The sequence below is a fragment of the Telmatherina bonti genome (assembly GCF_933228915.1).
Source record: "Telmatherina bonti genome assembly, chromosome: 2".
In the NCBI taxonomy this organism is placed as follows: domain Eukaryota; kingdom Metazoa; phylum Chordata; class Actinopteri; order Atheriniformes; family Telmatherinidae; genus Telmatherina; species Telmatherina bonti.
The window spans coordinates 23,625,372-23,697,460 of NC_136620.1; the positions used below are offsets into that span (position 1 = coordinate 23,625,372).

General features: G+C 38.7%; 1 protein-coding gene across 1 annotated transcript; it reads right to left on the bottom strand.

Annotated features, from left to right (window-relative positions):
• Positions 1–12,046: 12,046 nt before the first annotated feature.
• On the bottom strand, positions 12,047–41,192 carry wnt7bb (wingless-type MMTV integration site family, member 7Bb; the record flags this gene model as incomplete). Its single annotated transcript, XM_079259639.1, has 4 exons — positions 12,047–12,526; positions 17,173–17,440; positions 37,000–37,230; positions 41,110–41,192. 4 exons carry the CDS (start codon positions 41,190–41,192, stop codon positions 12,047–12,049), a joined length of 1,062 nt encoding a protein of 353 aa, XP_079115765.1.
• Between the last annotated feature and the right edge of the window lie 30,897 nt (positions 41,193–72,089).

Genomic DNA, 72,089 nt, shown 5'->3' on the forward strand with positions numbered 1-72,089 from the left:
TGCACCTGTTTCGTGAAAGCCCAGAAAACGTCAGGGCTACTGTGGTAAAGAATTTCTTGACTTTTTGAGTCAGAGTGGGTGTCAGTGAGTGTCTGAGACATGTCATTGCTTCGCCAAAATTGCAGAGCGGCGTTTTGCTCTCCACACGAAAACATGCCACGTTGGTTTCATTTGATATCTGATTACAGATTATGTTCCCCATCATAATTAGGAAATATATCTTTTCAACCTTTTTTGCCAGCAACATTATATCATGGTTGCAGGGAACCATCATGCAATGTTGGAATAGCAGAGACCAAGAAGAAATAAAAGAAAAAAAGCCAGTTTAGAAAAATGTAGTTGTGTTCAGTCTTATTGGAGGCCCTTTTTCTCTGTGACTGTTGACATTGGTTTAGCCAAAACTTGTCCACAACCAAACCATTAAATAACTGACATGCAACATATTTGAAACCAAATGTGAAATAGCTACCAAAACAAGTCTTAGAAAACCAAGTTCTTGACATGCAGGGGGCTGTAAATGAATCCAAATAATGACACAACACCACCCAGAAACAGCTGTTTGGAAATGATGGGAAAGAAAAGTGAACTGACATGGCAACGAGGACTCATATGGGGTCCTTTTCAGGACTGGGGAGGAGGAACCTGTGAAAGGGCCTGCCACAAAGCAGAAAGAAACTTCTCATGGCCCATTGTGCATGAATGCACCAGCCAGCAGACCTGTCTCCCTCCTGACCTGTTCTCATTACCAAGCCTGTCCTGCTTTCACCCAGTAGGAATGTTTGTTTGTTTCTGCACTTCTTCCATTTTACTTCTTTTCCATAGTGACACATTTTATATTCTCTCGTGATCCATATGATCTCAAAATATTTTAGAGGAAGTTTAAAGGTTACTTCAAATATTCACAGTGAATGATTTGATAAGTATTGGTCCTTAAAAATTTGGCCGTTTAGTTTCTGAGATTGTTGAATCAGCATCATCCTAGAAGAAGATAATAAAATCAAGTGGTAAATACCAATAAGTTAATACAATGGCTTATTTTTGCCTCTGATTGAAGCACATCAATTGAAGATTACAGTTATTTCCTTTTTGATACACTGATCCATGTTGTTCCCTATTTTGTATATATATATATATATATATATATATATATATATATATATATATATATATGAGTGTGTATGTTCAGGATATAAAAATGATTATATAACCTAATATATATTCTACAATTAAAGAATTTGTTATTTGCACTGTTTAAGAGTTCAAAAACAGAATAAGTACAAGAATTCAAAATGTTTCTCTGAGGTTTTTCTTTAGAAAAATACAATTTCCACTCTACTGAAGTTACCACTTCTGTATGCCCAAGCAAAATAGCCCTTGGATCTAAATGATGACATATGAAAAAAAAAAAAGGGAGAATTCTTGTATTCATCAAAAGACATGATTTGAATAACTTCACTCAAAAATTGAAACTACAGATTTCAGCTCTTTGATATACATTAAAACTTTGCCCATTAAAAAGTAGTAAAGGAAATTTAATTGGCCACATATGATACACAGCAAACCGAATAGTCAACTTTGAATTTATATCCCATATTCGTGTGGTTGAACTCACATTAGCAGTATTCCAATCCTACTAGAAAACATAAAACGGAGTGCATTGAGTGTGTTGCAACTAACTCCTATTCATTTTATGAATGTATCACTTTCATGTAGACTAAGCTCTAGTTGTCTATACCATGTTGTAACATTGTGCCAATCCAGCAGTGCAATCCTGAGGCCTTTATAAAGTCTTGACTTTGCAGATGTTTTTGCAAACTATATATCCAACCTCTACTATGTTAAATTTACTATATACTTTGACCCACCCCTGTAATTAGGAAACATCTTAATAACTTACCTCATACATTTGAAACATTTACCGTTCCCACATACCGGCACACAACAGGATCTATGAAAAACATGAGGATGTTACCATAGCGATGGTCATCCTTTAAACCAACTCTGTTTAATGCTGTGTTCACTATTCATCTGCCAGATCTGAGCATCTCACTGAAGGAACTTTGAGTTGCATTTTTTAGGAAAGAAGAAAAGATGGCATTGGCCTTTATGTCCTACTAACAGGATCACAGTCAACCACAAATCATAGTTTGTTTAGCTGTGAATTTACTTACCCAGCTTCTAAAGGATTAATCGAGTAAATGATAAAAAATATGTTAAAAGTTTCAATCAGAACTAACTCGTTAATGTGACCATGTATAAGAAGTCCAGATCATCGTTGCGACTGCATCAAAAACCACAGCATGACAACAAATAGTCTGAGGCTGACTTTGGGGTCAACTCTCTGCCCATGGCTCTGAGCAAGCAGTGCAAGTGTCTGGTCAGACCCAGTAGTCAGGCACCACACCCTGCCAACAACCATGTCTGACAGCTGCCGTTGCCCTGACAACCTGTGCATATGGGAAAAGTCCACAAAAAGCCAAGCAAACTGTTGGGATAGGACATGACAGGAGGGGTCTGAGTGTCTGCATGCCCCATCACTTCAGTTGCCCCAGCTCTGCATGGAGCAGGCAGTTTTCTTTAATAGCCCAAGTGATGAGAGGTGTAACTGCAGGTTGTAGGCTAGCACACTGGCAAGAGTTTAAATGGATTTAACTGCTGCTGCAAGACCTAATAGCACTACCCAATGAGGTTTAATGTGTTTATGTATTTGTGGATCACATTTTACTGCAATTCAGCTCAATAAAATGGAGAATATAAGGGTAGACGTTTTCTTTGGAATGATGATATAAAGGTCCATATGTATAAACCATGATGCTCAAAATTAGAAACACATTAATTTTTCCTCTGCTGTCTGCCCAAGCCTGCTAATTGATAGAACATATCCTGGTGAGGTGATCCTGAAATGAACTCAGCATTTGTCAAACTTCATAGTTTTTGTGAATGACTAATAAAAATATGAAAATTCAAAGTAATGAGATTATTTTTGCTAATCTTTCACAACATTAAACAAAATGTGAGAACAAAAATTATATGTTATGCTAATGTGAGAACATAAATTTGATTTGTTGTGTTTACAGAACTCAAAGCAAAGGATCTAATTGACATCAGACAGTGAACCGTTTCACTTCTTTATGCTATGATGCGATTTATGGCACATGTGGCACTTCACAGTCCCGTTACAATCTCACTGGAAGACAAATATGTTAGTCATAGAATGGCTGCAAGATGAACCTTCAAAATTATAAACAGCAAGTTCTAGCTTTAAGCGGCATACTTTTCCCTTATACAGACCTGAAAATAGACATTTGTGCATGTGGTTGAATTCGGGCCCTCATGTGTATATACTTGTTTATTTTGTACTGAGCTTGGAGGACTTGGAGGAGGAGATGTGATGTGTTAGCACACAAAAATCAAGACATCAAACATGTTTGAACAGTCATAACAACATGCCGGCCGGATGTACTGTTGTTCACCACACAGACGGACACATGTAAAGTATCACACTGTATAGTGGGGAGGAGAGAAGCTATGCATGACGAATGTTTGGATACCCTTCATTGTCTGGCCCGATCAGCATGGATTACAGGTAAATGTGTGTTTCTCATTTAAATAACAAAAAACAAACAAAAGAATAAACGAACTAAACTGCAAGAATTACATGACGGATTAACAGAAGATGATAATGCAATTGCCTTACTCATGTTTGATGATAATTCAAGAGTGCAGCTCATTATTGTACAGACAACCTGTTCTGGTTACTAACATTTTTTTAAAACTCATATAAACAAGCATTATTGTATGCAAATGAAGACTGGAGAAATAAAGTCACTGATTCTGTTATGGCCTATCACTATTTTTTGGGAAACAAGGGAAATAAATCTTTCAGCCCTTCTGAAACACTGAAAAGTCTGCTGAACATATGATTGACATATCTGATTTAGGGTCAATAGGCAGGTAAGAGACAGGGCGGATCCTGTCTCTTACCTGCAAGTAAACAAGTGCTGTTTACTTGCAGCTCAAGTAAACTAAAACTTTATTAAAAACTAGTGGAAAGAAATTGTAATCAGATTAAATGCAAGCGTGAATGATCTGGCTCACTTTGACTTGGTTAGTTGTGGTAAAAAGAAAAAAAAACTGAAATATTTTTACAAAATTAACCACACTTTAAAGATCCCCTTTTGCCAGGTCACCTGGTAATGAATCCCCTCCAACGTGTAATTGACATAAACATACCACAAACACATACTTACACACACATAACCAAGGTCTTGCTGAAAATACATTCCTCTGAAAACTGCTGCTGTGTGGACTGAAATGTTTCTCAGGTTCTCACTTTATTAAGAGACCATGCTGGTATACCAGCAAAGTACAGCTGAGTTTAATATTTAGATAAATGTAGTATCATTTTTCCATCACATTTACATTATCTGTTTCAAGTCCTCTCACTAAGCTATTATGGGCTGTGCTGGTATTTTTAACTGACAGATATGGAAATGGCATTAATTTTCAAATTCATGCTCGTGTCCCAAGGTACCCAAAGTTACCTCTGTTGGTTTAGAAGTCCAGCTGACAGAGGAATGCTTTTCTTCTGCACACTTTCTGTTCTGTAGATCTGCTCCATGCTAACTTTATTTGGGTATTAAAGAGGCAGAGAAGTTTGGAAGAGGCCTGTCAGTGCCAGAGCATGGCCTTAAACAGAGACATGTGTTACCAGAGGGATGTCAGCCTGCCTGCAGCACTGTGTAACTCAATCCATATTTTCATTGACTGAGGGGGGGCTCTTTGGAAGAAAGGGTTAACTATTTGATCAAAGGCAAAATGCTGGACCAAAGGACTTCTCTGGATCATCATTGTGACCTTGGTGCATCCATCAGCCATTTGAATGTCAGGGTTGTGGCAAGGCAAGGCTGTTGATTTGTATGGAGTGTGGGGTTTGGTGGGGGTTGTGACTGTCTTTGGAGCCTGGGTGCTGATGGGCCTAGATGAAGAACTGGCTGGGGGAAACGAGACCCACAGAAACAAGAAAAAGAGGGGAAAAACTGGGAGGAGGGTTGTTGGATTAAAGCCCCAACCAGCCTTTAACTTCTCCCAAACCACACAGAGCTGGTGTCCAATGCCCTACATATTCAAAGGCATGTACACTTGCCCACTTCAGCCCATGACACAGATGGAGATAGAAATATACAAGTGCAAGGCAATCACTTTCTCTGATGTCGCAGTCTCTGTGGTGTACTCTACTGACAGACTGAGTTAGCCTTCGATGCTCGGAACAGGAGATGGACAATTTCACGATGTTAAACAAACGTTGTCAACGTGCTTCTCATCGTTATCTGACAGAAATAATTAAAATCAGCAGCCCGATTGGGTGCGACACAGCTGAAAAAGCCATCAAAGCAATTAAACAGTGAGGCTTTCTGATTCTCGCAGAGGACCAAGTTGAATTGAACTCGAGCTGTTTGCACGTTGTTCCGGTGACCCTCCGTCCCCCATGGAAAAGCAACAGATTCAGCAGAACTTTCCATGTATGTGCACCACATCATGGAACCTCCTCACCTCTACCACTGCTCTTTCCACAGGCTAGACATGCAAAGATGATACACTGGCACTGAATCGCATTGGCACTTGCTGTGGTTAGGCTATTTCTGAATTATCCTGTGGAACTTCTGCTGAAATGTTGCTGCTAAATGGAGAAAAAGAGTAATGTAGGTGCTGCTGTGACAAGTTGTTGACTTATATTCGCAAACTGAGATTTGTAGAGAATTTTATGGTTAACTTGAACAGGCTGTATAGTTGTAGAAAACGTTGGTTGCTATGTAAGTTAGCAAAAAAGTGCGAAGACCCAAATTTTACAAACAACATCTGTGGAGTTTCAAGTTCTGTGGTTTCAGCTGTGCTGCATATTGATGTTGTTTTATCTGAACAGATCATTTTAAGTGCAGCATTTGAAGTCTTTCTGAGGTTCTATGGTCTGGACTGAGTTAATTTATTGTAATTTTAGTCAGTTCAGCTCATCATTTGCAGCATTTTAGCAATTTGCCAAATTCAATTTGCTTGAAAAAAATTAATCATGGTTTGGAAAAATGAATTAGGAAGGGGGGAAAAAAAATCACACTGAGCACTTGTGCCAAAGCACAGTTAGCAGCATGCCATGGAAAATATGTTACCATGATATGACTTTTCACTTGCTCATAATCTGAAATTTATAATTCACTTCCTCTAAAACATTTTCCTGCTTTCTGTCACAGAGGATGACGGGGGGACTTGCAAAGAAAAAGGCAATGTAAGGGTCTTTAAGGGTAGTTTTTCCTTAGGTGGAGTCTGCTTTTAGAACCCCGACCTCACTTCATGAAAACAAAACATGGGGAGAAAAATAACCTCAAGGATACGCCGTGGCCCAGACAACCACTGGACACTAAGCAGTGAAAAAGTGCGTGTGGGCTGTCCTCGAACTCCTTTAACTAAATGTGTCCACGGAGAAACCCACTTCCCGCGGATGGATGTGTCTGTCTTCCCTTTCACACGAGACGTGTGTACTTAACCAAGTAGCATTTGAATGGAAGAGTGAAGTGAGCGGACAAATATATGTCAAATTTGCAAACAGATGCACACATACAAACACAGCAGCGCCTGCGGTTAAACCCATCCTATCCCATCGCCTCAGACTGCTGATGCCATCCTCACTGTAGCTGTGAGGCCTGAAGGCTTCACCACGAAAGTATTAACCTCGCTCATATTTCACAAGCCTAGCTTATGGTCCTGGTCCAATAAAAACAGGTGTGCATGCCAAGTTGGGCATCATTACATCCCAGGCTAATGTCTTCACTGCATATTTACTGTATATAGTTAAATCTTTCCTCTGTGCTCTCGGCAAATCTCACATGCAGTTTATTAAAATGATTAAGTAGAACCATTTCTATTAGTTTTCCATGTGATGTAGGTGCTACGTCTGGGAGTTAACATCCAAACTATTCAGTTAAAGCTCTGTTGCATCGTGACTTTTGTTCGAACCTTTTTATCATTGAGTGTTGATTCCAGCTCAGTTGACTGAGCTTCACGTTGCATTTTGAAAAAAAAAATCTTTACTGTCAACACACAGCTCTGAAAAAAAAACCCTGAATAAAACCAAGCATACAACCAGAAACAGACACTGTTGCTTGTCCAGTGTTTGGACAATACAGCTGCAGACGAATGGAGACAGTCAGGTAGTGTTCAAAGTCCTCAGCCTGGGGTCTTGACGATCCCGACTTTGCCTTGTGGTCTATGATATCACACAGGGTTTTGCCTTTGAATGGCCATGTGTTCTTCACCACTAATATCAAACAGATGACGAGAAACCTCCAAATGATGGTCTTTCACAAAGACAAGCAGTCAAAACAAAGTTATAGGAACACAGAAAAACACCACTCCGAGTGATCACATGACAGAAAAGACTGTGTGTTCTTAATTGCAGCAGGCTGTGCTGCGGGCAGCATTAAACTGTATTGTGTGCTCTTCTGCTTTATTGAATTTCTTTTATTTAGACCTGCCTTAATGACACCGGCAGAGGCTAACTGAACATCCATCTAATGAGTCTGCTTCATTTTTTTTTTTTTCTCAACAGAGTACTACTCGTTTTACTTTTTATCTCATCAATCATAGCTTTAACATGCCAGGATAACAGACAAGACTTTAAAGGATTGAATAATCCACCATGCACAGGAATGTTAAACATCTAATTTCTTTTTGTCTGGATACTCTCAAAAATCGAGTTAGTAATTGAGTTTTTTTGGGGTTTTTTTCAACAAATGTATTTTTTTTATTATTTCTATTTATATAAGGATGTCTTATTTCTCAGAAACTAAGCATCTGATCTGTGACTGCCAAAGTTGCAGTTCACAAAAAATTGGAAAAGAGGGTAAAGCTGATATCTTGAATAAAACCAGAAACATTAGTTTGACCTAATGGTCCTGACATCCAAGCAATGCTGCTTTAGAAGAGGGTCCACACACAGCAGACTTTGTTTTTCCATCTCATATTTTTAATGACAAAATGTTTGTCAGAAGCAAATGGATTTATTTTCCTCCATCCAGAGCATAATATGAGGGATCTTACTGGGTTCCGGTCCCCTGGGCTTCAGACAACTAACAAAACACATCTTACTTCTGCTCTGCTGCCCGTCTACAATGCTTTTCACATACAGGAGGACAAGTGTGAATGTCCAGCAAATGGATGTAATAGCTAGGCTTGATTTCACAGAAACTATTCATAGAAAGAGTTGGTTGAAACCACCAACACTGATGGGGTTCAAAAGCATACAAATAGTGCCAATTTAAGAAAATGAGGAATAAAGATAAATATAATAAGACTAAAGAGAGTCTGGAGAACAAGTTAATTAAAACTCAATCTATTAAATTGGAGAGCAGCATCAATATAGAGCATCACTTCAAACACCAGAAGGAAAATTAGAAGTTAACTATTACTAAACTCTTTTTTAAGTCTGAAAATGCACATCAGTGTTTCTTTTCACTTTGCACAACAGCTGCTCCTACTTATATGTTGTACTCACTCTTTCTCCAAATCATTCTCAATTAGCTCCTCTCCTAAATAACCACTCTTTTCACTTGCAGTTTCCGGCTACACATGCACCTCCTCCTTTCATCAAGCCATCCCATCCATCTCCAAAAAACACCCCCACAAAACAGCTACACTCTTGTTTTGTGCGTTCAGAAGCAAGAGGCACACTGAGCCACTTCCTATTCACGTCAGCTCATTTGCATGAAGATCCTTTTCTCATTTAGTGCCTCCAAATAGCTCAAGCATGGGCGGTTATTAATCTGTCCTGATTTGGTTTGTGCTCATCATGAGCTGTAGCTTCTCAGGATTTGAGAAAAATACTGATATCGTCTGCTCTTCTGTTCAAGTTTTTTGTAACCACACAAGTCAGAAATCCAGTTATTCTTAAAAAACTACATTTGCGGCTGCGTTCTTCTTCCTTAAAGAATAAGCAGTTCCAGTTTGAAATTCTAACAATCACATTTTATTGGGTTCCCAAAGATTTTTCTGCATGCCTAAATTTTGTGTTTCACTTTTGATGGCTTTGTTTTATTCATACTTGGTTTTTTTTCCTCATCTTTTTGTGATTCTGATCACATCTCCAAGAACACAAGCATTGGAAAGAAGCCCCCTTTTTCGTGCAAGGGGCGATAACTGACCTCTGCTTTATGTGTGCCACAGTACGGACAGAAGACCACAGCATGTCATGTGCTCTTTACAAATAACATCAAAGTCAATTCACAGCTTGATTTATTTATTTTCCATGCTCACTGATTTACGCTTCCTAATGCATTTGCCAGATGAATATGTGTGCATGTGTGTGTGTGTTTCTTTAAGAAATTTATGGGAATAATAGCACGTAATACTTCTCGGAACAACTGATAAGAACAACTAAACACTAGAGCAAGAACCATCTTGTACCAACAGTCATTAAGCTATAAAATCAAGAATGCAGAACCCTTTTTCTGGAATAAACCTTTCTACTTCGTTTGTAATCAAACCATTTCATGTGTTCAAATATATTTGGATCCAGTCTAAAGGAAACACAAAGGGAGGAAGCCCGTAGATAAAGAAGGATCTTCTGAAAATATATGCTTGATTTCTTATATCAATAAGTTATTGAACTGAGTAAATATGGAAAATGCATCTGTGCTGCACCTGTACTGAAATAAAATAAGTTAAGGCTGATGTACACACTAAATATGGCATGATGCTGTCTTGCATAGTGCAAGCTCAGTCTCTAAATCTTTAAAATGCAGTTATTCTACAACGTTAAAACGAGCTCATTATAACACTGGCCTGTAGTCTGGAATTCTCACATGACTTCATATATATGGAATAGCAACTATCATTATATCATTAATAAACAAGAAGTGGTGATAGCATTAAGTCCCACAAAGCACTGCACATTATTCACACAGACATACGGTGCCAATCTGAGGCATAGCTGATGTTCTGAATAATAACATTTCTTGAAGACAGCTAGGTGGGATGACTAACATTATTCATTTCTTTGGATGAAGCTGGGAGGAAAAGCTTAGCTGAACATTAGGCCAACATGCACTTTCACATGTCTGGTAAATAAAGCTAAAACTGCAAACTAAGCAGTGTTTTGCTTCTGCCAAATCTGTGTGGAGGTTGTAAAAAGTTATGTTTGCTGTTAATAAGAGTTAAATGGACTAACAAAATCAGAGCAAACTAACTTTCTATTGTCATTAAATATCTGCGGTGCTATGTGCTTTCTACACATATTTTCCTCCCTATTAGCAGTGATAACAGTTTACTTACAAAGTTTAATCAATGAATGCTGAGAAAACCCAAAAAGAAGCTTAATGAAAAGAGAAAAACAAATCAGTAAATTATAAAATTCCAGGCAGATTGGTTTATGTTACCAAGCTGTGCACTACAGTATTTGTGTACCTTATTCTATTTTCTGTTTCCATGTTTTCCATGTTCTATTTTGTTATATTACTATTTTTTTATATTACCATAAACTCATTATCATATCTGCAATTACTGTTGTGGGCAAAAATGTATCCAAACGAGAAGCAGTTCTATCATAGTTCATAAAATCAGATCTTGAAAAATCAGAAGTTGTAAAAAAGTTATCCCTTTTTGTGTTAGGAGAAAATACTCATTTTGATTGACAAACCTGCAGTGAAAGCAAATTCAGACAAAGCAAGTTAGACTTATCAGACCTCAGTCAACATTGCTTTAAAAAAAACAAAAAGAAACTTTGAAGTCTGCAGGTTCAACTTCAGTTCACATTGCAGCAATGACCTCTCAAACATTGTCAAATGGGAGTTTATTTAGTCAGTAAGTTGTATCTGGATGAAAAACACGAACTTAGCACTCAACACATCAAGCACAGTTTTAATGTTCATGTTTAATGAAGCGAGGAAGATTTCTGCAGTTAAATGTGTTTTCTCTCCACTAATATTGAAAAAACCACCTGAATAGATGTAACTGCTCAGGGAGGAAAATGCCTGCAAACAAACTATGCTATGATAAACTAGAATCAAGGTGTTGGAATGTGAAACACTGTAATGATGTATTTTGCTGTCAACACACCAGCAGCAATTAAACCTTGTTTTCTTTCCTTTCCTTGTATTATTCTTATTTTAGGATAAAATAAAGTGTTTTAGGAATTGTGGGGTCATTTTCCAATAGACAGATATCTTTAGTCAAAGTTTGGAAAAAGTATTTTTCTTTACATTTAGTAAAAAAAAAAAAAAAAAAAAGACATCTCTACCCGTTAGTGCTTCGTTTTTAAGATACTATTACATAAATAGACAATTTATTTTTCAGTGTTCAGAACAGACAGTTCCAGTGTTACTGGAAAACTAACAAACTCCACCATATTCCAGTTGGCAGCAGAGAGTTTAAAACAGTTCTCCACTCAAATCTCGATGCAACATAATGCACCATGCGTATAAAATGTTCTTCATTTCTACAGACTTCCAACACAGGCCCCAGCCAACCCAGAGGCATCAGGTCAAGATTCACTTAAACTCCACTTTAGTGAAAATTTGACAAAATCTTTCAAAGTTTTTTTTCATCATACTTGACAGATCTGTCACAGTCACCTCACATCAGCTGCTGTCATTTTTCTCCTTTAATCAATTTCCCATCTTTCTCAGAGTTCCTCTCCTTGAAAGTCTCTCGTAAACTGTTACAATCCCAGAGTGCAAAGCACAATTCCTGCCAAGGGCCTCATTCCTCATGGATAGTCCCAACTTCACTGTGGATACATCAGTTCATGAGCACAATCTTTATGTGACAGTAAAGTTCTGGGCTATTACCTACTGATATTTAGCATTTACTTTCTGAAAAGCAATTAGATAGATTCTGCTGTGCAAAACGATGCCATGAAGAGCTGATAGTGTAAAATTCAATTGTTCAGTTCCCAAATCTCTCGCCGCTCGAAGACGCACTGATATCTCACTCTCTCAGGTCTTCTTCATTCAGCTAGTCCTCGGTGTTTCACCTCCTGACACTGGAACTCCTTGCGTCCTTATTTGCAGGTAAACACCTCCGTCCTCTCACTGCACGTGTTGCATTTGACGAAGCAGCACCACTGGAACTTACAGTTGCACTGCCACACTTTGGTGTACTGGTGTGTGTTGTAGCCGCGACCGCAGCACATGAGGTCGCACCCATCCGTATGCGGGGAGGTGCGGTTGCACAGGCGTCCCTGGGTTCCCACACTCCCTGTGGCTGTGTCCTCCTCGCAGTAGTTGGGTGACCTCTCTATGTAAACAAGGTCTGTCTCCATGGGCTTGCGATAGCCCTGAGTCTGCTTTACCTTGAGGTGGGTGGGCTGACGTAGCCGGTTAGCCCGGACTACCTCCACATGCACAGCTTCGTTGTACTTATCCTTGAGTACATAGCCAATCTCACGGAACTTTGGAAGTGTCGTCCAGCAGGTCTTGGTGGTGCAGGAGCCAGACACGCCGTGACACTTGCACTCTAGCTTCATCCTTTCTTCTAAAACCTACAGAGTGATAGAACAAACAACACGTATTATTTATAGTCGGATATATCCAAAAAAATATGCCTACTCTTAGTAACTGGCACGCAAACTACCAACAAACATGAATCTGATTTATTACAAATGGATTCTTTTTCTTGTATCTTATCACCCAACTTTACACTCTCACTTGTCTCATGTATCCATGAAAACAAGAAGTAATTTCATTTAGTCACTGATACTTCTGGTAAGTGATGATAGTCCTAATGACTTGTTGCCACAGGCACTGATCCTGACTTATCCAGCTGATCTCTGTGAAATAGACTAATCCATGTTATATAGTTTTATCATTTTCAGCCAAGGATTGCATGCAGTAGCATGTTCTGAAAAGAGAGGAAGTTGTGTTCATTGGTAATTTTCCATCCTGTAATTTTCTCTATCTTCTCTAAACCACATCAGTGGAAGAGAAAAATAAACACGCAGTCGTCAGCCAACTCGGATGACTCGAAGCTGTAAAGACATTACATGTGCATTTTTAAACCAGCAAGATTATTAAATTATTATTTCACAACTGGACAGGACATTTAATGATGATTTGACTCCTAAAACAACGTACAACTACAAAAACTAAATCATCTGACCAAATGAATGGCAGGGAAAAAAGGTTAAATAAGATAATGTAAGCTTTACTAATTTACATTAAGAGGATTTTCCTCCTCCAGACCCGGAACTAAGAAAGTCTCCCCTCCAATCCTGGAGCATATGGTGAGTATTGTATACTGTTTGACCACATTTAAGTGTGGGTCTTTTGCTCATTGAGACTAAAAACTTCATGAAACGAAAAGCCTAAAAACTCTGAAAAATGATTACTTAACACATATTAAATAGGCCTGACAACAGTCCTCTGTACCCGGTACCTCTGACTTGTCAAGCAAAGCATGTCTTTGTTGTACAAGATGTTGGTTGCTTGTGCAGTTTTTTCCTGGCTCCTGGACTTTCCAGAGGCACAAGTCATCCTGCTTCTATCCAGTACTTCTATGCGTACACAAGTGACGTACCATATCTCTTTCAGTCCTGTCTGTGCACACATGTGATCACAGTTTCCCATTTTAGGACACTTGATTGAAAAAACATGAGTCCCCCTGACTACATAAAAGCTGGGGTCAGCTGTCAGTTTTGCCGCAGATGTTGATTCAGAGTGAAGATTTCCAAAAATGCACAGCACAAAAACCACAAGGAATGCCTGGCATAAGGAGTCTGACAGATGCATGGAAACATTTACTTAAACTCTGTCCATCAAAGCCTCTGATCTGTTACTGATTAGTCCAATATGACCAGATTCCCATCTAAAGATTGCTTGTCAAACTACCCCCCCCCCCCCCCCCCCCCCCCCCCCCCCTGCAAGATTTAAGGGATGTGGTGTTTCAGTGGGTGTTCTCTTACATTCGGTTTGGTCACAGAATCTAATCTTGTAATTATAGTCTTCTGTTTAGATGATGGCTCATATCAGTGATTGCGAAAACAAAATCTCAGCTGCATCCCTTTTACAGCATGCTTCCTTCTCTCATTAGGATCAGGACAACTTTTTTTTTTTTCAGATCATTTGCTGCAGATTTATGAGTAATGGGACACTTTTATTCATAATTTTGAGGCCTACAACACCATATTAAACTTTAACTGGCTTTTTAGAAAAAAAAGTCTGTAATTTATATTGAAGTGTAGCAGGGAGCGCAGAGCTTCTTGTCACACCTTTGAAAGTAGGTGGATATTGTGATAAACCAGAGGAAACTTAATAGACATGGATCTATTTTGAATTGTCAGGAGAGCAGGAGATTCTTCCAGCTAAATTACAGCAATTAAAGCTGGGGTTGGTAATGTTGGGGAGCTAGCAAGATATGAAAGTGGCACCCTGTCTTGGCTCCTCCCCCTCTGATTTTGCTCCTTGCGTGATCCAGGCTTTTTTATTCGCGGCTTTTTCCACCAACGTTTCTCTCCTTCTCAGCTGTTTAGCGGGAGGAGGTAAATAACCGAACCAGGTCGGGAGAATTATGTCCTGCATTTTCTCAGCCATGTCTGCCTTCCGAGTTTCTTCTTCACTACTTTGTATTTGCATCCTAACGGTCTATATATATGCTGGGCGTAGCTATCAGGTATGCGCTGCAGGAGGAGAAAAAGCTTACAAAATATTAGAAATGAGCAATTTCAATTCAGCCCGAATGTTTCGATTGGTTAGAGTTTTTACAGATTTACAGTAAACTGAGGGGTCTAACTATAGTTTTTAATTGTTCATGATTATGAAATGTTTAGACTACTATCAGGACGAGGAACCACTTCACCCAGAGTAAAAGAAATTGAAGAAATTGTAGCAAGATTACCTACCCCAGCTTTAACAATTAGCAGCCAATACTGTCACATAGAGAGGAAAATACAACCGTCATCTTGTAGGCTTTACGTATTGCAGGAAAAAGCTTAATTAAAATTCAGTAGTTGTGTTTGAAAAAAATTAAGCCCAACCTTTGACACTTAGCAGAAAAAACAGAAGTAATGATTTTCTGAACGATGTCATGAGTGTCTCACATTGTTGTGAAAGAAAATTTAGCAAATTCCTCTTTTTTTTTTTACAAAGTTGCTTCTATCAAGTTGACCTCTTTTTAGGTTACATTTTTAGGTTTCATTCAGGTTGATAACTGGACTGACTGGACCCGTGCATTGTCAAGTTGCATGATTCAGTTGGGTCAAATTTCAACTTGACGCTTTGGTACTTTGGTACAACCTGAGACTTGCAGAATCCGTAGCTCTTAGGTGTGATATCTAATCTTGGGGAACTGTCTTAAAAGAATTCCATTTCTGAATAATGTAATAAAATAAGGAAAATGGCCTTGTAACTTTTCCAAAATAGAATGATGGCATTGTTTACTTCTTTGTAGTCCTATCAGATTTCTTTCTGCTTTTACAATCTATTAATACACACCTAGGGCATTCAGGCATGTATTAACTAAACACACCCTTAAGCTCATAGTAATTAAGAAGGTAAGTATTTAGTTTTGAACTAATCAGAATTTTGGGCTGGTTTTGGATAAATGATTAAGCACAATGCAGGTTATCTGATCTGCAAACGACTCCAACTGACTGTGCATGTGTGTGTGTGTGTGTATGTGTCATCAAACACACTCTGAGATGGTTAAAATGAATAATTAACACGTGTTAGTTTTCTAGGTCTGGAGTGAGAACAGGAACGGTGCCAACTCTGACATACCAACATGCCAGCACCCTGGCATGCAGCACAGACCCTATCAGTCTGCTGTGTTAACACCGGCATTGTTGGCCTGCTTTCACACCATGAATAGATGCAGTCAAATGGCAGTGACATGTTTTGGTATTGTGCAGACAACTGCAATAATATCCTGGTCCCTGACTTTACACTTCATAATTCCATGAAAGGAACTGGAAAGGAGGAATGGCAGTCCTCCATCTGGCAACCACTGGCCAGGCTCCATGTTCCCAGTGGACAATATAAAGCCCAAGTTATTAATGAGATCCATTCGTCAGCATACCATCATCTGTTTTATTTACTTCTCACACATTAACTTTCTTTCTGTTCTTCATGGTTGTTCTGAGAGAACTAATGGCAAACAAACATGTCCATTATGAAGTTTGCCAACACACTCTCACGTAAATAAAAGACACAGTCCCAAGATTAAAAAAATAATAATAATGACTGACTCGAGCAAAACAAGCTGCTGAAAGGTTAACGGGGTGATCAATGACTCAACATCTTGATCAGTCACAGTTGTCCATCACATGACAGTGCAACTTTTACTTTTTTTTTTTTTTTTTTTTTTTTTATCTAGGACTGTTCTTGGGTTTCTTTATTAAAAAAAAACCCCAAAAAAACAACCACACCCACCTCTGCAACTATTAACGGAAACACAATTGCTCTGCATATTGAAGATGGAAATTATTTGACGTTATCTAGAACTAATAACTGACTTAAAACATAATTCTGCTGTTTGATTTTTGCTTAACTACTATTTTCCGGCTTATTTTTAGTTCACTTCAACTTTCTTGTGTTCCACCTCTTCAGCACACTGATTAAACATTCACTTTTTGCATCTGTTGCTCTTTTGTGTACCTTTTTTATTTAGGAAATACATTTCTCCCAGTTCACCAGCTTCCTTTTTGCATTAGCAATTAGTGTTTCAGTTGTGTTGCACACGGGCCTCTGCTACCATTTATTGCCAAGTACAAATTACTGAGTAAATCTCAGGCTCTTCCGAAGAAGTTTGTGATCGCAGGACAGGCTGCTGTGGATTCTTCTCAAGCAGAGTCCCTGCCAAATAAAAATGAGCTTGAAATAATAGCAACAAGCTCACCAAAGCAACTCTGCAATATGAAGGTAAAAGGAGTTTAATCTGATTATCTGATTATCATTTTTATACAAGCTGAAAATGAAAATGTCTGTTCTTAAAATGCTTATAATAATCCATCTTTGTACCAAAAAATTTATATTAATAAAGTTAGACTCAGATACTGAACTTCCTCTGGTGTTGCATTCTCATTCATTTTCATTTATTGACACCATTACTTTGTTTAAGAAGACTCAACCTCAAATCTAACTTTCTTGGAAGATATGCAGCAACCCATGAACATCTGTGCCCTTTTTTTTTTACCTTTCTGCCTGCCTCGTTGTTATGCAAGTTCATCAGGCGACGGGAAGTCTTTTTAATCTCACGAGCATCCACGAAGCGCCGTGAGAACTCGATGCCATACTTGATGTCGGCCGAGCAGCCTCCCCATTTCCAGCCTTCTTCCTGATTGTAATATCCCTGCTTTTCCCGGTCGCAGCCGCACTGGCTCAAGTTGCCTTGGCTGCATGCAGCTGTGATAGCGTGAGCCACCCCCGCTGCTGTGATGGCATAGGTGAATGCTGCTTCCCGACTGCCTGAAGTAGAGAAAAAACAGGTGGGTTTTTTTCTTTTTAAGAACAAAAAATTAAATTAGAAAGCTTGATAGATGTGGATGAACCAAACACAACTTTTCTTTGTGTTGTTTCTGCATCTTCAGTCTCAACACCAAATAGTTCTGAATGTTACTTTCTTTTAAACAGCGTAAATATTCTGAATCCGGCACGCCCTCTTGATAAGTCACAAATTTATCTTCCCTTTTCCAAACAGCTTCCCTCTTGTACCTTGGTAGAAATGTGGTCTTATTTCCGACCGCAAAATCCTTGGACCCAGCCTGTAAGAGTGCAGTGCTGGAATTCCAGAGTGAGGAGAGCTGGTCTAGGTGCTGTCCAAAGTGCTGAATTCCTCTGCAGGAGCACCTTGTAGCTGCTGCCCACACTTCACACAGCTGGGGTCTGCAGGTCTCCCTGTCTCATTTGTACCAACCACTGACAAGAAAGGAAATACTCCATGATGTCTGAGCAAGACACTACAATGAGTTTTGCAGCATTGGATGAAAAAGACAACTTCAGCAGCTACATCTAGTTGTGTTTATAATCAATATGTTTATTTCTGTGTGGATCTCTTGTTAACCCAGCTGTTTTCATTGGCCCGTCGAACCCTCTTACAGACAGTTTTCTTGACTGTTTATGACTTGAGAAAACACTGTGGTTGTTTAGTCTAAAATACGCTTTCATGATTCTGAAGAAATTTATTAAAAAAAACTTTATACTGCAGTAAAAGCAGCAACTTAGGCAAAATTTAATCTCAGCCAGGGGCCATTTAATGTGGAGTTCACATGTAGGTCCTGTGTCTGCTTGAGCGTGCTCACGATGGTCTGGTTTAACAGGTGATTCTGGACAGATGTGCATCCAGGGCATGCTCTGTGATGGGCTGGTGATCACTTTAGAGTGTACACTGCCTCAGACTTTTTGACAGCTCAGTTAGGATCCAGATCACTGCAACCTTTACGAGAATGAACCAGACATGTGGAAAGAACTCGATGCAACATTTTGTCAAAATAATAGTGTTAATTTTTAACATCATTTTCCTTTCCAAAATGTGAACTCCACACATTTTGAACGGGCGTAATACATTTTTAGCAGCATGAAGTAGAATATTTTGGATGTTTGTCCTTCATAATTTATTAATGTAACCACTGTATTTAAATTTGGGGCTGATTAATTGTTTCAACACTGAAATAAGATATGCAGACTATGTGTTGTTATTACACATGTCTGGGGCATATATGTGATGAATTTTCAGATGAAAAAGAAGTAGAGGGAAACAGATTTAGCCACAAGGATGATGACAACAGCCATACTACACTATTGCTTTCCCTTCCCAAATATCTCAGAGCCCTCTACTATTCTCCTGATGTCTCTGACTTAAAAGGCCTCTCCTGGTCTAAAGAAGGCTGTGGGTTATTACAACCCTGCTCTCCCTTCAAGTGGCAGTAATCTGGAAGGGGCCAAACATCAGAAACAAGGCTAACCACAGAGTGTTTCAAGGGGCCTTTCAGCCTTTAGAGAGGAATGTTTTCTAAGTCTTTTGATGTGTGTTGTGTAATGTACTCAGTTGCAATTATTGGAATCTCTCTAGGTAATATGTGTTATTTTTTCCCGTACTTCAGAGACCCAAAAGCCCCTTGATAATTTATCATTTCTGTAATGGTTTTCAGCAGAACAGCTTAGAGGCTTTGTCCAATAACTCAAACATATATATATATATATATATATATATATATATATATATATATATATATATATATATATATATATATATATATATATATTTATATATATATGTATATATATATGTATATATATATATATATATATATATATATATATATATATATATATATATATATATATATATTTATATATATGTATATATATGTATATACATATATAACATAACCAGCCAAGTCCAGACCAACTGTTTTACATTTTGTGCATAACAAGCTCAAACATGTCAGATGCTGTCATCAGATTGGAGTTCTAATACATAAAACATTTATAGAACCAAGAGAAATTAGATTCATTCTGGTAAAACACTAATGTAAGAATAAAGTGACAAATACAGTGCAATATCTTTCAATGCTGTTAATATATAATCATTCAGAAGATGCATTTAAAATTATGTCCAGCATGAACAGAACCTTTATCCAAAAATGATCAAATAATGGAAAAGTTTGCGTTACATCTATAAAGATGACGTCAAAACTGAAATGGACTCAAAGTCAAAATGTATTAAACATAATAGATAAATACATGTATAAGTATAATTGAACAGTAATAGGAAAAAGTAGCACTGAAGCAGATGCATATGTTGCTGAGGCCAAATGTTATTTGTGTTGACTCTATGGCTCATAACATACTAAATTCAACTATACTTGAAGACCTTTGTCATCAGATCAGGCCTTCATTAATTCTCACCTTGTTGTGGGAAATGGTTCACCAGACAGTGTGTATATACATGCTACATTACCATCCATCTAACCATCCATCAATCCATCCATCCATCCAAACATCCATCCATCCACCATCCATTGATCCATCCATCATCCAATGATCCATCCATCCATCCATCATCCATCCATCCATCCATCCATCACCCATTGATCCATCTATCATCCATTAATGCATCCATCCATCCGTCCATCCATCCATCCATCATCCATCCATCCATCCATTGATCCATCCAGCATCCATTGATCCATTCATCCATCCATTCATCCATCCATTAATGCATACATTCATCCGTCCATTCATCCATCATCATCCATCCATCCCTCCATTAATCCATCCATCCATCATCATCCATCCATACCTCCATTAATCCATCCATCCATCCATCCATTGATCCACCTATCCATCATTTATTGATCCATCCATTGATCCATTCATCCATCCATCCATCCATCCATCCATCCGTCCATCTAATTACATGATATAATTTGTATAATCTGCTTCAAATACTATAGCCATCTGTGGCTACTAATGATTTGACAAGAATTTTACCAAAAGAAATAATAAAAGCTGGAGTACCACAAGGTTCCATTTTTAGACCCATTGCTGCTATTCTGTATATAAATTATCTCTCCTTGGTATGTGAAGAGGGTACAAAAATTCTGATGTATGCAGAAAATAGAGTCATTTATACACATGGAAAAGATGCAACTATGTCTTTAACTAACAAACATATCCACAAGGACGATCCTAGAACAGATGTAAAGAGAGAAAATATATGGCATGCAGTTGAGTTCAAATAACTGGGCATTATGCTAGATCCGAGGTTCTGTTTCAAAAAACCATATAAAGCGGATGACTAGCACACTGAAATGCACTACCATCCAAAAGTTAGAATACATTTACAAATAAGATTTAATAGAAAATGGCAAAGACAGATTTACCTATTGGACTTAACTGCAAACTTTGTCGAAACTTTTGACAAAGCTGTATTGTCTTGCAAATTTCAAGTGAATTGTAAACTAGCTTGTATTGGAGGCATCTAAACTCTTTTTAAACACAATGATTTAACACATTTCTCCTATTGTATCTCATGGTGATATTATACAAATATGATGACTTTGTAGCCCATCTAGTCACTGTGCAAACAAGCTCCTAAAATTCTGGATAAGAAAAAAAGACAGTATCACTGTTGTCATATACATATCAGGCATAAAATGCTAAGTTCTAAAACTATAACATTTACAGATGTATGTTTTGTTTTTAAAATCATGCATGACACTCCACCTCCACCACTTAAGGCAGGGATGTCCAGCCAGTCCTTAAAGCTGGGGTAGGTAATGTTGAAAAAGCTAGCAAGATCTGAAAGTGGCAACCTGTCTTGGCTCCTCCCCCTTTGGTTTTGCTCCTTGCATGAACCAAGGCTTTTTTCTTACCTCCGCCAAGGAGGTCATGTTTTTAACCAGCATTTATCTGTCTGTGTTCAAGATAACTCAATAAGTTATTGACAGATTTTAAGTAAATTTTCAAGAGTTTTTGGAGATGTAAAAAGGAAGAACAGATTTAATTTTGGTGGTCTGGATCACCGTTTGGATCCAGGAATTTTTTAAAAGTCTTGGCAGAGGTTTGTGATCTCCGAGTGCTTTTATTGTTTCCAGCTTTTTCCACTAATGATTTTCTCTTTCACGTCTGTTTAGCGCAAAGAGGCAAATAAACCGGGTTGGGAAATCCTTGCTGCATTTTCCCAGCCATGAAGAAGCTTACAAAATATAAGAAATTAACAATTTCAATTCGGTCCAAACGTTTTCATTGCTCAGAGTTCTTACAGATTTACAGTAAACTGAGAGGTCTAACTATATTTTTTATTGTTCATGATTACAAAATGTACAGACTACTATCAGGGCGAAGAACCACTTCACCCAGAGTAAAAAAACTCATGTCTCTGAGCAAGATTACCTACCCCAACTTTAAGGGCACTTCATAGTGCTGTTGGAATTATTTAATTTGAGGAAGGTGTGTTGAAGCAGGGAAACATTAAAAACCTGCAGGACTACGACTGTCAAAGATGTATTTGGACACCCCTTTATAGGATCTTTGTTCATGATACGTTTGCACAAATAAACAGAGAAGCAAGAACTACATCTAGATGTCATAGTAGCATTGCGAAATCTAACCAGGGCTTTAGCACAATCAGCTTTTTCTCATATAGCTATAAAGGAATGAAGCAGACTTGAAAACCAGCACATATAATAGAATTTTCTTTAGCGAGACAAAAGTTACATTTTAAGAAATTCAAACAGTACTAAATGTTTTGATGTACTTCATTGTATCATTATGTTTTGGTTGTTAGTCAACACTTAATTTTGAGTCTTTGCTGAGAGTAAATTTTTATCTATTTTTGCTACAATTCATTTGCCCCTGTATCTGTTTGTTTGTTTTTTTTTAATCATTTTTTATTTTTATGTTTTAAGAATAATAATAAAAAATTATTATTTGCGAGAAAGCTTTAATCTTATGTAATGCATCTCTTGTCAGTCTGGTCTGAGTTTGATGTTTTACTACTATATGCACGGTCCAAACTATTAAAATAAAATACAAAAATAAGAATAAAACATAACTTATATACTGTTCCCTTTGTGCAATAAATTGCAAGTACATTTTTATCTTAAAATGCGTCTAATTTACCCATTGCTAAATTTACTTAATTTATGCAGCTGTTTGCAGCTGTTTTTCATTTTATTTCCTCTTCATAGGGACATTTACACTTTAATTCTGGTCTCATGGGTATTTTCTGAACTCTCTGAGATGTTTTCACCCAAACCACTGTTAATTTCCTATCCTGGAACTGGCACTCTTCAGCTAATACCATAGCCACGGTTTTGCCCAAGAGGACTGACTCACAACCACTTGCTTTTTTGGTTAACAGCAGTCCTGTGCCCCACCAGCTTGTGGTAACATTCTGCTGCCCCCACCTCACACACACACACACACACACACACACACACACACACACACATACATGCACATGCACAAGGGTTGGTGCATGAATGTAAAGTACATGCCTTCATACACATGCAATGTTCTCTGACTGGCCACATAATAAATACACACTACACACTTAGACTCACACTACCCACACACATTTACTGTTAAAAACATGGTTGCACATAGATGCACAAACAGAGCATCACAGTAATGTTTAAAACAGGATAAAGTCAGTTTCCAGAGAAAGGGTGCATCCTCCAGCCATAGATGCAATTCCATTTCTAAGCCCATTCAGTTGTGTTGTTCAGGGGGAAAATGATGTGTGCAGGGCCTTTAATGGTCTTTACCCCCTGGTAGGTCTGCCACTGCCAAGACTCTGTCTGTTCATAACACAAATCAGTTACACTGGCCACAGTAATCAAGATAATTTCATTATTTGCACAATTAACCAAAGAAGTTGAGTAAAACCAGATTTTTTTACACTCAGACACATTTATATGGAGCATTTTTACCTCTTATGGCAACACTGTCCAAATCAAACTTATTTGTAGGATGAAGTTAAATGTATGCATTTGAAATTAGTGAGTACAAAAGAAAGCATTAACAAGCGGTGACAGAAATTAATGTTGTGCACAAAATAAATGCATCCATAAAGACAGAATCAGGTGATCCTGATGCAGATTATCTGTGTGCAAAATCACTGTAATGAATTGTTCATCTGCTTTTTTAAAATATGTAAAATAGGATCTTCAGAGAGGAACAGTCGTGAATTTGGCTAAATCTGAGGAGGAAAAGCACCCACAAGAAAAGCAAAAAAAAAAAAAAAAAATCCCTAAAGAGGCTGGCCCCAGAGTTCTGACAGCCCTCCAGGAGGAACCACCCTGGGATAGCCTCACTAGCTGCCAGTGGAAAATTGGAGTGACCAGAAAAACCTCAATGAATTTGGAAACATCCAGTAGAGAAGAATAGGGGAAATATTAAACCAGATGTCTAATGGAGTTTAGTGGCAAGTGTCTACTCCTCTGGCCAAGAAAGAATGCAAGCGGAAGATCAGCTTCACTTCACTCGGGAAAGGTACAGGAGCTCACAAACAACAAACAATTCTGTTTTATCCCTGTGCAAAAAGCTAAAACAATGTTCTGAAGGGTACCAAATCAGTATGTCTTGGCCTTCACTTTAACTGACCGCATCACTTTGGACACTGGCCTCAGCAGTGATGCCTGCTGTGTCTTTCGCCCATCTACCGGAACTTAGACACAAAAAGAAATCTCTGGATGTAGTGGCTCTCCACTAAAATGGCAATCTGTCTTTAGAAAAAGAGGCAAGCACACTGCTAGCCAACATTCACATGACACAGCACAGCAGATTTACAACCAACAATACTATGCAGGCAGTGCTGGTATAGTATAGGCTAGATGATGTAGTAACACAGCCGCTGACCTCAACAGGCCTTGGTTTTTTCACTGATCACAGACCATGGTTAGGCTATGTTGCTGACAGGAGAGGAAAAGGAAAATGATATACTGACCGGACTTGGACAAAGCACTGGCTGTGGAGGCTATAGCTCTATCCAAAAGCAAGTCTCATGGTCAGTTTTGTTGTGTTTCTGTCTTGAGATAGATTCTTGCAAACATACTGGAGAGATGTGTTCTTTTTTTTTTTAGCCAGAGAAACAAAAGCAGCTCCACAACATTCCAAGCTTTCACTTCCAACTACTGGCTACACTAATTACTGACTAATAAACTGTTAGGTTTACTTGGTGACATTTTCTTTTCTTAGTCTTACTCGTTTGTTTGGGCACTAAAAAGTTTCTTAGAACCAGAAACACATTCCTTCTTTCTTTTGCAGCATAGTTGGCCATGAAACTTGATTCCTATTGTGACTATTCAGGTTGCACAAGCACAAAGGAAGGTGTGCAGCCTAAGCGAGCAGCAGTGAAGCATGCAAACACCGAACATTAAGTACACAGATCTGACTTAATGACTGCAAAGGTGAGGAAATCCAGTAATAAGAATGCAAGCCTTGAAAACACAGGGAAAAAAAAGGCAGGGTAACACTTTAATGTACAAATGCCAAAATGCACACACTCACAAACACACACTAGGACCAGAAAAGTCCAGCAGAGAGACTGCAATGTCTCTCCACACCAGTCAAGCCTGTTGGTAGTGGGGCATTGAAGGGGAAAGCTTTTTAAAGTCCACTCATCCCGGGCATGCACTCACACCCCAGGGAACACGGCAGGGTTGGATTGCATAAGAAATGACATCTCAACCACACAGCTACACACTTGAGTTTAAAGCATCCTATCCATTCAGCACAAGAACATCCTGTCACAGAGAAATGGCACCACAGTGAACAAAGGGAAAAGTGTCACCTGCTGGTGGTCAGGAGTCTTTACACTTGTGGTGATGTTGACTGACAAAGTACAACCTTCTTTTTTATCCTCTCCAAATGCCACGGCTGTCTAAAAACATACTCTCAACTTTAATGCTCTTAAAAAACAACTGTATTCCTCAAGTGGAAAATGAAGGCTACTCTTCTTGAGCGTTTCTGGACAAAATCACATTGGACATTTTAATACTTTAATGCACAACAGAGATTTTATTTTCACTCCTCATTTAAAATCAAATTCGAAAGCCAAGCAGATTGAAAAATACCAAAACAAAACATGAAGGCAGCAAATACCGAAAAAACCCTTTACGAAACAGCAGAGTTAATTTGATTATGATTATAAGTTCAACTGCGCTGCATAAAAACGGACAGTTGTTTTACATCAGAGATCATATAAAGTTATGATACTAAAAGGACTGAAAATAAGCTCTAACCAAGGCCAAGCCAACGCTGAAACTGTGTCTCCAGGGCCCCAAGGAAGGGGGTGGAAGCTGGAGGAAAACCCCTCGCTTTGTATACCAATCACTGAACTGACTAATGTGCTCTCTACTACTGTTTTCCGTTCCGCTTTATGTACCGTTGCTATGAACATATGCTCCCAGCAAATTATAGACAAAGTTGTGGTCCGTGAGGTTTGCAGCTCAAGGAATTAGCACAGCCGTGTTCCTGTACAATAAAATAATATTGTTTTACCAGAACTAGGCTACATATTCTCAGAGAACTCACATCATACAGTAGAGCAGGGGAAGTGACATGCTTTGGCACAGCTGCTCACTGTAGGATCCCGAGTTTGATTCCAGTCATAAGGAGGGCTTTGAGGAGTAAAGCTGAAACAATTATGAGAGTATTGAACGTTGCCGGTACCGTATTAAACACAGAATTGAAGTAAGCCGCCTCCCAGGCATAGAAAATTATTCTGGCAGAAGACATTTTTTAAAAGCATCCTTTTTTTTTTCTTCTCTGATCTCCCTGAGGTGGAGCTGAAGCTTTTTGAATGAGCACTCAGACTTGCTAAAACAAGCACAAATCCTTCTTTCCCGTCTTTCATCCTAATAATGAGACCGAATCAGGACCTCACCTGCTGTGCAAGGTAATCATCAAGTTCAAGCAAGGACAGCATTGAGGATTTTCCTCAATTTCAATCCTATTTGACTTTGTTTCATCTTAAATGCAAATATATTTACCAGGAGATAAACCAATACCACATGAAATAACTGAAGATATCATTATCCTCATCACTATAATCAGCAACTGAAGACATGCTTTCCTTCCTCATTACAAAAGAAAGTGCTGTACTTAATGTTTCCATATTTGCTGATGTTCATCACTCCCTAAAATAAAGCTCCAGGTTTCTTCACATCCTCTCGCTCTAAGCAGCATCTCTCTGCCCCAGACCCTCTCTGCCCTAACTCCTCCCCACTATGCACTCTTCACTCAGTAAGTGGGCCAGCAGCGGTGTGATTGTTGGCACATGTAAATGTCCAGTGGCGGCCTTGCATGTAGAGAATACAGTGATCGGCCTGGGATTGTGAGGGACAAAGCGCACTGCGAGATTACAGTTGATCCTCTCGCATCCTGCTTCCTCCTGCGTCTAGCAGTACTGGCAGACAGAGACGGACATAGATCCCACCGATAACACAAAGCTGCAGGGAAAGGGGGGGGGGGGGGGGGGGCAAACAACACATACACACACATACACACACACTGGGGCCCGAGGACTAGCATCCACAACGACCCTGGGCCAAGTCAGCAGACAGACAGTGGGTGGGCAGGGGGAGAAAGTGGAAGAGGGGGTGAGGGAAAGGAGGGGGATCCCAGCTCTCGACACACCTACGCAGTCTGAGAGGGAGACAGGGCTGATGAATGAACAAGGAAAGGGGCCTGGCAATGATAGTGCTGTTTGGTTGCGTAGGACGAGAAGCCCCACCCTGGATACAGGCTCATGTTGTGGGCAGGGGATGTGATGCGAAACATTGGGAGAAAAAGAGTAAGAGATGACCTTTACTGAGCCATGATGACCACAGCCCACACACTGTAGAACAACAAAGGATAAGACTCCCCTATCTGACAAAGTTGGGGGGGAAGATTCTACACACAGAGCCACACACACACACACACGTATACGACGGCTGTGTTTTCTCTGGACTCACATGGAGGAGGGCAGAGAGGATTACTGCTACCCACATGATGATGGGCTGAAAAATAGGCCTTTTATCTACCACCGTTCCACCATAACACAATGCACGCGTCATTTCCACGCTGTTATCCACACGGTGTCAAACATTTGGCTGTCTGGGACTGAATCTGTAGTTTAGATTGCAGCTCAGTAATGCAATGCATCAGATATAACAACTATTTGCCTCACTATACCATCCTCTCACTATAGTTTTTTTTTTTTCCTTTATTTTTATTTGATCTCTTTTGGATAGAAGAATTGGGGGAACTATTACATATGCCATGTTGATAACCACAAATTTTGCCTGAGGGGTGTGCAATCAACACAAAAGTAATCCCAGTGAGGAAAACAACCTCGGCGGCAGTGAGATGATTGATGGTATTTTGGGAGAGTTCGCCAGTGTCAAAGTATCCACTTGTGCGCTCTTGTAAAAAGAAACAACAAAAAAAAAGCCAACTTTGAAGAATGAGTTTTCAACTGTCTTCATTAAGCTAAGTCTTGGGTACAATGCACTCTGCCAACTTTCTGAGCTCATATGTCAAACAGGGTAACAGCAGGGTAACTGTGAAGTTTCACTCTCAACAATACAAGCCTTAAAAATGTGACAGACAAGTGTGTGTTTAGATTTATGTGACGCCATGTTATTTCTTTGCTTTTTTATGAACTTTGAATAATAATGGGGGTTGACCATGTATGTGGCTCCAATTACACCACACCAACTGACTTATTTGATTTCAAATAAAAAAGCATTTATCCCCAAAGCCGACATTTAACTTGAAAGTCTGTTTTTAAGACAGCATGATTTAGAAGGAGGAAAAGTTCTGCTCAAAATTAATATTTCAGCTTACATTTCCTCTCGCTTTGTCAAAATGGGTAAAACAAAGCACAAATGGAACCACATGGTCATTTGAATAGATTTTTTTTTTTTTTGTCCGTTCATTATTAGCCTTTAAGTTGGATCGTGCTCTTGGACTTTCTGCTTTCTGCTGGGATACTATTTCACCACAAATGACCATCAAGCAATTCCGAGAAGGGGAAGGAGCTCCGCCAGTGCATTTATTATCTGCAAGTAGTTTGTCGTCCTCAGAGCGGGAGCTTGTTGTTTGCAGCGAACGAGACGAGAAATGGTAGAAGTGTGGGAAAAGGCTAATTATTAGCTAACTTGCGTCTTTGCGTCGAGTTAAATGGGTGGATAACAATCATTCATCAACAGTGCAACTGTAACTGTCGAAGCTTTTCCTATTAATGAATAGTAAAATGCTAACAAGTATTATTTGGGTAAATGTAACTGACACCAGGATAATTCTCCAAAAGCAGCAAAGTTAAAGCTAACCTTCACGGGTTTTGCAATGCTACGAACAATCTGAAGCCAAAATCCCTGAGCTGTCAATCAACCACATTCTCTTTGCACATACTTATCCTCCTCTGCTGTTCAGACTAAGAATGCAAAAAAAAATAATAATAACCTCAGCGCTGACTTATGTCTGGAACTATCTGTCTAAAGTGACCTTTCCCCTTCTCTGAGTAGGAGCTCTGCCTGAAGGAGACCTGCATCTCGAGCTCCCAGCCAAGTACGTGCCTGTCCGGGAGTTCTTTCCACACAAGTGGTTTTCAATGAACCTGCTGACTTAAACATGCCTTATCTGACTAGATGCCAGTTTGGCCCCCTGAAACCCCTTAGCTCTGGCAGGTAGATGAACCACTGTCTCCACTGCACTCTCACCTGTGGTAAGATAAAGTCTCCAGGGAATTATTTGAACCCCTTTATATGGGGAATCCAATGCAATAGTGGGATTTGAATCATTATGTAGATTAGGAGGAAGGGGGGGAGGAAGGGACTAGCCGGAAGTGGAAGATCATACTTTGATTTGTTTGTTTTGCTAACAAGCAGGTTGGGGGTCACAACTCTGGATTTTTTTTTTTTTGCATTTGTAGCTATCAAAACAAAATTAAGAGAGATATATCTAAGTTCCAGGGGGGGGGGAACTTTTTCCTGCATTAGATAGTTTTATCTTATTCTTTGACAGTACTTTGAAAATGAAAAATTATTGGCAGTTTACCCTCCGTAGAAAAGGCTCACTTGCTCAAATGCCGCATCTATTCTTGTGCAATGAGTCAGAGGCAGGATGATAGAAGTATTGTAATATTTCCCTGCCTGCACAACAAGAAACCTCTTTCAGATAAAAAAGAAAAAAAGCATGAATCAGGACGGTGACATACTGGCTGGAAAGTCAAACGGAGAGTAACCAGAGCAGGCCATTTTATGACAAGGGGGCCAGTGTTGGCCTTTGATGCTGAGTGTAGCCGTTGAAAGGTGTCCATTTTCAAGGTCTAATCGCTGACTTCAAGTGCATGGCAATTTCAACGCAGCTGTAAGGTGTTCATAGCCAGGTCTTTTAAGTGAAGGGTATCTCTTACAGGTTGCTAGGAAAAGGAATGGCTGATTGTACATAGGATGAGGCTTTCCTCTATCAAATTCTGTCCCTAAAAAGGGAATACTGCCAATGATAACAAATAACTGAATGCATTTAGAAAAATAACACGTGTATTCATTTTAACCTTTATATACCTAACACATATGCAAAGGAAATTATTTTCTATATATTTACTCTGCTGCCAAAAATAAAAACAAAACTACACACTATTTGTTTATGAAGTCATGGAGGCACTAGGTTGTCTTCCTGATGTAAATATATTGTTGCTTGATGTTTCTGCATCAGTGGTACTTTTACACCTATGCATGTCACCAGCCTGGAAACTGATGCCTCTCCTTTACCATCACAGACTTGTGTTTGTTCCTTCTTATGGAAGCAAAATCATAAACAAGCTTAAATATGGTCCTATCAAACCACAGAACAAATGTCCACAGTCCATCTGAGAAAAACTACCATACCAAAATCTCAACTACATTTCTGAACAATGTTAGGATTCTATAGTTTCCTGTATTACGGTTTCATATTAAATCCTCTGTTTGAATGCAGACTGTTGGGTATAACTCAGGTGTATGGGCTTAGGGATACTATGTTTTTCTAAGGTACTTTTGATATCATGTGGCTACATTAACCACAATTAAATGACAGCCTCATGAAATGCTATTTGAGGCCTCAAAGATTGTCCTCATTCAACAGTGTTTTTCATCCTTGGCCTTTATAAACTGGGTTTCCTGAGCATTTCCCTTCTCGGTACTCTTTTTGATTATTAAATATTAAAGATCTTTGCAATCTTGTATGGTAAATATATTTTTTGGAACTTTTGATTCTCAGATCAAATTTGGCAAATTATGCCGTGAGTCACAAATCATCCTTGCTTGGAAATACATCTTTTGTATCGTTTCAGCGCAAAAAGAGACATCTTTGTTAACCTAAAGCTGCTCATTTTTTTATTTTTACACATACTAAACATTGGTGAATTGGTGCTGCATCAGTGTGCTTGCATACAATAAGTTGGTCTCATGAGATCAGATGGCTAACCAATTATTAGTTTTTAAACCAAAATAGCCGTTTAAGACGTTTTGATAAGAAAATTGCAAGGAATGGGATTAATTAACACACATCATGGTGCCTGATCCAGAATTTACGCCATCAGCATCCATGGCTTTACAAATCTGCTCACTGCAGACTTTCTTGTGCAACGTAAGGGTCCTGTAAATTCACGCACATGTCTCTGAGTGTGTGACATTGGGGTGAAACTCCATCGTGTGTAATCCAGATATTTTGTAGAGAAAAATGAAAAATAACATCTGACTATAAAGTTTGTACAATAATAACAATGTAGTAACCTGTTCTAGAGCAAATTGCAGTGTTTTAGCCAAAGGTTGTATCTTGCAGTTGGAAACTGAAGCCGTTCATATTTGAACTTCATGTCATTATTAAAATATAGAGCGGTTCAAATTTAGATGTAATGTTGCAATCCCCCATCTCATTTAGAAAATACACAGCTTGAACACTGAACAGAAGTTGGAATGAAGTAGATTAAATTACAAACAAAACCGTAATATTGGTCAGAAAAGTTACAATTAGATTTTTTTCCCATATTTTTGAGGCCTAGAGCGTGTCATTGACAAGGACACTTTGACCATCAATCCAAACTGGAAAGTCATATTTGAAACCATATGCCAGGAGTGTCCAGCTCCAGTCCTCAAGGGCCACAATCTTCCAGGTTTTAGATGTCCACCTGATCCAACACACCTGCTTTAAAATAAATTACTACCATCAACAGCTTGTCAAACTTGAGTACCGTGGCCCTGAAGGGCCATCTATCAACATACCTGCCTCTTGCACTGGGTGGATGCTTCTTTTATGCAACATTCTAACCTCTTTATTTGTCAACAATTCATCAGCTGATTGTAAGATTATTTAGAGCTGTAGTACTTGTATACTCTATAAACTATTTTGCCATTCTTTCCCTACTTTCCAACTATTGCAAGTTTCTCCTGAGTTTTAAGCTTGTTCATGTCTTCTAAATATATTCAGGCTGGTAGAAATCATTTCATATGTACCTTAAACTTTCATTTAAAGTTTCATATTAAAGGAATGTGCAAACGATTCTGGAAACAGTTTGTGATAAAATTGGTTAAAAATACATGTCAAAGATGAGAAACCGGCATTATTTCCAAGGTCAAAAACATATGAGTGTAAAAGGATCCACATGGGTCTTTGGATGCACTTTATGCTTGCATGGACACAATTAAATACACGCATACATAAAAAACAAAACAAAACAAAAAAAGTCTTAACAAATCATCGCCACTGGGATCATTTTTGACAGGAATATTCAAAATAGAATGACACACTTTCAGAAACCACGCCAAAAACTATGACTGAAGGGAAGACCACGTTAGCGGATCTTATCCTAAAACCCCTTCGTTATTCTCTGAACTCACTGACAGATCAGACTCTAATTCTATTATTATTCTTAATAGACTAAAAAAAGTCCATCAATGACATCCATTTCTTTTAGAACAGGATAATTAATTCCACATTTTTACAAACCCATGGTACCAACTCATGCCAGCTCCATAACAGGGTAAGAGAAAGGAACATTAAATCTGCTTTTACTCAGGAAACAGAGACACATTTTAATTGCCAATTTCCAAATCTCACTTCGAGTTTATAGTTTTGTTCACCAATTTGTCACCGAGAGTATGTTAATGGAGCCAACACTTAGCAAAACATGGAAACTGTTAAGTGAAAGAGCGACAACAATGATGGGAATGATTTCATTTATACATCTGTTTATCTCGTCTTGTGCTCACTATCATCAAAGCTAAAAGTACTTTTCAATTTAGGTAGAAAAAGTTAAATAAATATCATTTGACCAGATATGTAACGCTCTGTAATGCTAAACAACTCAACTAATAATATGTTCTCTCTTGGAAAGCAAATGTAATTCTATGGAGCAACTCCAGAGCAGAGAGTCTCCCTCCAAGAGCAGGCAGCACAGAGAGAATGCATTAGACTTGCGGTCGGCTGATCTTTAGCTCTTGAAAAAATGCCGACATCTCCTCCCTCCAGTCCAAAACTAAGACTGGATCATAGAGCAGGGGGAAAGGTTTAGTGTTCATAATTTGGGGGATTTGAATGAAAAACTTAAATGGGAACAGAACTTGAACGGCTTTTCCCCCTTAGCTTGATTATGATGATGTTTCCCACATCATCATCAGCAGATTGAGAGAAGGGATTGGAACATTTTGCTGTAAGGGTGTATTCCATGATTTCATATGCCATGCTAAAGAGCTCCATAATATATACAGCCATGGTTAGAAAACATGGTTACATCTTCAATCATGAACAACAAACACTGGAAGCTTGAAATCAAGGTGTTGAGAGAAAGCGCACTCATCCATTTTTTCACCATGTCCACATGGTAGGAGAGTTCTGCAGTAGCTGTGGTGTCTGTGGTCTCCCATGATGACCTAGTGGGACACTGCTAAACTGAAGCAGCCACATCCAATAGCCTTCATAACTACAGTAGAGGAGTGTGGACTGCACCAAGACACAACACACCTTTGGCAATTTCTTCTGATTGAAGTACATAAAGGGTAGGGGGTGGGGGTAGCCTGGCTAGTGGTTACACAGGTGGGCTTGGACTTGGTTAAATTCACTGGAATGCCACGGTGGGCCCTTAAGCAAGGTGTTTAATACCTACCAACTACTCTCCAAAACATGGCAACCCACTGCTCTCTAGGACATATAGAGATGGGTCAAATGCAGAGCTGTGTTTCCAAACCATAATTAATAAGGTTAAATTAAAGAAAAAATTATATTTTGGGCATACATCAGCTGCCTTACTGCTTCTTCTTTAATGCTCATTTCTGTGTTTTATTGTGTACTTATAAGCATCATTAACCATTAACTGTTTGGAAAATAGAAAAACTCAAGACCTCAACCACTCATAGGGTGCTAACAAAAAAGGCATCAGAAGACAACGAAGCTGGCTTTACGCTTAGCAAACCATTGCAGCACTACTATATAACTATGGCATATCCTGTTCTTTTAAAGTGTAAGCACAGACCGCCAGGTGTCCTGGAAACATCCTTCATATGTATTTTCATCTATACCAATCCCATGATGTAGATCATGATAATATGCTCCCAATACCAAAAGAACAATCTATGGTAGGATCTGTAAATAAAGGAAAAATTTAGACCCACGACCTTCATAGTTGCTTTTCTGATAACGTAATTCAAGCGGTGTAAAGTCAAGTGAGACAGAATATGACATTGGCAATCAATTTCATTTCATTAGATGTCCAGCTTTTAACAGGAAGAAAAAACATGTGAAAGCAAACCATTCAAGAAAGACCACTTGTCCAAAACAGAAAAAGAGGCATTTTATTTCTTTCTTTTCTTTTCTTTAGCAGCATTGTTCTTAGAGTAATGTTTCACTTAAGAAATTTATTGTTCTCTTAACTTTTTGACACAACTTTAGTCACCTGAAATATTACCTAATACTGTATTAATGCAATTGCTGGCACAGTAAAATACCTGTTAAACTTGCACTTTTTAACTCTTTGGGACTAGCAGTACTCATCATGACCGTAAAGATAGTTTAGAAATGGGTTTCTGGTTCTGAAGTTTAAAAGTCAAAAGACACGTCTGAACTGCTTAGAGCCTATTGATAGTGACTGGAAGTGGATCTTTGGCACAGAGTCACAAATGAGGCCACAAAAACTGACACTTGCTTAAGATATGAAAAACAGTCATGTTAGCTGTTTTTAGTAAAAATAAAAATGTCTTTGTGGAGCTGCCTTGGAAATGCTATTTCAAATAAACTGATACAATCCTCACAGGAAGACATCATCACAAGGGTACTTTGCTGAAAAAGCTACCAGGTCTCATTATTATATGCCAGGCCCATCAGTCATTGTTCTCTCGCCATAACTAGACACCAACAGTGATGTGCTCAGTGCAGGCTCATTAGGCTGTATTTGTGCAGTTGTACTATGGAAACCAAACATGAATGGCAAAAGTGAGCATGGAACTCAAGTGACATGACCAGTGAATGAAATTTAGACATTGCATCATTGACAAAAAAGTCAAAAAGACCCCAAATGAGTTAAGTCGCCTGTGACTGAGCACAAGCAGCCAAAGCCACTTTGTCTGATAATTAAATATACAACTTTCACCATACATACCAGATTAGCAACAATGCTTACTCTAAGCCCCAAAGCAGGACAAAAGATACGTAAAATAGAGTGACTAAATCAAAATTCCTCTACAGCAATTTACTGAACATAAGCAAATCACACAAATAAAAGGCACAGATGCTTCCATTGCTGCTTTCCAATGTCAGAATGCTTCAAATAACATTAGGGGATGTTCATTTTTGAGAAAAACAGCATAAGTTTCTTTACAAAAAAAAAATAGAAAAGTGCCACATTTACAACAAAGGAAAAATACTTAAGTAACAGGAGCTGGAGCTTTTTCAGCTACTCCTTAAGAGGAGTGATGGTTAACAGAGCCACTGGATTAAACGCACAGCCCAACCGCAACATAATGGCAACAAAACATCTTCTAAATGAAAGGAAATATATAAATGTCCCTGTAAAACAAAAGCTATGCAAAAGAGATTTGCAGAAGGCCTAACAAAAGCATTGTAAATGTAAACGTTTGCCTGCTTTAGGCCTTTTCTTTTCCTTTTGTATGCGCACACCCTCATGAACCAGCCAGCCATGGACACAACCAATTTAGCTCGATTAACAACAGATGTGTCCATCTATTTTGGTTCAACATGAGTTCTCTGCAATAACACCATTAGTTGTCTCGTCATTTGCAATATCATTTTTCAACCATACGTTTTCCCCATTATGGTTAAAAAACTTTTCACTAGGTTTTCCAAAACTTTGACAAAACCAGCAACAGCCTGCAAGCAGCTAACCGAAAGCCTCATGGCACAATGTATATCAACAGAAACAGGAGTATGCTGGGGATATGCATTGTCATTTTAAATGAAAGCAACTTCAGAGGGGTGAAATCAGCGGTGTGTAAGGTCCTCGTGAGTATGGTTAGACAAGAGCATCAGGAAGATTGTGTGTTACTAGCTTCAGTTTGAATTGTGTGATGTGTGCAGCATTGGTTTGGCTTGTGATGAGCCACATTTTGTGGGGTTCAGGCAGCTCAGTCACTGGTGCCACATTTTTGATATTCCTCTGGTACCAATTCATAAAACAATTAAAAAAAATAAAAATTTGATGGCTCAAACATGCATTCTTTAGCCTCTTTCTGTTTTTCAGTCAGAAAGACAATGGTGTTATTATGGTGGAATTCATTGTTGTTACCAAATGACAACCAGCAATCACAAACCTCAAAAACTTTTAGCATGACAGACACGTTGAGATGTGATCCCTTTCTTGGAATGAATAGTCAAGTATTGGAGTACCACACACTTAAACACAGACATAAGCTGCGCTCACAAGACATTTAGACTCTAGAACGGGTAATCTCCTAACATTAAATAGCCTGAGATGAAGGCATTTGTGCACTGCCATGAACTGGCTACCTTATCTGGGGTCTACCTGTCTCTCGCCTGATAATTGCTAAGGTAGGCTGTAGCTTGATTGGACTAAGCAGTATAGAAAATAAATGACCAATTGAACTAATGAATCATTTGTAGTGTCATGGCTGCAGAGTCTTTGTTGTGGCATCTTCTGTCAAAATATGATTTCAGACAGAGTGTAATCCAATTAGGGAAAAGGTTAAACTGTTTTGTTGTTTTGTAGAATCTCTGCAACATCATGCAGGTTTTTTGGATAACTTACAACAAGATTTTGCAGAAGAAGACATTAGCCCTAGTTCTAAGCGCTATCTCAGAACTGACCTTTAAGGGGGAAAACCTAAAGCTCATGTCATCTCCACTTACAAAATGAATGAGTCTGGTAAAGAAGTAAGTAGTATGAAAAAAATCTTTAAATATTCTTACAGGTACAGGAGGAACCGTCAAAGAGATTTCCATCAATATATCCATCAAAAGGAGCACATTTATGGACACAAGCACACACTGTCCTTTTCCATTTGCGAAAAAACCCGACTGACCTACTCGCAGCTCCTGACCGAAGACCGTCCTCTCCCCCAGCGCTGAACAGTTCCAGCGTCCATATCGGAACTGGTATTGACACTCATTGATACCCATTTGGGCGCCTTCGCCCACAACAATGATGGCGTCTGGGCGACTCTGGCAGATGGCCCGCTGGCGAGGTGCCAGTCCTGGAATCTTGTTGCAGATGATATTGGCACCCAGGGCCACCACTGAGGACAGGGCCCTGCCAAAGGAAGAGAAAAAAACCATGCACACATCAAAGAAACACACACACACACACACACATACACACAAACAAACTTGGTTAGAACTTCTAGAGGATGGTCAAATTGACTCACTTACATGAAATTCTCCAGAACAGGATTTAATTCAGCCAGTGATTGATGCACATCCCATAATGAAGTGAAAGCTGCACCCCATAAACGTGATGCTGTTTCATAGAGTAGAAGTAAATCAAAAAGCCTGAAAACTTTGCCCAATGCAAAACTTTTTAAAGACAAGGCAACTTTTGAAAAGAGCCCAGAGAGAGAGAACACAATATGCTTATTTGACTACTGACAACACAATTCCACATTGGTTTGGATGATGGGAGTCTGAGTAATGAGTTTGGGTTTTTGTGTTAATTGTTAGGTGCCATAGTGCTGTGAACGATTGCCAGGCTCTTATGTAAATACAATGTACACTTGCATGGTTTCTTACGCCATAGATGCAGCTTTCACTTTTTAAACAATTGTCAAACCGAATATTATACCTCATGATTTGTTTAATTATGAGTTTGAGACTTATAAGGTGCAGCATATATGCTCTACAAGAGACTGCTTTTTCTTGGGCCACATCCAATGATTGGTTAGCGTGGAATTTATCAAGGTTATTCAACACAAATCACCTTTATTCAAGGGGTATTACTGCAATGTATATAAAATGACGCACCTCCTTCTCTTTTCTGAGAGATCACAACACATCTGATTTCTGGTTGTAAATACATAAAAGCAGATGTTTAAGATGGCTGTGCAACTGCCTGAGAAGGCCAAACTAGATTACAACTAAACAAAGTGCTGATTCTCTCCAAGATTCTGTTTATAGCCCTTGAAACCATGTAGATACATACTTTTCAAACATGTCAGGGACAGGGAGCCAGAAATGAGGATGGAGGCAAACACAAGCTTTGAAGTATGACGTCGACGTCCAGAGGATTAACCACAAACAGGGCAAACTAACAGGCAAGTTGTGTGTCTGTCAGTGAAAGCAATGGCAGAGAATGCAGTTAAATGGAAGAATTTGTGAGGGGCATTTATATCAAGAAAAATGAAACACTTAAAGAATTTAGTGCTTTGCATGAAGCTTCAAACTTGCACTCTTACTCAGAGACCACTGACGAAAAACAAAGAAAGGTTAGTTGATTGAAAAATCACTCCTATATATCAATATTATGTTTTTGACAATTGCTTAAGTTTTCCTACAGAAAAAAGAGAAATAGAAAAAAAAAACAAAAAAAACATCCCTTTCCATTTCAGGCACACAAATTCAAACAAATTTGAACAGCTGTGAAACGAGCCTCTGTTCCCAAACTGAGAGGCGCACACATTCGTTTGGTCTTATTGTTACAGAAGCAAACAAAAGCAAATAAAAGGGAAAAGTGTCTGTGTATGCTGTTAGTATTACAAAACTTTGCATAAACTTTACCATGAAAGACTTCTAAAAACACTTTTTCTTTCGTTCACATTTACAACAAAAATGTTAAGATGCCTATTTCCAGAGAAGAAGAAAGCCAGATGTTGATGAGGCAAGGTGCCAAACTCGATTTGCTTCTCAAAGGATGAGCATCATTACATTAACAACCAAGGGTTGTAAATTTTTAAGAGGTAAAACGGAAAGATTCATTCTGCATCCATGGTATACTATCTAAACCCGCTGCTGCTTTCAATCCCTCTTTGCTCTCTGTGTTGTTAAAGAGGCTTGAACTCCTTTGACCCTTTGTGACCCTCTGCTGTATATGTGGTTGTTCATGGCAACGAGGATATGCAGTCCATAGAAGCCTTCAGGGAATGCTCATTACAACCAGCATTATGCAACTACTAATTCACTGTCTTGTAGGGTGAACATTATAGTAAAATAAAGCTGGTTTGTTTCCAGACATCTACAAACACACTAATATTTACAAGCCTGAAAATAGCCTGCCCGCTCTTACTAAACCTCCTGTTTAGGTTGTTCCACATGTCCTTCACCTGATAACTCACAGAAACACAGTCTACATGGGCAACCCAAAACCATCAAACACCAAACAGGGAATTCCAGAGCTAAGCTTTTAAATCCCTGCATCATCAAAGAGCACAAATGCAATTCTGTTTGTTTAGTGTACACTCTGTGTGTATGCCAGTGGCTAGGGGACAGCTCACCCACAGTCACACAGATCTCCCATCAGACATACTGTCAACACTGAAAAATGAGGCAAACATATTTTAATGCATCAAGGGGTTTAAAATGTGTTGATTAGTGACTAGGTTTATGATACAAAGCAAAATATGCTTCCTTGTAAAAATATTGCTCGGTACCAACATGCACTTGCACTTGCTTGTTGTTGCTTAAATTATTATTTTAAAGTTGAGCCTCTGTGTAAAAACGTTTAACTAAATATGAGTTTTACTTCTAAACTAAGAGATTATGCACATCAGTTGAGCGCAAAACACAAACACCAATTCATCCTCACTGAGAATCAGATTACGCGAGAACACTTCAACCTTAACCAGAGTCAGTGAAGAGCTCACGCCTTCAGCCAAAGTGCAGAGTGACCCACAGACAAAGTACCTGCTTAAAGCCACCTACTCCATCACACAGAACACTCTGGACCTACAACATTGTTAAACTCCCAAGCATGCATCATCTACTGAGGAATGCACTCATGAAAATGCCTGAGACACAACTCAACTTATCAAGATAACAGATGCTCTTTTTCGAAGAACAGTGTGTTTAATGGTCAACAAGATTTTCTTCTTTTGCTGGTTATTTACAGGCATCCCTTTTCACTCAAAACAATCTAGATATATCTGTTTTACCTATATTTGCACCCACAATGAAGCACCAGTTTGGAAGAAAATGAGGTTGTATTAATATGAATCTGTATGAGCTCCTCTTTCTGTACGTCCGTCATCATCAAACAATCAAAACAAACAAGCTTTGATCTCCAAGCCATCACTATACATAGCTATGTAGTTCACTTCAAACTGAAAACCAAAAACCACATCTATTTCGGCTTCAGGTTTGGGGTCTCCGGGCGGCAAAGACAAAAAAAGAAGGGAGCATGGGTGAGTAATTATTTCGGAAACTTAAAGCAAGCCAGTGTTCTCCTCCTGCAAAGACTTCCTTGGTTAATTCAAAGCCGCAGCAATAGAGTGTCGCCCAGGAGCACGTTGGAGGGGGGTTGTTATAACAATGACATTAAAAAAAAAAAAGGTAGAATTTATGAGAGCACAAGCATTGTCTTTCACGCGCTCTGGCGGCGCAACAGTGCTTGGAAGCGTAAAAACAGCAGACAGCCTCAGTCCTGGGAAAAGTAGAATCTCCGCATCCGATTGTCTTGAACATCTCTGCCACTCTGTGGCCAAAGCGAATCCATGTACCAGTTTACCACAAAACAACTTTTTTTTTTCAATCTTGCAAAGAGCTGCGCTAAGCGACATCTATGTAAGTGTCGATGCTTCCTCAGAAGACAAGTTCATCCACGCAGAGACGCGCCACACTCCCACGTGGATCATTCCCAGGGTGGCTTTGCCATTGATCGATACGACCTGTTTCTTTACGCTTGTATAACATTGAAACGAACGTCATAAATGCAATGGAGTTCAATTAAATGTACCTCCTAACTTGGTTACGCCTGGTCCTTGTGCTGTTTACACGGTGTGCTGATAGACTAAGCAGCTTGAACAAAAGCGTCGATATTTTCGGGTGTGAAGAAGCTGGAATATTATTTTGACAGGGCTGTAATAAAACACAGTTTTCTTAAAATAAGTAACATCAAGCCCGTTGTCTCTGTGCTGTTTATGTTTAGCCCCCGCGCGCGCATGCTCTATGTTAATTAAGGACCCGTTAATTGGCTGAAACTTACAGGTAGCTGCCGCTCGTCAGGATCAGGAAGATCTGTGGGTAGTAGACTGACAGCAGTACACTGCGCGACGAGAGGATGATCATGATGACATTGAGCAAATGGTCACGCTCGGACAGAGTGAGACGACGCCAACAGGATGAGGAAAAACTCCCTTAATTCCAGGCTTTACGTCCCTTTCGCACAAGATTAAAAATGAAAGAAGTTGCTCTGCGTCTCCTCGTCTTTTGTGCGGCGGGTCTACGCAGCTCCGAGCTCCCAGGGCCGACTGTGCGCTGAGATTGGCTCTGTCATCTCTCAGCAGCAGAGGTTGTTACACACTGCTGTGGGTTTCCGAGCCGGAATGATGATGGTTTTAGGGATTCTGCATGGCAGAAAAGTGCCTCTCTCCACTCTCGGGAGAGTCGTCCCTGCCATTGGACAGGGAGAGACACTGCTATCCGCCCACTTTGCCACAACGGGACAATGGGGGGTGACACTGATCCGATCCCCGTTAGACGCGCAGGAGGTTTCATTCATCATCAGCCCTCCAACACCCCTCCGCCGCGATCAACACCACCCCAACCCCACCATCCAGCCTTAAAACTAAACAAACATAGACGCAGTCTGACACCATCATCACCGCTCCATGCGCAAAGAAAGAGAGAAAGAAAACGTGGGATTTGGAATCAACAAGTTGGTGTCATAATTTAAAACCATCTCGGCTACATCAGGTGTCATTTAATTTTATGTCAACGTGAAAGAACACAGGTCTATTTATAGCCCACCCAATTATGCGATTCCTGGTGTAAGAATATAGCAGTTTTTAAACCTGCACAGAATTGTGTTCTATGGTAATAATAATAATATTTTCTTAGATATGTGAAGCACGATTGCCGGTACTGAAACATGCTTTTCAGTAACATTATTTCCTGTGGCATTACGATATTTTTAATTAAACATTTATGGCCTGTCTGTCTGTGTAGCTCCTGCTGTAATTTGCTTAACATTCCTTTGAAAGCCCTACATTAAATTGAATTGAATACTCACATTTAATAGTGGAGACATATACATACACACACACACACACACACATATATATATATATATATATATATATAGTAGAAAATGGCACCATTGTTAAAGAAGATTCGATCTGAAAGGAAATAGGATTTTTTCCTTTCCTTTTTTTTCTTTTTTGCTGCGGAGCTGAATGAGTACAGGCTTTTTATTTTATCGTCTCAGCATCGTGACTCTCACTCAACACCTGCAGGCTCCAGCCATTGTAAGTGAAGAGGGTACCATGAAAGATTCAGCCAGAGTGAACGGATGGAAGGAATGAGCTAACTGCTCGGGATTAGTAAACACGAAGATGGGTGACTTTTACCTCATAATGGAGCTACTGTCATGTGATATGAGCGAAGTTGGAACTCGGAGGAGTCAGTTCAGGCTTCGCGGGGTTCTCACAGGGAGGGCTGACACTTTTGGCTGTTTGATTCATTGTGGCTGCAGGACTCGCGTGTTTTTACCAGGAAACCGGTACAACCGCTTTAAACTTGTAGCAGTCTGTTTCATCGCTGAAAATATGCCTGGTGGCAGCTTTTATTCCACTTTATAGTGAGATTATTTCACGCACCATTGGTCACAATTGATATAGAAAACATAAAACGTATAACTATTGATGAATAATATAGGAACGGAAAGGCTCGGATAGCATATTGATTTGTTGGGGTTTTGCCCTCGTAACTTTTCCAAGAAAGACACTGATACCATACTTACGGCTGTAACGAGGCCTGGGGATTATTTAAAGTTGGAATATAAAGTTACATGTCATGATTTGAGTTTCAGATGAGGCATCAACCAAAATTACAACCACAAAATGACAAAAAAAGGCATGTTTCTTGTCTTCCTGAGGTCTTAATTTGATCGTGCAACAGAGACAGCAAAGAAAAAGAAATGGTTAGACGTCCCTTTTTCTTTTTCTTTTTCTTTCTTTCTTTTTTTTTTTTTAAATCAAGGTGAGCTATTGCAAAACAGGTAAAAACTCCGTCTGGGCGGTGGAATGTGGAAATGCAACTAAGTCTGCAGCCACTAATGAAGGTATTGAGCTGAAGCTGGAGCACAAACAGTGGCTCCATGATCTCGTGTGACAAAATAAGAAGGGAATATGGTGAAGTAACACTTCTGACAGCAAATATGAATGATCCGTGTGTGTTTATATCTCCACAGCTCTGCAACTTTTACGTATTCCCTTATTAGTAGAACTTTTCCCAATAAAATAACTGATAGTGGTGGTGTGTTACATCTTAGTTTATTTTTAGATTTTAAATCTGGGGTCAGAGGGCAATCAAAGCCTCCTGACCTCAATGCGTAAGTTTACAATAAAAGTGATATTCAGATATGCGCACGTGATCAAAACAGCGTGTCATTAGAGGAAGTAAAAACTCACCCAAGTCTGAGGTATATGATGCCAAAACACAGGAACACGTAAAGACTCCACGTTCGGAGGGGTTTGTGCATGATCGTTCCCACTTTGTCCGGAGGCCATGCACTGAAGTGGTCGCGCGCTTTGCTTTTACATTGCCTGTTTTTCTAGCCCCCCCAGACGCACGTATACCTTCTACGTTCCGTGACATGAAGCTGGAGCTCTGTGGAAATCTTCGACCGCGTGCAATCCATTGTTCAACACAGGTGAGATGCTGATGGCGACCTGAGAGGTGGCTAAAAAAAATTCCAAAATGAAACTTGAGAGAAGGGTCGGACTTGAAAGGTGAGTGAGTTCTTGGAGGAAGTGCCTCCTATTCGTCCTTACTTTGACGGTAGAATCTAATTAACTGATCCCTTCTGCTGCGCCCTGAAGGTAGACTAAATGCTAGATGCGTTCAGCATTTTGCCATGCACAGTCTGGGAATCTGTCTTTTTTAAGTCTTTGGTGCACAGCTCTCTCTCTCTCTCTCTCTGTTTTCTGGAGACATCTCAGACAGGGAGCATATTACGAACTTGCAACAGCCAGGTAGTTCTAATACAGGTAACAAAAGGACTGTGCACCTCCTCCTCCTCCTCCCTTCTGCATGGATATGCAGTGAATGGGACGGGCTTCCAAACTAGGCTCAACACGTGTAGTTGCTGTACAGAAAACTAAAAAGGACCAAGTGAACTGGCCTTTTATAGGCCGTGTAGCGCAGGCTGGGCGCTTACATAGGGTATTACCCCACCAGTGTGGGCTTCCCGGATGGGCCACACCACAACAGTAAGCCCCATAAAACTCAAATGACTTTCCAGCTGTTTGAAAAAAGAAAGACAGGCGGAGGCAAAGACACCACTGGATGACTAATAATAAGTACTAATCATGAATGGGCTTTTTGATAAATATGTGCCATTGCAGTCACTTTAACAACACAATGGATGAGCACAAAAAGTATAATGAATACATCAGTATTCAATTATTTTCAGTCTTTTTTCAATGCTTATATACAAGGCTTGAGTCAATGTGATGTAGAGTCTCTGCAGATGTTTTAGTATGAAGTCAGCTCTTTGGGGAGTAATTAAATGACTGAAAAAGACTCCCTCTGGTGGCTACAAGATGCTCCTGAACAGATCCAGCTGAACATGGAGAGATCAACAGCATATCAGGGCTTCAGCACTGCAGTCATTTGCAAAACATGGCTGTGAAACTGCTGCTTACAACACTGTTGTAGCAGCAGGTCACACTTAAACAATTTGTTTCAATTCTTTTAGTTACATTTATGGAAAAATATCAAAGATAACATTGGACTGCATAAAATCTAAAAATTTTAGAGTATTCTTAAAAATTTTAGGAAACCTGAAGACAAAAGTTGTAATGACTAGCCAAAGAAAAGAAAAATCAATTCATCAACTGTATATACATATATATATATATATATATATATATATATATATATATATATATATATATATATTTTTTTTTTTTTTTTTTTTTTTTTTTTTTTTTTCCCCAGAACCTGAAAAATTAACATTATGAACAATGGGGCATCAACTGTATGAGATATATTGAAAGGGAACTCTTAAAACTTTAGGGTGTCTCCAAAAAGTCTTCAAGACAAGTATTTCTGAAGACTTCAATGTTAAATTTAAAAAAGAAAAAAGTCTAAAACCAATTCAAATTCATTTGATCAAACCAAAAATTCTCATGTGAGTTAGTAAAAAAAATTTTGTTTTGCCTTACGACCTAAATTTTGCAGTGCTTGACAAAACTGACAGTACCTTTGCTCTTTTCTTTAATATACTTAATGTGTGTTAATTCAACAGAATTTTCCACAAACAGCACATCTAACTAGCTTTTTTCTTTTCTTCTAATTTATGGTCTTAGTTTTGTTTCTTAAAAGGACACTCAAAGCATCATTTCAGAGTATTTCCAAGAAACAACATGAAAAATGGCTAACTTGTTGTAATAATGATGGCATAAACTAAAATTACAGACATGAGCTATCTAGCGCAGAGACTGCTGGGCTGTTGTTCACCACGAGAAGCAGACAAAACCGCAGAGACCTTTGTTTCAAGACATCCCTGCTTTGTGGTTTCAAGGCCTTTTCCTTCAAAACATTCCCATCAGAATTCCAGATGGATTTTCGAAATAATGAAAGTTAACATGCAGGCCCACGGTGACATAAAAAAAGACATGTATTTGATGTCTACCCTGTAAAAGATGGTCTTGTTTGTCCTCAAATGTACATAACTCACAAGTCTGGGTGGGGATGGTCCTGTTTAGTTTAATTAAAATGTTCAAAGGCCCTTTTTCTTTTTTTTATGGAAGCAGGATCAAGACCGGGGACATTGTGCGTCAGCGTTATTTGTCACCCACCATTGTCATCGCAGACATGTCACACACATCAACTCTTGCTCGTTGGCGAACACATTCCTGTGCATGCTCACACACATTATCTGTCTCTCAGTGTCCACACATGCAGAGAGGCAGACCCACAAATCAAGAGCCGTAGACACGAGCACTAGGGGCACACACACACTCTCTCTCACACAGACACTGCAGCACTTGGATGGTATGTGGAAGATCTTGTGACAGTGTTTATTTAACTTCAAAAGCTGAGGCAGAGATGAGAGCATTTGGGTCGGCGAGGACATCAGTCAAGTCATACGCCACATCACTGCGCGTCCTTTCCACTTGCAGTCTTTTGAAAAGCCATTGTTGATTGTTTTGCTCCGTATTAACCTACTCTGTTTCTTCTATTACTTTAATAAGTATCTGCCACACTTTTTAAAAGATTTCACCATTGGGTATCTGCTTCTTTTCATTTGCATGCATTCGGTGCAAGCTGCAGAGAGGAAAAAGCTGGGGAGGAAGAAAGTAGGGGGATCATATATTGGCAAGCAGGGATGATATGTTGCACTGTCTTTTTGAATGTTATTAAGTACTCTTGACCGACAACTAAATAAGAAAACCCACCGGTTGCCCATGTGTTTGCATGGGAGCTGGTTCAGCTGGAAACAGTGAGAGGGCTGAAATGCAGAACGTGCCAAACCACAGAGTGGCGTCTGGGGCTGGGTCCACCACATCTACGCTGGGCCTCAGGCAAAAGGGGGGAAATGGCAATACTGCATTAGCAAAGTCCCCCTTTTTATCCTCAACTCTTTGCTTTTTACACTTCTCACAATCACTTCTGACCTTCTTTTTGGATTTGAGCAGCATCAGATGGTGAGGGGTTCACAGATGTAAGCTGAGCGAAAGTCGCTGTTTGGACCTGGATGTCAAATGTGTCCATGTACATCTAACTGTGAGGTTAAAGGTTAAACCAACCTCACTGGTTCTCCCATCCATGCCAGTGGGTTTGACCTTTTCATCTCTGCTGCTCAGTCACAGCTGTGTACTCTGAATATTTCTTTCCTGTGCTCACTGATATATTAGGGCTTTAAATTGCTGGATATTTGTGTATAATGCACAAACAGATCTATGCCAGCCTGGGTCTGCATGTAGCTAACCTGGATTTTAATATATGAGCCTCCTGTCCTCTTAAAAAAAAAGGCACATTTCAACATCTTGGTGATTGTTGAGTATACCACTTGCTCTTGCAGCAGTAAATTAACTCAAGTTAAAGCTTTCAAAAAATAATGTTAAAAAAAAAAACTTTTTTGATTTGGGTCAAAGTGACAGAAAAATAAATGACACAGAGGAAAGAAAATGTCTGATCATGAGTTAAAGAGACCAAAAAGTGACTCGGACCATGTGCTGAATCCTGGCTGGTGAGAAAGTGGCTGGATGTGGATAAGTATGTCTTCACAAAAGTCTTTTTTTTTTTTTTTTTTTTTTAAAAAGGGTGAAAAAAAACTTGATAACTGCTGTGTGACAGCCAGCAGAAAAATGATTGACTGGAACAGATCATACTTCCACCATCAGCGACATCCACCCAGCACAAGAAAGCATAACTGTTGATTTGTTTGTCTGGTTTCATGTTGTCTGCACAAACACTGGTGATTTACTGGGTTATATTTGCAAACGAGCAGGAAGCACATAAAGTACAACAAATAAAAAGTGTCTATGTTCTTTGTTCCAATCCATCAATTATATGTAATCCACAAGTGAATCCATTGTTCTCTAAAGTTTGCCTTTTAATGAATCACTTCGGCTTTTCTCTTCCAAATCTGGGAGATGTTAGTTTATACTTCATCCACATACACACGTGTGTATATATATATATATATATATATATATATATATATATATATATATATATATATATATATATATATATATATATATATATATATATAAAAGTACATCTTTAGAACAACTTTGGAAGTTGGAAGTCCAGAGTCACAATAAAGACAACACTTTAACGCCTTCATATTTGTTAATATGAATGATATTTGTTAATATGAGTTAATATCCAGGCATGTGTCACTGCTAAAGAACAAATGAATATGGCACATTGCAAAACTGAAAACGCTTTTGGGGTTGCATTAAAAATGTTCAGAAGAGGCCACCAAAATTTTGCCACAGTTTATCACCATCTATTCTGTGTCAGGTTTTAAAAGGTTAATGCTTCCATTTGATTCTCCAAGGTACCTTAATCAACCTGACTACTCTGAATTAGTACATTAATTGATAAAGTTTTTGTTCATCAGCCCCATGAGCTGGAATGAAGGTGTCTAATGCTTTTAAGAAGGAGGCAGTACAAACAGCAGCACATCACTGTTTATTCCATTCTTTATTTTACACCACTGGCATTGTCTGTTTATTTATACTTTACCTTTATTTCACCAGGTAAGTCTAACAAAGATTAAAATTTTATTTAAAATGCATAATTTGCCAAATTGGCAGCATTAGAAAGTTATCCTCATCTTGTCAAGCAATTATAGGCTCTGCTTCAGCACATGTTCCAAGATTCAGACAGCTTTGAAGAAATACAAATTTGTTGTTGTTTTTTTTTTTTGTTATTTTGCTAACAAAAGCTAAATTAACACAATGTAGAAAGGCAGACTAATGTTACAAAAAAGAACACATTTAATTTGCAAAGCACCTTTACCTGAAGCTGTGCAAAGTGCTTTACATATATTACAAATTTATGGAGGCATCTGATCATTCACACAAGCATACAGACACGCACCTCAATCTTTCCTTAACCAAAAGTAAATAAATAAAGAAATAGATGAAGATCTGGCTTAGCACAGGGAGGAATTGACATCCTGGGGATCCTTTCACACCAGGGGCCACCTGACCCATGACTGCAGAGGGCATTACGACTCAGAGCAGGCCTCGATCCACACCACATCCAAAAGGGCTGCAAGGGCTACCCAGACAAAAGTGACAGTGGCACTGACCCCGCAGACTGAGTAGGCATTGAGGATCCCTAGAAAAAAACATTGGAATTATCAAAGTTTAAAAAGATTAAACATGAAAAAGACCAATCAAAAGCAGCTAAGAACAATAAGAGTTTAAAAGCAAACATAAAACTTCTTAAAGATAAATCAACTTTGGTGACAATACAAAGAAAGAAAAAATACTGAAGTGGATGGAATTTGAAATATCTTCATAATTACATATCATGTTATTAAGTGATAAAATAGAGTAAAAATGAATAGATGAATAAAAATATAACAATAGTAATAACGACAATAATCCTGAAATAGACTAAAAACCAGATACGATTATCTAAAAGGTTAACCAACAAGATGGGTCTTGAGCCTCTTTGTAAAAACATCAATAGTAAGTGCAACTGTGTCTTTGTGGGGAGAGAAAGGAGCCCAACCATTTAGGTTCACAATAAAATCTGACAGACATATGGCCTGTGTGTAGCAACACTCTTGACTTTGTGTGCAGTGGACCGAATACAAGCTACACTCTCTGCTGCTGTCTAATAAGCCCAAGGATATGAGAAAAATTCCAACAACAGACTGAGTCCAGGTCAGTTTGGCACTTTGGATGGGATGCCATGTGAAATATTAACATGCGATCCAGGGGCAACAACTCAACTGAGTAATTTTTAAGGAATTTTATGTAGAAAAAAAAAGAAAACCCATAAAGTATGACTGACATAGAACAGTAAGGCTGAGGTTTGCTTAAGGACAATGAGAGTGTTCCTGGTACTCCAACAGGGTTTATAGTTCTTTAAATAACATTCTTGCATTGCTGACTCCAAAGCGTATTGGTCTGATCATGCTTTTGCTCAACAGGCAGGAATATACATGAGATAACATTGCAAAACTGCATTAAGTATTAACTTTCCTCCCCTTTTGGGTAAACTTTGCGGGTACATCAAATGAATGCTTTGGCGTTGGAGTTTACATACCTGTGAAAGCTAAACAGAGTGCCATTGACTTAAGGTGTGGTGCTATATTTGCATCTGACCACGGCTATGGACGGGCACAAGTGCATGGACATGTGCACGCGCAAACGCACACACACACATGTATGCATCTCTTTTCTAAACAGCTGGGAGTGTTTGCAGTACAAGTGGGTCGTTGGTTCTCCTCTCTGGCCCACACAATGACCCGTGAACTGTCTGTGTTTACACTGCACCTAGCTCAAACAACATGCATTTCCATCCCCTCGTCATTCAAGCACACTCTGAGGTCCGCTTTTGTGAAGACTCACACAAACAAGGAAGGCTTGGCCTCAGGTCGCGCTATTAAAACAAGGGCCAAGTTCATTGAGAAATCAGTTTGAGTTGCACAAATTGCACCTGATACATTCTGCTCTGTGGTTTTTGCCCTCTTGACAGTTGATAATATTTTAGCATACCAACCAAGGTCACTGAGATATTAGCCATGCACTATTTAATGTCCTTAACATTGGCAGCCACGAAGATAAACGTGTTGTCAAGAAGAAGCTGGGAGATTAGAGGTCTGAGATTTTTCTTTCTGCTCTGTTCAAGAGTGGTTTGTAAAAATGTGGATAAACAATGAACTCCAGACTTTTCTTACCAAATGAACAAAAGACATTTTCAAAGCAGCATGCATTTTATAGTCTCAAGTTACATCATACATCACTTGTACTTTGATATTATATTAAAGTCAGATTAGCCTTAAACAGAGCAGACATGCTTTTCATTTTTTATTTAAATGTAATTATTCCGTTGATGAATCCACATAAAACACTCCGTATGAGTGTATCGGCTAACTGTAGTTTTCTCTCTTTTTTTTTTTTTTTTGTTTTAAAGTGTTCTCAAGCCATTCCATCCTTACATATGCCATTCTCCTCCAAACATCCAACTGTTTATGTTCAGCATTGCATTTGGCAGATTGAGGTCTCCATACTGATGGCCTGAATTGTTTGGATATAAGAATGTGGTTTTCCTGTTCTGGCACAGTGAAAATGTCTTTTTGTACACCATCCTGACACCAAACACTGAGTGTGTAACATATAAATGCCATCTGTGGCATTTGCTCCCACTTACTGACGGCTTGGCAGGTATCTGGTGAAGCCTAATGATGCTGGCCTGATAGTCTGCGGTGTAAAAACAAAAAAAAAATGGCACAAAAATGTTTTCTTACAAGACTGTTTTTTTTTAAGGGCTGATGTGAAATGATATGCAAGATAGATTTCTGTTGGTATAAGAAGGCAATTAGCTCCTCCAATCATCCTTCAATTACAGAGTGGCACATGCAAATATTTTATGTAATGCGGTTTTAGTGAAAACATAATATATCTAATACTGTTTGTTGCTTTTGTAACTTTGGCCAATTACGCAATGGCACTGTGGTTCACTTTTCATTACTTCTAAATGCTTGATTAGGAGAAATGAGTCTAAAAGACCATGTCAGGGTAATGACCTTGGATACGGCAGCAAAAACAATGTTATAGTCACACAACACAATACGTAGACTTTACAGAACATCCCTGTATGTGAAACATCCAATGGACCAGTGGCAGTAACAAACACAATACGGTAACTTGCAAAAGGGATCTTTAATAAAAGATAAATCAAGATCTAGATCTTGATCTAGATATGTTTTCCTCCAGCTACTTAAGCATAGGAGCATGTAACTGATAACAGGTGTTATGTGACCGACATCATAACCTTTACAACCATATGAAAACCTCCCCCTTACCTCAACAAAAGCTTTATCAAAAAGCAAAAAGGCGTTATGACCCTGCTGGACCTGTTGTACTTGTATGTGTTGTAGTATGCAGTATTTTGCAACTCATTTATTTTCTATACCACTTATTCCAATTTAAGGTTGTGGGGAAGCTGGAGCCTATCCCAACAATAAGCAGGTGAAAGGCAGAGTACACCCTGAACAGGTCTCCAGACCATTGCAACATGGAACCTTGTCACAGCTAATAAATAAATTTGTAATCGTAATGTAAGACTGGCCTGCAACATAGTAAAATCATTAGATTATACTAATATATTCAAATATATTACTAATTTTGACTGAGATTATTAAGAAAAAAAATAATAAAAGAACCAAATATCAAATGCCAAAACAAAGAAAGAAAGCAAGAATCCTTTTTAATAACGGGATTTTATTCCAACTAAGTTTGAAGAGGCTTTTTAAACGTATTTACAGCATGAACTGTGCAGTTATAACACTTTCAGAATGGAGAACCATGAATAATCTAGGTGAGCTTTAACAGCATTTTAAGCAAAAGATTTTTGTGATTAATTTTACATCATGTCTCTTTGGCATCGAACAGTTGTTATAATTCTATCAGCTGATAGACTGTGTTGCCAGGTGCTGCTCCCTGCAGGGTGACAAGGTATCCTGATGATAAGCTGAGTCTGTCAGGTGTGCTAGATTGAAAGCCTACAGTCAAACATGACTTTCACAAAATTTGAAAAGATGGCAAGTATGTCTTTTCACTTATTCTTATCTTATTTTGAGATTAGATAAGCCAACATTTGCATCACACCTCAGCTATGATATGATACAGCGGGAGACCACAGAAGAACTTGAGAAGCAATGAATCTCTTCAGAAGTGAGCTGTTCAGGTGACAACAATTTTGCTCTTTACATCACCTTCTGATTAGCTTTTGGCTCAGCTCATCTATTGGAATTCCTCTCTAACTTTCAGTGTTTTCAAGAGTGTCTTACAAGTAAGACACAAACCACCAACTGCATCTTGGACTAATTCGTGTTTCTCCATTAAATCTTGAATGCAATAAAATGCAAACAATAGGTAAAAGTTAAGTTGAGCATTTTAGAATTAAAAGATTATTCTTCATGTTTAATTATTAATGTAGCTTCTCTTCAGATCATCCACCTCCCCATTTTTTCTCATAGATGTGGCATCAAATGCTTACTCAACACCCAGAGTATAGCCTCAGGTAAGTAATGAGCATGAATGTCATCAGACATATTTTACATGATATCTTGGTATAAATTCAAGAGTTAACACAGGAGTTAAGAATCCAGGAGAGACGGATAAGGCGATACAAAAGTAACAAGGACAGAAGGCTTTTGTCTTAGACTGATATTTAAATTCAAATAATCCAGTAACATGGAAATACAAGTTCCAGTTTGTTCTGATTTCTTTATCTACCAAAGTTATGGATGATCTTTGAAGCCCCTCTTACCCCTTTAAACTGGTGCAATGGTTTAGTCCTCACCTGCACCAGCTGTATCAACAAAGCTGGTAACCTGTTACCTATTGATGGGCTATTGATGAGTGATCAGAAAGCTACAGGAGGCAGGCAACGATCATGTCTTTCCTCAAGAAAGGAAAGCCAGAGTACCTGAAAAGAAAACGAAAGCAGCTGCTTACATATTATATGAAGAAGAGAGGTGAGCAGCTCACCTGGACCAATACAGTTTGAGTTGATATCAGCAGCACATCATTCATTACAAGCCTGACAAATTGCAATCAGAAACTCATCATAATTATCACTGCTAATAATTTAACTCTGAAATGTCATCATAGAACAGATTGATTTTCTATTGATATTTTAACCTATCATTTTATTTTAAACATGTTATTTAGAACGCACTTCAAACAATTACTCATAGTCAAGTTTCTAACTATTATAAATAAATATGAACAAAGTTAGCCTATTTTACTTTTATCATGCTGGTTCTACAAAGGAAACCTTGTAGTTGTATTACCTAATTGCATTTAAAACAACAGTTTGATATGAACTGAAATCTACATAATTTTATACAACTGAATTAATCATCAATTATATTTTAGTTAAACTTAGCTATCACCTTACACATACTATTATTATTATTATTATTATTATTATTATTATTATTATTATTATTATTATTATTATTATTATTATTATTATTATGTGTTTAAGCTCCGTCTGACAACGCACCTGGTTCAGAGTGTCCTGGGGTTTCCTGGCGTCTTGAGAGTGGGCCTGGCATCAGGATACTTGTCAAACACAGGTTCTCTTTGTTGTGTCAGATGCATACTCAACCTTGCAGGGGCCTCACACACATAAAGGAATGTTTGGACGGATCCATTACAGCCACACACACAGCTTGTTTGCCTGTTTTACTCCACGACAGTAATCTGACATCTAAAGTGGGTCAGGGAGGTTTTTTGAAGACCTGAGACAACGAAGACAACCAGATGAGAGGAATCGCTCCAGAGGAAGTTAAATCATTTCTGGTCCAGAGGGTCATACCAAAAAGTGCTCCACCCCCAAAATATATCTGAAAATACACTATTTGTCTTCAACATTGGTTTATTTTAATAACATCTTATTGTAAACAATTCCCAGAGCATCAATCCTTTAAATTTACATTCAAGGCACTCTGTTTCAACTCTTATTGCTATTGGCCTCCACTTAACCCCACACTTTTCTTCCTGTGTGTTTGTGTCTGCAAAAGCCCACTTTGTTGTGTCTGAGCAGCGAAGCATCACAGTGAGCAAAGACTTCCTGTGAAATGTGACTGTTATTTCAACTTGAGAGAGCTTGCTCGCCTGCGGTTTGTCTGTCTGTGTGTCTGTGTGTCTGCCCTCAAGTTTCCCCTCGGCAGACAGAGGAAGAAGATGTTTCTGTAGAGACAGAGGAGTGACAGTCAGAGTTGCCAAAGCCATAGCTCCCTGTCAAAAGGCTCAACTCAGCTGCAGCTGCCAAAAAAGGGGGGAATCTGGGTTGTTTGACAGCAAGGGGCAAAGGGCATTTTTGGGTTCTAACAGACTGCAGCTAGAAGTTTCTCTTCTTCCACTACATTTTCCTCTTTTTGCTTCTTCTTAAGCTCCTCAGGTTGTCTTTCCATCTGCAGCGAGGGCATTGGGTGACGACCACAACCACACAGAAGAAGAACCATTACCTCAGCCTCCACCAGCATGACAGTGATATTTTCAGTCATAGTGTAAACCTCATTATAAACTAAAGCAGCAGAGACATGAAAGGAGTCCCGTTTGGTTTTATTTTGTTGTGGTGCAATACGTTTTTTACTGCATGCATTCCCTGATGAGATGAAAAGAACATCTCTTTTGTTTGGACTGTCTTTTAACAATTAAACCAAGTGAAAAAAGCTAAAGTCATCATCAAGTTCTGATGAGAGGCTGCTGTAAGCGTGGAACTGCAGTACAATGGCCTCATTAAAGACGTTTATGTGGAAGATAGTAGCAGGATTCTGAAGAATCCATTTATAGATATTTGCATGTTACTTCAAAGTTTGATCAGTTAATACACGCTTATTGAAACGTTTGCACTGAAATAGTGAGCCAACACCTTCCCAGCAGTATGTTTTACTCTTTTTAGACATAACATGATCACAAATCACTAAAAGAAAACAGAATAAAACATTCTTCTGTGCCTCATGTGCTTTGCTTCTGAGTATTTATTTTATTCCTTGCTGAATTTATTTATTTTTGGTCAAATCGGCCACCTCCATATCTCCTGGAGCCAATATTACACTCGGGAGTGGTTGGCCTTTGAGTGGATTAGAACTTTTCCATTGACCAGCGGTTTGCAGAGGTTATAATCTTGCACCCCAAAGACAGATTTCCCGTTAAGCCCAGGAAAGCTGTCTGCCACCACTTACTGGAATCGAGCAGAATTTGTAGAAAACGCTCGCTGGCAGACACACACGCACATAAAGCTCACAGAAAGTGACCGAAAGCAAATGTGGACAATGCAATCCTTCTCATTCAATTGATGGTACTCGAGAGCAATAAATTTGTCATTCCTTTATCTTCATTTAGCTTGAACAGAATAATGGGTCCCAAACGTGCACGGAGCTGGCGCCGCATGCTGTCGGACAAATAAATCATTCATAACCAAGAAATTAAATATATTGAGGGATATATTGGTGGTTAATGGGTGGTTGGATTCTGGCACTGCTATATGACATTTAAACTTGACCGCTGTCATCAGGAACTCATTCAAATGATGATGTGTTTGGGAATCACTGCCCATCTGTGGGTGGTATAATAAATTAGGGCAATATGTATTATAACCTATACTATGTCTGATGATGTGTAATATTCACCTCAATAAGTGCTTTTTAGCAGAAAAACGTTCACTGACCAGACATGAAAGACACAACAAAATGCTGCAACACCATCTATAAAACTTCAGATCAAGCAAATTTCATCTAACTGGTGTTCATTTTGTGTAAAATATTCCTACCTTATGATACTGATTAGGTGCTATAAAAAAAAGATATTTGAGTATAATTTAAAAACAAATTGGGTCCAAAATGTTCCCAGTAGATGGAGACAAAGGATGCAGCGTGAACTCTTTCCCAGCGGTGCAGCATCTGTTTTCTCTCTGCTCCACCTGACAATCCAGAAAATAGATACACTGGCGTCAGAATACAATTAGTTTTACTTCCTAAATTAATTCTAATTTAGTCATGACCAGAGAAAAGGACAAGATTGCAAGAAATGACAACTGATCATAGATTTCACTTTTTAATGCGAAGTAGTTTAGAAGTCTGATCAAAGTGCTGGTTTGGACCAGTGGAGACACCCAGCAGAGGGAGATGTTGGACAAGCAATGAGGCAATAGCTTGCGTTAGGAGTTTTGGTCGTCACTGGATGCGATCCATGTGGAGCAGGAGTCTAACGGTCCCTTTGCCATCTTCTAATCATGTCACAGAAGCACCACAATAATGGCTGACCCTTCACACACTGTGGAATAAAACTGTGTGACATCACAAGAGTGAATGGCGATGCTTTGTTAACATTTCTCTGAGTTTATCACCAAATCCTGACTTTTCTTCTTGTTATCATTGTTACTATTGTCAAGGCAGCTCAAACAGATGAAAATGGGGAAATAATGAAAAGGGTGAGTTGTCCAAACAGCAAGTGCAATCACAATATATACATGCAGGTGATTTACCCATAATCCCTTAATCACGCGCAGAAAACGCTTTGTTGATGAAGTGACCTTTTTATTTATCCCTCTCCCTGTATAATCTATTTGTCTCTGTTTATGTGACAAAGCTCAGAGGAAATGCCTCCTTTTTTCTCTCTTTTCTTCCCCACTTTATTAATCATCATCAGCTAAAGTTGAGACAGATCCACCAGCTGCCTAATGGAGGCCCAATCCCTGCTTGCACGCCACTGCACACATGAATATCATTAATAACTTCATTAGCACTTCCTGGCTGCAGCCAACACTCCAGTGGATTGGACTGGCAGCTTGATTATGTGTGTGTGTGTATGAGTGATTGTGTGTGTGTGTGTGTGTGTGTGTGTGTGTGTGTGTGTGTGTGTGTGTGAGTGTGTGAGGGGTAAGGGGTTAGGGGTTTGACTCTTTCTAGATTCAGAGGAACATATCTCCTCCAATTCCAGCCTCACAGTGTGATTGAAACAGTGTCTGGCTCAAACACCTCACTCCACCAGTCCCACCAGGCGTATCCATGTACAGTAACGGTACCCCTATTAAGAGTCAAGAGAGTTTGATCAAAGATACACATTGTGCCTATCTGGTTATAGCGGTTCTGCTCCAGCATGTAGCATAAAACACTTCCAGATCAAACACATGTAAATACTATTTTCAGCTGCACAAAAAATCTGCATGATTTCATCTGGAACTGAAAGTCAACCCTGTCTCCTCTCGTAGCCCGTGAAGTGACATTAAGAATGTGGAAAGCATAGTGGTACATACAACTAATACAAACTGAATAATAATCACAAGCACACTCAGTGATCTGATTATCCCCCTGTGAGGAAATGTCATTCATGGCTATGATTGCATGGTGGAAAGTTGCTGAGCAGGATGGTTTCTATCAGTATCCTGCATTGTAACAAGTGTGTAGGTCACCGTGTTCTACATTAGAAACATTAGAGGTTCAGACTGTGCTTCAGAAAAGTATTTTCTTTCCCTGTTCTCTTGGTCCAACGTCAGTGGAAACATCCACTAATTTTAATTATAATCCAGTTACTTCATTGTGAGTATTTCTGAAAAAAGGCCACTCCCCACCCCCACCGCAACCCTCTGTGAGCCATAGGCTAATATTACCATCCAAAAACTTTCCACCTCTGCCAGAAACCAAACTTTTGCCTCAACACCACTCGTCGTAAATCATGATGTTTTTCTGTAAATACTCAGCACCTGATTTTTAGCTTAGCTTGAAAATAAATACTGCAGAAGCGGCTTCTCTGATTTTGTATTAGCCAGTTGATACAAATCAACACATTTAATGGCGATGTGGACAAGACAAGAACATATTCAAGGATTTATAATGAGATTAACATATTATTGGCTGTGGTCATTTTAGTTAGTTATAAATTACAAAAGTTTGTTTAATAAATAAGGTTTTAAGTTAAGTAAGGTTTTTATTCTTGAATATTTTAGGTTATTTATTATAAATTTGCACATTAAATGTTTAAAACTCTAAAAGAGTAAAATAAAAAACTCAGAAAAATTACACAAACTAAATTAATTAAACAAAGAGGAAGGATAAATGCATTACTAAACCAACAGACTGAAATTATTTCAGAATGACAGACTTTTACACATGACAGCATGTGCAGTACAAAATACATCAGCTCCCTCACCTGCAGAAACATCACACAGACAGCACCATCTGTCACAGTTCATTCATTCCCGTTTTTCCGTCTGCCAGCTTTTGTCTCATCCTGTCATTTCAGACCCAGCAAACTCCACATCTGCTGAAATAACCCCAGCTTCTTCCAACACCCCAGTAACCCGATTCCCTGCATTCAGTCACCTGCTCCCAATGCCTCATTATTTTCTTTACTCAGCTATACACCAGACACTTTTATTAAATTCTTTTATCACTCATTTTTTACACTTATCATTTAGTTTCAGAGTTTAATAACTTGTCTAGGCTGAACAACTAGTTAAAAAGTTCTTTTTTTTAAAGTGCAAGTCACCATCCAACCAATTTCAGAGTCTTCAGGATGTTTTTCAGTAGCAGGTGTGTCGAGCTAATTGTGTTTATTCTTGCAAGTGCAAGATCCCTCACAAATAATGTCTTCCACATAAATCTGACCATGCAGAAAATAACAATATTTTATCCCAGTGAAGGTTAGAAAGTTGTATTTTGGATCAGACATAAGATTTCATGCTCGTCAGTAATGTTTGTAGCTCTGTCACGCTCTCATAACATCAGTTACATACATGTTTAATAACAGGAAAAAAACTCATTAAAAGAGGTAAACAGACCGTGTTTCTAGCTTACTGGGATGATGTGTACATGACTACATGATGAAAACATGATTGAAAGTCATACCTGACATGTGTCCCTTTGAAAGGTGTGGTATAATTCCTGTGTGACTACCTGTTAATAATTTGTACTTTATCTGCTGACAGATATCCTTCCTCTGTTTCAGTCTGTTTTTGCCTTGTTGGATTTTGATTGTTACCCTTCCACTGATACTCAAGCCTGTCTGCATACTGCTCCAATTCAGCCGTTTTTACCTGTATTAAAGGTGTACATACAATATTAAATCTGTGTCTGCATAATGCATTTTATTGACTGAGCTATGGTAAATACCCCTTTAAAGATTCTCAGTTGCTCACGAGGCAAAATAAACCAGTAAATGTGTCCATAATTACAGGCTATTGAAGAAGGAATGAAATAAATCATCAGTTTCATTCATGAGACCTAAATGTGACTCCAAGGGTGACGATTCATCTTGGACACCATGTTTGCAGACAGTGGTGAGTACATAGTAGACCATTGTTTTCTTTTTGTTTTAAAAGCCCTTTTTGGCTAAAAATCAAGTCTTTAACATTGTTAATATGTCACTGAGATATTTTTATGTGTCACAGGACACCAGCTATCAAAATCAGATATGGTGATGGAGTTTTGTTTGGAATCTGTGGAGCACTGCTTGCAGGCTATGTCGGTGTGCTTTTCATAAAGTACTGAAAGCATCAGTCTGATAAATTTGCTTGGAGGGCAGTTCTTTTACTTTGTTTTTTTTCCCTAGTTTAATTGCATTTTTCTTCATCTGCTTGGAAAAGAAGTAAGTAAGTAGTAGTAATCAACAAATTGATAACCTAGGTATAGATATAAAAAATGTATACAAGCGGAAAAATATCAAAAAAGCAAATCCAAGCAACAATACCAAGACACTGGCCTGGCAAAGCAAAATGGGAGTCAACTGACCAGTGGCCTGTCCATTTTTATAGTTTTAGAGAGCAATAAAAAGTGTACTGTACTTGAGTTTACATGCAGCATTGTGTATTTTAGCTTCTTCTTCTTGAGAATCGTTTCTTGTCTCTCAGATTTGAAGGATGCAAGCAGTGCAAAAACTCTGACTAACTTTGCAGTTCTTTCATATTTTCTTCACATTGCAGACATGCTGAAAACTTCCAGACTTTCAGATCTCAGAAGATCTGAATCAGATGCCGGGTCAGTAGAATGACATTCAATCTGGAGAATTAAAGACCAGAACAAAAGAAATATGACACAAGTTGTGATTAACTTAGATTGCATGATGGTCGGCGTGCGTTGTATTCATTGTTTCTACAGCTGCAGTTCAGGCTAAACTTCCCCTGTGCTTTTTTTTCCCCATCTGCTTATTTATTTAATTATTTATTTTACTGCAGGCATCCTGAAGCAAGGGGAAGAAAAACACTTTGACAAATGAGATTATGTTTTGTCCAAATGCTTCAAAGATTTTTGAGCGAGATAAGAATCAAGATTCACTGACCCACTAAATTATACTGACGGAGTCTGCACCAAATTTTCCTTGCATATACAATCAGTCTTTGCTGTGTCTAGACCAATTTGCACCTTTTAACAAGAGCAGACCCCAGAGCTATAAACTGCTTGACTCTCACACTCGCATGCTTAACATCCACTGCAAAGCTGGCCTGTAATCATGCAGGTCAGGTAGAAGTTCAGTGAGTAATATTCACAAGCTTGCCAATGTACACTGATCTGCTTCCTTTGCATCATGTTTACTTATAACAGGGTAGCAACATACAATGTGACGAAGCAGTTCATCATGCCTCACAGAGTTTTTCTTTCCTTCTTATTTTTGCTTTGTTTGTGAATCCTAAGCCAGGTCAGCTGTTTCAAATATTTTCCTGCTTTGACTGTAACCTGTAACTCTGCCACAGGAGGACAGAATGCTTTCTGGTGATGCATGGGTTGTGTCTCCAAAGATGGTCTGTGGCGATATGGTTTGGAAAGCGACACCAGGAGGCCCAGTGTGCTGATTCAGCCTGTGTGAAGAGGGAGGGGTGAAAGGAAAGGGAGAGACGCAGGGAGGAATAAAACTGCCTCCACGCAGCAACTGAAATATTTTCAACAAAGCTCTAAACAGCCTTGTGAACAGCATGTTACATTTAAAAAATAAAAGAGCAAACTCAATCAGGCCTTACCGTAAACTCTCCTGTAGATGGCTTTTTCTGCCCTGTTTCCTTTTCACACTACATGTGCAATTTTACAGTCATGCACTACTTCAAGATCCTTGACCTTGTCTGACCCGTGAGCATTCCACCACAAAGGAAGTGATTGTTCTGTCCTTGCACAAGGACAATGCATGTTTTCCATCTCGGGGAGGAGCAAATAGGCTGCAGAAGATATACAGCAATTGCATTGTGCATTAGCTGATGTTAATTGCTTCATTCTATAATTCTTTACATCACTTACTGTAAGGAGAATTCATGCAATTCACAATTCATGCAAATGTGTTTCTTTTTGGAGATTTGTGTGTGTGTGTGTGTGTGTGTGTGTGTGTGTGTGTGTGTGTGTGTGTGTGTGTGTGTGTGTGTGTGTGTGTGTGTGTGTGTGTGTATGTTTTGTTTTTTGTCATAGCTACTTTAGACACCTCATGGAAGCACGTGATGAATAACACATGTCGTGCTCAGTAAGAGAACTGTGATGATCGACTGACAAACAGCCTGCACCATCAAAAAAAAAACAAAAAAACTTCTAGGTCAACTCTTGGGATGAAACCTTCAAATGGAGACCATCCAAGTGTGCTGACAGGGATCAAATACACTAAAGGTTCCAGCAAACTGCACAATGAGGAACTCCACTGCCATTTGCTGGAATCTATTGCACATTTATAAATATAATAAACGCATTTAATTGTGAATACAAAACACACTTGCACATGTGCTTTAGCCATGATGTTATCCATGCTGCATGTACAGAAACAAAAACAAAGCTCTTGTTGTATTTTGATATTTGAATCTGCAGCCAACTGTCTTTAATTTGCACTGGCTGGGGTGAGTGAGTCCATGGAGTCCCATGACCGAAAATAGAGAGCTCATCTGAGTGTGTTATCGAGGCCTGTCCCACATCTTGTTAAAGCACGTCTGCCTGCCTGTCTAAGCCTATCACTGTGCTGCAGGGAAAAACAAACAAGACCCACATTTACCCACGCACTAAAAACACCTGGCAGATAAAACATGGGTGTTCATCCTATAAGACTTGTCCTTAAAAAGGAGGTCACAGGTAAACTGAGGTGAACTTTATTTTTTTCACATAATTCTTGCTTTCTGTCAGTATCAGAACGACTTTTTTTCAGCTTATTTTTTTCATATGCATTTTTTTTTACCAGTACTGCCAGAGATGAAGTACCAAGGGAGTGTACATGGGCCGTTTACCTCAGATGACCCTTCTCCATACGGACAGGACTAATCTTATCGGTATTCCTCTGTAACATGACCTATTCCTGCAAATGAAACTTCAACAACTAGCAGTGTTTTCCTTGCATAAAAGGTTACTAAATGTGTGCAAATGTTGTAAAAAGCGGCATAACAAATATGTAATATTTTGTACTTGAGCAAATTATTATTTAAGCAGAAATAGACCAGTTTTTACAAACGGTTGATGCAGAAATTTTGAACTCCTATTCTGCACAACACATTTAACCCTTTAAGTCTTGACCCATGACAAATGGCAGGAAATGTCTAATTTTTTTTGTTTTTTATGAGTTCTTTATTTTTTCCTTTGAACAAAATATTTCCAAAACAACATATTTTAGAAATAATTGCCATTTATTAGTATGTGATATGTCAAACTTCTTGTAGCATAATTTTCTGTTTTCTAGTCTATGAAGGGGCAGAAGACAAAAATCAGACTGTGTCAAGCGGGTTTATGAGCAAAGTTTTTACCATGAAGTGATGTAAAATGTCTCAGAAACTGGATGGTATATGTTGTGCTGGGCTTTTATGAGTTAAACTACAACATCTCGATGCAACTATTGTCAAATACAGTTTTTATTTTGTGTTCATTGCACAGTATGATCAAAGGCCTTAATGCAGGGATCCTCAATCCAGGTCCTTCAGGGCCGGTGTCCTGAAGGCTTTCCAAGTGTCTCTGCTGGAACACACCTGACTTAGAATCAGACAACCTCTGCACATGTGAGCTAAATACACACTGATTTGAATCAGATGTGTTGCAGCAGGGACACTTGGAAAGCCTGCAGTACACCGGCCCTCGAGGACCAGGACAAAGGATCCCTGCCTTAATGCCTTCCAAATAAACAAAAAAGGAATAAAAGACAAGTCATGAGACTTTCTTTTATATTGCTGTTCTGGGTTTCTGAGAAGTTTTGTTGATAACGTCCAATGGAAAACAAGCTGATGAATAAACAATCGTGACAGTTTAATGACCTGTTAACCCCTCACAGCCATTTTCTGACAACATGGACTTATAAAGCCATGTCATACCATTTTTAAATGCAACATTTTTACAGTAGTGAGTGACTTGTGGTATCAGAACAACTATATATTTCCAACATCAATTCAAACAATGTCATAGTTCCGAGGACTGGCTACAGAAAATATAGTGTTCCTTTCCAAACATTGCTTCACATTTAATAAAAAGACTCAGTTTCATTTTAACATTCAAACCCTGAGAACAAGATATGCCTGATGAAAGATAAATTATTGAAATAGAAATGCTTTTCTGAGTTCTAGGAAAATAGTCTCTTTGAGTGATTCCAAGACAGTGTTCCCACAGAAAATTAAGATTTTAATAACTACCAGACAAGGCGGGCATGGATTGTATTTTTTTGATTGCTGATTATGCAAAAACACTAATATTTCACATTTACATCTATGATGTTGACTTTAATGACCTCTTCCCTCCTTTCATGTATTTGAGTTTAAAATACAGACATTTGATCAGATCCTGGTTGCATTCTTAAGAAAATATAATATAGTATATTTGAACAGCTAAAGCTGCTACATTCAAACTGCATCTGTGCACAAGTATTGTATTTCACGAAGGCACCGAACTGAGCTTTCAAAAACATCTTTCAGTCAAAGTAATTAACGGGTTTCCTTTTTAGTAACTTGAGACAAACTGTAAACGAACCAGAACAAGAAGAGAGCGCTGCAAAGCATGCCTGTTATATGGCTTCACCTCAGCGAGTTTTAGGTTGCTGCTGCAAAATTACTCCTAACTTTACCCATATTGGCTAAGACTGGTAAGCAGATTATGTCTCTTCCATTTAATCTAGATCTAGAACAGCTATTCACAGATCATAAGGTCTGTGGTTTGATTCTCTGCCCCTTTGTAAATTAAAGTTTCCAAGTGCAAGGCAGTGAAGGCCATACTGCAATGATGTACTAATAGGTGTGTGTACAACATTGAAATAACACTACATGTATAGCATTAGAAGAAAGCTAAGTGTGCTAATAGGTAAATGATAAACACTGTAAATTATACTACTGGGGATCTAAGGAATATGAAAATTTAATGTGACTCCTTGGTTTTTACACTGAGGCAACTTTTTATAAACTGGCATAGATGGATGCAATTATAAAGGATTTCTGCATTTCCTGCTGGTAAAAATGCTGGTTTGAACTTCAGGGTTATTTCTTTGTTGAAAAGTCTGTAAAAATAAAAGGGAAGAGAAGAGGGTTTGACTGATGTTTGGACTGCTCTATTTGAACTTTAATACTTTTGTCTTTTACTTTTAATACATTTGAAGTAAATTGGTGCCAAAATGATTCAAGTAGTAAACAAAAAACTTAAATAAAATCAAACAATTCATGAAGTGCATGAGGATGGAGCCAAGGATAGTATAGGAAGGATTTGTATCAATACAGTATCAATACAACATTTTTTTTATTTTTATTTCAGACTCCTAGATTGAGTTTGTTTTTATTTAAGAGCAAAAAAGCACAGCAGTACCCTTTCAATGGAAAAAGGTAAAAGTCTGGAACCACCGAGGCAAGTCAAACAATCAGGGATGGGCCTTAAGTCTGCCAATTAACCAGCAATCAGTAATGATTAATTAGATCAATAATTTATTGAAAAACTTGACATATGGACAGTAATCAGGGTAGCATTCATGAAATATGTTTCACAGACTACTAAGAGTTTTCCGACAGACTAAATTCTTTGATCCTCTGATCCTTCAAGGATTTAATTATTTAGCCACATTGTGCAACACATGTGGATAAAAGCAGGCAGTAAGCGCCATTTCATTCACAGAGATGGGGTCTCGAGTGTGGGAGCCAGACTCAAGTCCCACTGAAGTTTAATTTCCAGCGACTTGAGACTCAACTTTGACTCACACTCAAAAAGCTTGAGTCTGTATTCAAATTTGAGACTGATGACCAATCTTTTATATTCATTTATTTATTTTGGTTTTCTTTGTGGTTTATTCTTATAATCTCCCTGTCTAATCCTCTTAAAATACACCCAAAGAGGCTAGTCAATGTAATGTTAAAGCTAATGTTAGCATCTATGTTAGCAAAGCACCACTGCAGAAAATGCTTTCCTCCATCTGGTTGGCTTCACTGAATATGTTCAGAAGAAGGATACATGTAGTGAACAGTCTTCATAAACCACTGACTTTGTCATGACATTGTTAAAGTGGGACCAAACGCAGATCAGACCCACAACGCGGTTTTACAGGGTCTGTTTATTAGAAAAGTACAGCTGTTGCTAATTTAAGGATGTAACAAATATTTATTGGACCTGCAAATATTGAATCAAAATTCATTTAAATATTGAAGTTTTCTTATTTCAATTTTAAAATTTCACAGTTTTTTTTAAGCCTTCTGTTAAATTAATTGAGATTTTTCTGATGTGCTGCAGGGATCACAAGTACATCAGAGGAGCCGTTGAGCCACTATCCTGCAGATTTTACATGTTTACATGCTGCAATATACCCAAGAAAAATTATTAATTATTATTATTGCAGATTACTCATCACACCTAGAAGTGACTTGAGATTTACTTGAACTTGTGCCATAAGACTTGAGACTTGAGTTGGAGTTGAGACCAAAGATGAGACTTGGCTTGGACTTGCAAAAGAACAACTTGTTAACATCTCTGTTGAAAATTTGGTGGTGGCTTCATCACACTGGGAGGGAGGCTGTATTGTCAGCAAAAAAAAAACTTTTTTCTGCAGTGCTCAGGGGTTCATAATATGTCTTTCTGAGTAGGTATGCACTTAAACTTGCTGTAAATGACTCAGTGCATCAATCAGATTAATGAACTCGTCAGAGCAATATTCACCAGCAGGAACATAAAAATAACCATAGAGACATTGTAATATTAGACATAAATTAAAGATAATCTCCTCACAACTTCTGAGGTAACAAAGCATTTAACATGCAACATTCAAAGAGGGCAAGTTTTTAAAACATTGGTTGAGGTGTTTAGGAAGAAGCCGTGGGAAAGGTAGTGGCAGTTCTGGCCAACATGTCACCGTGAACTGAACTAATTGAAGATTATGGTGGGGAGTATGCCGTGCCTCTGCCAGCAGATAATCCCTCATCAGCTGCTGTCTGGACTCAGAATGAGGAGTGCATTTCATGAAGGGACTCCCCCTGTGGAGTTGCCGAAACTGAGAGGCAGCCTCTTTAATTGCTTGCCCACCAGTAGCACTCAGAGACCTTCGTGGAACAGCGGACGTAGGTTCTAGGAGTCTTACAGAGTGGGGGGTGGGTGAGGGAATGTCTAACCCCACTAACTGTGGAAAACACGAACAATGAGATTTTGTTTAGGCTGAAGGCTCTGAAGCTTTGCCTCAGTTGCCATTGTCTCACAGACTTTTTCTTAAGCCTTCGTAGGTTACAAATCCAGACGCATTGAGTCATTCAAGGATCTGTCAATGACAGGGCAAAGCCCACATAGGGAATCCTGCTGTGAGTTTAATGAACATGTTTTCCTAAAGAGGTAGCTCTGAAAGTTAACGGACTAGTACAGGGCAGCCTGGGAGAAAGTTTGTGAAAGCAAAAAGTGTGCAATCCATTGCCAGTTTTTTGGTTAACAATCTTGTTAGATTTCATGCGGCATTGTAGGGGATGTATTGTTTATGACGCTGGCGGTCTGAACATTGAAAAATAAAAAAAGGTTTAAACTCTTATCTAGCACTATTTTCTTAGCACAAAGCCTACAAATATAAAGCAGAAATTGGCTCCTAGCATGAGTAAGAATGGTCTCTTTGTGTAAAGTAGTCTTATTGAGAGGCAGGAGAGTGAGTGTGGAGAACTTCAGCAAAACACTCTGTTTACAAATGAGTGTGGCTCAGTGTGCACAGAGCCTCGAGACAGTCTGAGGTCAAGGAGCACTCAAGCAAAACATCTCGGCAGTATCCCAGGCGACCTCAGCGGCGTTTGCAGCTTATGGATGATGGAAAACTATTGATTTCTTGAAAAGCAACAAGGCATGTAAGTTATAATCCTTTATCTAAATAACAAGTGATTTAGCATTGCTTAATGTGTCTGATGTCTTCATCAAGCGTCACAAAAGATTCATTGTTTAAAGCCAAGCATAGAGATGTATATGTTTAGGGTTAGTTCGGCACTATTTTAATATTTTAGAAATACTACTTGAAGAATATGGTGAAATAGTAGTTTTGTAAAAGTAAAAAAAAAAAAAAAACATTTTACACATTTGTTCAACTGTTTTCAGTTTTTTTTTTTTTTTTTCAATATAAGCTAAAAGAAAGAGGTACTGTAAAATTAATTTGAAATTGGCCACGAGGTCTGTCTGGCGCAAACACAAAAGATCTCATGCACTCAGTGTCTCCTTACACTCCCTGAGGAAATACCCTTGTGAGACTGTATGAAAGACCTGCCTGATGCACAAAACACTGCCAGTGATGTCCACCGACGGCACAAATAACAACAAAATAGGCCGTACTGTGTTCTTACAGCAGACAACATGTTGTACAGAGAAGAAATCTTGCATAAACAGTTTAATGTCAAATTGACGACGGTGATTTGATTTACCAAGCAAATTTATAGTTTTGTCTTTGTCCTTGCTTCCATGTGTGGAGCAGTCAGATGGGTGTCTGGTGAAGGGAAAGTCGTCGTTTCTAGAGACTTCTCAAACCGGACTCTGTGGTCTGTATGCATCTTGAAGCCAGCAGTTTCTTTGAAGAGCGACATATGGCTCAACCACTTGATGTGATGGAGATTCAGATTGTCCTGTGATATCATTTGTTCTCTTAACTTCTGTTTTCTGCATTTTCTGCCATCAGAGTGACAGATGGTCTTCATCAGGTGGATAATTGCTCAAACATAGCAAATCTGAGGTCACTCTCATGTAGTTTCTTCTCTAACCAGTTATTTTGTGCTGACTTTTACAGCACATTGGGCTACGATGTGGGAGTAGCCCAATGCGATGCTGCGACAAGTTAATGCGTTTTATGTAGAATACCAGCAAATGTTACAAAAAGTAGCAAATCTGGAGATTTAAGTAATTAGGGGAATTTAGAAGCATCTAATTAATGCTTGGATTTAACCTCATAATACAGAAGAAACTTAAATGACACTGGAAATCAACACATGACCAATAAAGTAAACCATTTGCCCTTGTGCATTAAGTTGGAATAAATGAGGAATTTCTCTCTGGAAACAGAAATCCTTGACATTTTATGTCATTTCCTTTGGCACAAGCTCACTGCGCCTTACTCTTGCACTAAACACACAGCTTTGTGAACTCAGTCACCCCACCCCAGTAATCCTTGCTCTCTTAACTGCAGTGATTTTGTCACATGAGACGCAGAGCCTGAAAAGCTACACACATACTCAATCTGGAGAGGACATGTCACAAACAACGCTCATACTCATGCACAGTTAATCTCATTACCCTTGTCTATGCAGTTTGGGTTCAGCAGGTTTGTGCGAGCAATGTCCATCATGCCCCTAAACTATCAATGAAGTCACCTTAATAAGAAGGCCAGTGTTTGTTTGTGGGCCCAATGGGGTGAAAAGTCAGTGCAACCTACGTTTACCATCTGTCAAGTCAGGTATTTTAAAACAGTTCAGGCAACAGGTGCAACTAAAGATATAGTGAGAGTTAGCAGCTCTGAGTGATGGCTCAAATCGCCATTCAAACCTCTCTACGGCCACTCAGTGTGACTGAAGGATTGCAGGGTGAGTTACTTGTCCACTTAAGTGCACACTAAACAGAGGACGCCTATGGACTTGAGTGTTGAACAATATGACTGTGTTTATTCATAAGAAAATGGCACATTACACAGTTAAAGTATTATTTAAAAAAAAATATATATATATTGCTATTGTTTTGTCTGCCAACATACAAGCCACCCACAAAAGCTTTGCTTACATCTTGCAAGTGCAGCTGAGATCTGATGTTTCCAGTGAAATTACTCCATTTGAAAAGAAATGATAAAGTACAATTATTACTACAAAAATCACTTTTTACAATAACTATTCCATCATTTGTTATTGGTTTCAGAAGGATATTAAATTTAGCTTCGGGCATCGTGTCATCTGTAACATCAGTTAAATTTTCTTCAAAAACACACCTCATTAGGTACTTATGTTGAAAGAAAATGTTTTCTGAACACTGCTTTTACTACTACCTGCTATTATTGGCGAATGCCTAGTCTATACTATTTCAAAAGTAAAAATAATACAATAATCAAACCTGATCCTGTTTGAGTTGAGTTATCCTGACATAATATGATATATAATGTATTTATTTGGTTATGACCCTCATGGTCACCAACAGAGAGCACTAAAGTTTTCTCTAACCTTTTCAGTGATTATGTTTACGCGTTACTTTATCTAACATTTTAGCTGTACACAACCTAAATAGCATGAACTCTGCCGGCATCATGGCTGCTTGATAAAAAAAAACAAAAAAACAAACAAACGTGAAACTACTTCTGCAACAAGTTCCTGCACGACAAGTTGTTTTTAAAACGACAAGGGAGGAAACAAGCAAAGTAAATATAAATATATATTTAGTTTCCTGGCAAACCTTACCAATCAAAACCCTTGTTAGCTGGGATAATAACCCGCAGTCCAGCCTTTACGCACAGCGGAGTGACTCAGACTCGCCATGTGGAGACAGGACAGCCTGCGTAGCGGATGAAAAGCTTTCTCTGGGAAGTGAAGCCCGTAATCCTGTCCTCGCGACAGCCGTCACACCACCTCATACTTTACCTGCACCGCCGCGGACCGTTGCTTTCTACACAGGCTATTTGAATGAAATGATTATCTGAGGCAAAACTAAGTTTCCACTTTCTGTCATTTCCTTACGAAGCAGAAGTGCGCTCAGCAGCTGCGACCACAGCCGAAAGCCGGGTTTCTTCCTTTTCACAGAAATAATAAACACCTTGTAGAAATGCCTGGTGGAGACACAAGCAGGCTTTCAGCTGACAAGAAGCACATGGTGCCTTGTTATGGTGAGTCGCCTGCAACTTTTCTTTGTCTTTCGACGCATTTAAGGTGGTGGAGGACTTCAGTTATTTTTATTTGGTCAGGAGACACTGGAGAGAAAACTATTAGCTGCTGTTTGAGCAGAATATCTGAAGGTGGGATGCCCCCCTTCACTCTTTTCTTTTGTTCTTTAGTTAGCTTTTATTGCTATAGAAATCATGCTGTGAGACTTGTTTGGTTTTATTTCTAGTATTTGTAATTTATTCTTGATCTGATGCAGGGTAAACTTCTGCTCAAAATCTCTTGTAAAAAATTTTTCTGTGATTGGGTACGAGTTTTTGCCTTTTGTTGGTGTCAAGTGGTCTCAGGTCAACTGTCAGGGGAAGTGTGGAAAAATACACGAATAAATAAAAAAATAATACGTTCATTATTATTATTATTATTATTATTATTATTATTAGTAGTAGTAGTAGTAGTAGTAGTAGTAGTAGTATATGCACTTATGTATTATTTATTCTGCAATATTATGCAGATCTATGCAGTTAAATGTAAAGCACATTGTAGTGTGTTGCAAGTAGTAACAAAAAAAAACAACAAAAAAAAGGAAGGAAGGAAAATGTTGCAAAGTTGTGACTGAGTTGTGTCTTATAGTGTTGTAAGGTAATGTTATAATAAGATATAAAACTAGAATTCTCTGTTGCATTAGCACCAAATTCAATGTAACCTGCCTCTGACTGCTGCGTACAACCAGGCCGCTGAGTTTCTGCTGCCGCTGTGGAATACAGAGTATAACTGCAATACGACGATAACATCTTTTATTTCCTGAAATCCTGAAGATGAAATGCTGTTTTCGTTAGGTACAGGTCAGAAACAACATCCGGAATGAACTTTAGGAAGTCTTTGAGCTGAACTCAGACACACAACAAGCCTTTAGCCAAAAGCACTTTTTGTACATCCGTTAAATGACCTTGTCTTGATCCTTCGACAGGAGTTGTATTATAAGCGATCTCACGTGTGTGTAAGCAGCACTCGGTCTTTAAATTGATGCTGTTTGAAGAGTTCTTTAGTCAATATAGGTTTGGAGTTTACATGATAAACATAGAGCGAGTCCTTAATTGTCCTACAACAGCTATGAACTATGCCTGACCATAGAGGTTGGAGTGTAAACTTTTTTTTCAGCTTCTGGGAAGTGCATTGTGTTTTTTGGTTCTCCACGCAGTTCATAAGAGATCATACTTTTGATTCATCTACTGCAAATCACAGATGTTCTGCAAAACAGCTGCATAGACATTCAACATTGTTATGAGCAGTTCAGTTATTATTGTGTTTAATCTCTCAACAGTGTAGTAATAATCATAATAATAATAAAGCTTTGATCAACTCTGTGCAAACTAATGATTAATGTTAGCTTAATGCAAGATTTAACTTCACTAAGACCTAATGAACAGTTATTTTTGGAGGGCTGCACTCCTCCATTACAAGCTTCATATACTTATATTTTACTGGCAGAGTGGAAGTAGCTGCACTTTGTGAACAACTATTTTACTTTTAAACGACCTCATG